The sequence below is a fragment of the Thermobia domestica genome, chromosome 8, assembly GCF_964235325.1.
Source record: "Thermobia domestica chromosome 8, izTheDome1.hap1.1, whole genome shotgun sequence".
NCBI lineage: Eukaryota > Metazoa > Arthropoda > Insecta > Zygentoma > Lepismatidae > Thermobia > Thermobia domestica.
The window spans coordinates 118,107,483-118,179,571 of NC_137461.1; the positions used below are offsets into that span (position 1 = coordinate 118,107,483).

General features: G+C 34.8%; 1 protein-coding gene across 1 annotated transcript; it reads left to right on the forward strand.

Annotated features, from left to right (window-relative positions):
- The first annotated feature begins 20,182 nt into the window (after nt 1-20,182).
- On the forward strand, nt 20,183-40,670 carry LOC145692270 (retinol dehydrogenase 12-like). The gene is made up of 4 exons (XM_081767567.1): nt 20,183-20,300; nt 28,338-28,526; nt 38,550-38,708; nt 40,615-40,670. The coding sequence occupies exons 1-4, from the start codon at nt 20,183-20,185 to the stop codon at nt 40,668-40,670; spliced, it is 522 nt and encodes a 173-aa protein (XP_081623693.1).
- Nucleotides 40,671-72,089: the final 31,419 nt, after the last annotated feature.

Here is a 72,089-nt window from a genome sequence, read left to right on the forward strand (position 1 = left end):
CAGTATTATCAAGCAGATTGGGGTTACGGTGAACTTTACTGCGGCATTTAGGTGGTATGATGACTAGGGTCTGAGTTTTCTCTTCATTGACGGTGAGCTTCCATTTCGTACACCATGTTCTATTAATTTGTTCTATAGTTCCGAGAGTTAAGAAAGCGGTGTCATCGGCATATTGGAATAAATAAGTAGGAGGAGCAGGTACTGATACGTCTGATGCATATAATATGTAGAGAAGAGGTGACAGGCTAGACCCTTGAGGTACCCCGGTATATGGAAATATAGGATGGGAGATGGAACCGTTGATACAGACATATGCGATTCGATTGAGTATGAATGAGAAAATTACTCTAACGTAGGTAAGGGGAAGTCCAAATTTTAGCAATTTATAAAATAAACCATAGTGCCAAATTCGATTAAATGCTTTCTCCAAATCCATTAAAATTAGGCAAGATGATAGTGATCTGTTATATTGGTTTACAAGTGTAGTCGCTAATGGAAGCAACTGATAATTAATACTATATGCTGGTCGAAATGCCGTTTGGAAAGTGGGAAGAAGTTGACGGCCATGCAAATATGGAAGTAAACGTTTCACTAGAATATTTTCCAATACTTTCCCCAGTGTGGCAGTTAGTTGTATCGGCCTATAGGAACTTACAAAATTCGGAGGCTTGTTCGGGTTAAGGAACATACATACTTTAGAGACTTTCCATTCAACTGGATAATATCCTGCACGGAGAATAAAATTATAGATAACTGCAAGAAGGAGAAAAAACTGCACTGAGCATTCCTTGATAAGTAAGTAAGATATTTGATCAAAACCAGGCGCTGTATTACGTTTCCTTTTGATACTCGTCTGAATTTCGTCTGAAGTTATAGATACGGTTAACGGTTGAATTTCATCTAAGGTATGTGTAGGTGACGGTTGTAATAGTTAAGTGATGTTTTTTTTTTTCAGAAAATCTAGGACTATCTTGATGTGGTTCTACAGGCGGAATGAACACAGCTTGTAAATGAGAGGCAAAAGCGTTGGCTTTATCGCGATCTGAATGTAAAGGATCGTTATTTTGAAGCAGTGGATATCTTGCTGTTTTTTGCTGTTCTGTCAACTGATGGAACTTTTTCCAATAGCGTATGGGATGAGTTTCATCGTTCAGTTGATTGCATGTGTTGTGCCACGTCAACCGCTTATGGGCAACATTATAGTTGTGTACAGTACGTTGCCATCTACGTGCCTGTGTTAGATATTCAGGATTACGAGTACGCTCATATTGTCTATAATAATGACGAGAGTTTCTGACTAAATGCACATATTGATGAGGCAAAATTATCTGACAAGTTTTACCGTGATAAGTAGGAATGTTGTTACGTGCGCTGGTGGTGATGGCCTTGGTGAGTGTATTTATGGCTGCGTTAAGAATTTCCTCGGTATCCGGTGGTCGTACATTTTCCAAAGCAGCGTTAATACTTGAGAGATATTTCTGCCAATTCGTTTTGTCGTATAAGTATATAGTGCGTTCTGCTGTATGATAAATATTTTTACGTACATCATTGGCTGTTATTTTCACCGGTATATGATCGCTACCTATGCAATCCAAGACTTCGATATGACACCTGTCTATGAGTGAAGTGGTAGAAAGAACAACATCCGGTGTAGTTTGGTTACTTGGTCTGGTGTGTTTCGGAAGGGGATATATGTGACCATGTAAATGAAGTGCTATATGGTCAGCAAACTGTCTCTTTTCCCTCTCGCAACGGCTATGGATATTGATGTCTGCCAATATCAGTAGATGCGTGTATGATTGAAACAAACGTGTGAAATACTCGAATGTTATCACCTGTCCGGTACGTACATAGTTTTTTGCTATCGTAAGTGCTATATTAGGTAGATAGATAGTGGCTATAAGATGTTCAGGAATACGGTAAGGAAGCTAAATCTGATGCTGTCGGTAAGATAATTTGTTATTGATGCCAACTGCAACTCCATCTTGCGCTCGATCATTATCTGCTGGGAAATCATAGCGCAGGAGTTGTTACCGTGGGAATCTCGATAGCATTGATGGTTTTAAAGCCGTTTCATTCAAAGCGAAAATATCAATACATTCTTCTAGTAGCAAGTGTTCGAAAAGAGTTTTATGTTGTGGCAATGATCAAATGTTCATAAATAATAAAGCCAAACCCATAATGATGACGCAAGCTATTTGCTTAGACATAAGTTTCTTTTGGAGACATGTGAAAGTGCACATAGTTCCCGGAATATGTGGCATAGAGATTGATATTGAAAATTCTCGTGGCGGCAGCGACAACATTTTCGAGGATGAACTGTCGTTGAAAAGGAAAAATATTCTGAAGAACAAGCGTGAAATATCGGAGAAAGTTTTCAACTGTAAGACCTGTTGTGATTGGTTGGTTGGCATGAACTGGTGGATCAGTTGTACGCAGTGGAACTGTGAGCTCAGGATGATCTGTGGATGGAGATGGCTTAGCTTTACATTTGTAGCTGTATGTAGGATGTGACCCGGGACATACAGAGTAGTGAGCAGGCTTCTGATGAATCGGACAGTCTTTTGTCTCGTGCTGTTCGGCACAGTATCCACACTTAGGAATGTTTGGACATTTCGACGTTACATGCGAGTTATACATCTGGCATCGTTCGCATCGAATAGGTACGGGCGAATTGGTACGTGAGGGTTCGACTTTGTGCCTTTGCTTAAAGATGCACGCTCCATCCTGAAGAAGAGTATCAATAGATGATTTATTGGAGCTTAGCACACGAACCATGTACGAAGGTCCCATTTGATTTCTAATGCGAATGCATTTATCGACAGGGATGCTTTCAGCTGTAAGCTCTTCGAGCACTTCTGCATCAGTGATCTCAGGTAGAACACCACGGATGACAACAGATAGCATTTGATTCTTGGACGGCGGAGGTGTTTGCTTGACTTTACTAGTAAGCTGCTTCATTTTCGCATTTTTTCCAAAGATTTCATAGCTAGCATTGTTGCGTAGTGTGGTTCCAAAGTTTTGATCCTCTGAACGTATAATGACACCATTCTTAGTGAAGAATATCTGTTTGATGCTAGTCCGGGGTACGTACTTAACAATTTAGTTGAAAATGAGCCGTGGATTATTGTACTTCGGATCAAAATCTGTTAACAGAAATGAATATTGGTTGTTATCGGGAGTTGCATTAGATGAACATTGCATAGGTTCCTCAATTCTGGTAGATGGAACAACATAGTTGGGTGATCTGGAGCGAGAGCGCTTTTCAATGGATCCGGTGCTGTTTTCCGAAAGTTGTCTTCTTCGACGCTGTTGACGGGGATCCCTTCCCTTATCTCTCGGAGGTGGCGGGTCTGGGCCCTTAACTACAGGAGGCAAGCGATGCATGGCCCCTCGGACCGTTAGTGCACTAGTGAAATGCAATAATATGTAAAGTATTTTAGGTAAAGAGCATTCCGTTTGGATAGGCACTCAAGTGGATCCAATCCCGATTACAAATGCAAACTATGATCACGTTGTCCTGGATAGAGGTCCACAAACGCAGACGATAACAGGTTTTACCCTCTAGTACTGAAAAATATTGTCAATCCCAGTGAGAGCGTATGCGTACTAATCTCGATTGTGCGTATCCTACACAATGTCATCGGAGGCACGTTAACACTTCCCAGTTAGGCTAGGCACAAAAGACAGCTTATGACGTATGATACGTCAAGCTGGTAAGTATATAACAACACCAAGTTTTTTTAGGCTAGCCATAGGCTAGCAACCTCTAAGAGGGCTACACCCTCTTTTAGGGAAGGGAATTGACAGGATTACTAGAGGACTCAAGGATTGGTTGTTGGGCTATGGGCTGTATTTATTTATTTATTAATCTTCATTATTCATATCATCATTTGGAGAAAAGGTCATTATGATCTTTGCGATCATAAACATACTTGTGGTTACACTGGAACAAACAAGATACAGATGTGATCATAAATACAACATAGTATATAAGGCAAAAAAGAGGAGAAACATAGTCAATATAATGGATGTGGGAAATCTAATATAAAGTGAAAGAACATAGAAACAAAGCATAAGGCATGATGGAAATGAGGGATGAGGTGAAGTGCACTTGACGCCACAACACAATAGAGGTTTGTTAGAAAGACGCATGTAGTTATCTTCTGCCTAGGGGTGGCTCTAGGCTAATGAAGACGTGGTGAACCCTGTTAGAGAAATGGAATCACTGTGCATATGATGGGAATATATGAGGAAGATGTACATGCAAACGGTAGTCTTGGAGGATCTGTAGATCGAGATGGTCTGGAGGGACTGTGTAGCAATATAATGTAAAGAGGAGATGAAGCGGAGTATTATGGTATCGTGCAGGCGAGGAGTGAAGTGCAAGATGGTGCATAGTTTCAAACAGTAGAGGATGGTGATGTGCGTAGCGTTGGGTAATGAATTTTAAGCGAAGGGTTTCGAGATGGTAGCTGAGTTGAGGGAATGATATTAAGGAATATAAATCACGGGTTGGGCTGGGGAGAGAAATGCGAAAGGCAATGCGAAAAGCATGTCTCTCTAAAATGGCTAGTTTCGTGTAGTATGAGGGAGGGACGAATATCCATGCAGGAAAACCATATGTGAGAATGGGTCGGAGGAAAGCCTTGTATGTGTTAAGAACAACGGGTGCTTTGAGGCCCCAGGTTGTGCCGGTTAGTCGTTTCAGGGGGTTTAGACGCTCATAAGCTTTAGTTTTAACATGATTAAGATGCGGTTTCCATGTTAAATGATGGTCGAAAATTATACCTAAGTATGTGACGGTTCGTGTGAGAATAATGGGCATATTACGGACATGAAGTAACAAAAGAGATGGATTCCTGTGGACTTTAGTTCGTTTACGGGGTGGTATGAATACAATAGCTTGAGTTTTTGTGGCATTAATCTTGAGTTTCCATTTAGAACACCAGTGGGTGAAACGGTCGATAGCGATTTTTAATGAAAAATTGATATCCTGAATAGTTTTGAAGAGAGCAAGAAAGGCTGTATCATCTGCATACTGAAACAGGTGAACGTCAGTAGGAAGAGGCGGAAAGTCGGCAGCATATAGGATGTACAATAATGTGGAAAGAGCAGAACCTTGAGGAACACCGCACATGAGGAAAATTGGATGTGATAGCTGTTCGTTAATGGCGATGTAAGTAATGCGACTGATGAGAAAATGATAAATGATGCGAATGTATGACAGCGGAAACTGAAGTTTAATGAGTTTATAAATTAACCCAATATGCCAAACCTTGTCGAAAGCTTTTTCAAGATCGAAAAGAACAAGGCATGATGGTTGGATGGAATTATAATGATTTGTTATGAGTGTTGTTAGACGAAGTAGCTGATCGTTAATAGAAAAGGAGGGACGGAAACCAGCTTGATGAGTCGGCAGTAATTGGCGGTCTAGTAAATATGGGTGTAGACGTTTCACAAGAATGCGCTCGAATATTTTGCTGAAAGTAGATGTTAAATGTATAGGTCGGTAAGAAGAAACATTAGACGGTGGTTTAGCTGGTTTGGGGAACATAAGGGTCTTGGATACTTTCCCGTCGGTGGGTAAAAACCTGTACGTAATATGAATGTATAAATGAGCGCCAGAAGGGTGAGTAGTATAGCGGAGCTTTCTTTAATATGTCGATATATGATGGAGTCAAAACCTTGTGAGGTATTGCGTTTGTGCTGGACGACAGAGGCGATTTCTGATACTGTGATGGGACTAGTAAGAACATGATTGGGAAGTGGATGAGAGACATGAGGTTGAAGTGATGGACAGTTAAGGGCAACTTGATCTACTGGATGATTGTTGCCTATGTTATCCGAGTCTGAGGGTGTGAAGATAGTTTGGAGGTAATCAGCAAAGGCATTTGCTTTTTTGGTGTCGGAATGTAATGGCGTATCTTGTAGAAGAAGCGGATATGGAGTCTTAGAATGCTTGCCACAAAGAGAATTGAAGCGTTTTCACTAGCGACTAGGATGACTTGTATCGGATAGGTGATTGCAAGTTTTCACCCACTGGCGTAATTTGTAAGCAGAAATATAGTTACGTACTGTGCGTTGAAGTTGGTGATGAAGTCTTAGGGCGTCGGGATTTCGAGTGCGTAGAAATTCACGGTAAGATTGTCGTGATCGACGAACAAAGGCTAGATAGTGGGGTGGGAGTTTTGGACTATATGGAAGTGATTCAGATTGTAGAATATAGAGTGCAGATGCCTGTTGAATGGAAGTGGTTAAGTGAGTGACTATATCTGTGAGTTCGTCCGACGTAGTGGGAGATGTGGAATCGACTAAGGTGTTTGAGAGGTAGGAACGATATTGAGTCCAGTCAGCTTTGTCATAGCGAAGTGATATGCGTGGCGAAAATGAGGATTTAACAGTAGCCAGGCCTGAATGGTATATGAGCTTGATTGGTGCGTGATCACTGCCAATGAGGTCAAGGACATCAACAGTACAAGTATTAATAATTGTGTTTGAGACTATGGCTACATCTGGAGTGGTATTACTGATGGGACGAGTACAGCGAGGGAGATTAAGAAAGTTCCTGTGGTATGAACTGTGATGAAGTCGGTGAAAGAGGTTTGTTCGGCTGCTGAACGACTATGAAAGTTGACGTCAGCCATGATAATGAAGTGGTTATAAGTATGGGAAATGTGCGAGAAGAAGGCATGAGGTATAGGCAGCCCAGGGCGTACATAGATAGTAGCAAGGGTGAGGGCGATGTTACGGAAATATAATGTGGTGATGATGTGTTCTGGGAGATGCAAGATAGGACAGTTATGAGACCTAAACGGGATGTCGGAAACCTATTGCAGCTCCACCAATGGCTCTGAGGGCTGGCATATGACTATCGTGACGGAGTCAAGTGAAACGAGAAAAGGAACAAGATGTAGTGGGTTTGAGAAAAGTTTCGTTAAGAAGGAAAGCTGTAACTTGTTCTTCGAGTAAGAGTGTTTCGAAAAGCACTTTGTTTTTAACAAGGGATCGGATGTTAAGAAACAAAAATACTATGTCCATACTGGGTACGATTATACTGAGGTTTCGAGGTGAGTTGTGTGGAAGTGAACATAGTTATTAGAGTAAGTTGCGAACAATGATACATGAAATGTAGATTTCGCAGCGGCAATAAGTTGTTGAAGAACGTGTTGGCGTTGAAAAGGGTGGATGTTTTGCAAAGTAAGAGCAAGAAATTCCAGTAATTGACTAACTGTAACGGGATCATCAACGGAATTATCAGTGGAAGTGGATGATTCGGCGGTTTTCAGCGGAACAACAAGTTCGGGATGGGACTCTTGAGCAGAAGGTTTGCCTTTGCACTTGTAACTATATGCTGGGTGTTGTTCGGTGCAAGTAGGACATTTCGGAGGCTGTGCCATGTTTGGACAAGAACGAGTTTGGTGAGGTCCAGAACAAATGCCGCAAACTGTAGGATTTTGACAGGCAGATGTGTGATGTGAATTGTATTGTTGGCATTACAACACCAAGACATCGCCTTTAGAGCATATCGAAAATACCTTGTTACGGGCTGTGAGTATTTGCATCTTTTTTTACTGTTTGGTATAAGTAAAGCTTTGCGAAATACGTTTCGCATTTATGGTAAATGGCTAATAACATTCTATGTTTTCTGTAATTGGACACAATAATATTGTTGTAAACCTGTGAATCATCTGACAACAGTTATACAGATAGCAGTGCTTTCATCTATTTCCTTTATTTGTTATTCTTGTGTCTTAGCACATATGAACAGAACTTTATTTAACTGTTGTCAAATGATTCTCAGGTTTACAGCAATATTATTGTGATCGATAACAGGAAACATAAAACATTATTCGTTACTTGGCACAAGTGCCAAATATATTTCGCAAAGCTTTACTTATACATAAACGATAAATACCAATGCAAATTCTCTCAGGTAGTAACGAATTATTTCTGATATGCTTAGAAGGCGATGCGCTTGATGCTGAATTAACACACAAGTAACACGCTAAAGTGGTAGTCATTTGGTGTTGTTTCAACACCTTATTTTTACAGCATTTTTTACAGTGTAGTGTTCAGCTGATTTGTCTTATATATATAATTCTATACTATATGCAATAGTATCATATATATATATATAGTCAATGTAAATAGCAGTAATACAACATATCATACAAAATATCAATATCAATATTGAAATACTTGTATGTTTTTTGTAGTTTCAATGAAATCAAAAGGTCAGGTAATCGGGGATAAGGGCCGTTTTACGCATCCCTTTACATTGTTTGCTTAAGATATGGCCAAACATGTCTTTATGATGTCAACTGTGGCACCTTTTACATACTGCGAGCAGTGTCGGTTTTAGCGGGTACGCCGGGTAGGCACGGGCCAACCTAAAATTTTTGAAAAATATATAAACACTAAAAGATACAATAAAGAGTAAATATATTTTCCACAGCACCAAGCATTACTGTAAAACTAATTTCCTATTGTCATTACTCAATCTAATGTGCATATGTATCCATACACGATGGAGCGGGCTATCCAAAATTAAAATCCTAAAGCCCCACCTGACTTGGAGCCTTAGCATGTATGAGGTGAACTACTGAAAAACTGAATTAAATTTTGTTGTGAAATGACGATATTAGACCGAAGTAAGTTTGTTTTATCTTCGTTTCAGCTACAATGTCAAACGGCTTCCTTGCAACTGAGTCAATCAATTTCACATTTCCCTACAGGTAACTTTTCTTTACCACGTTCATTTTTACTGAAATAGATGCAAATAACAATGTTAATAACAGAAATGTATCTAGTCATTTTTCCCAGAAGAACAAGTAGAATACCGTCTAAAATTTATGATAAAACTGAAAGAAATAGTTATCCTTCTTTAAAAAAAAAAAATTGTACAATTACTGAAGAAAAATTCTCTTGAAAAAATCGTTCGCTGGCCAGAATTTCTCCTCTCGAAAGATTAGGCAGAACGGGGATCCCCGTTCTGCCTAAAGATAACATCATTTAAAATATATTCTACAAAGTGCGGGAGTTCCTTTAGGCAGAATGGAAAGACGCCATTAAAAATCTTGCTATTTTGGTTTTTAAAATATTTTGAATTCTTGTTTTTAAGAGGCCCCATTACGGCGATATAAAAATGAGGTTAATTTTACAGTAATTATATGATATCTTCAAATAGATAAAATATATTCAAAATATGGAACAAGAGAGCCCTAGACAATCCTATTTTACATGAGATACAGTTATCACGACTCATTTATTTGCTTTCAAATTCCAGCTGTTAAGAAAATCGGCATTTATTTTAGCGTTTCTGAATGGCTGAAATGGAAAGCTGCTAGGTGATTCGTGATAACGGTATCTTACGCAAAATAATATTGCCTATGGCGCTCTTGTTCCAGATTTCGATTACCTTTTATATATTTCAAGATATCATATACTTATTGTAAAACTAGCGGTATTTTAATTTCGCAGTGATTAGGCCTCTTAAGTACCTATAGAATAAAACAATTTACTTTGGACAAGATAAATTTACCACCAAAGCACGCAACGTAAGATTGAATGGAAATCAACCTTGTGTGGCTGTGATCGTCACAACAACGATTAATCAATCGATTGCCAACGATTTCATCTCGACGTCACACCGAGCATGCGAAAGTCGACGGTAATTGGCTCTGGCTGGGGAAGGAAATCCAATGCAATCGTCATTGTATCAGCGATTCTTTTTAAAACAAGCTAATTAAATAGGTGATAATAGTGTACGACCTTAATACAAGATTGCACCCACCAGATTTTTTGACACCCCTCAAAGTTCAAAATTCTGGGTTCATGAGTTTAACCCTATTTCGTTTTGATCCAACACCGAAGTCTCAGTACTTCAAAACCATTCTGACAATGATTCAACTTACGTGCCACCATGGAATAAGAAGGAAAGCATTACTGAAGTGTGCGATGCTACTAGTTCATTTGTAGTGTCATCAGCTGTATTACACAAGAAAACTAGAACGAGAAGGAATCCACTATAATGAAAGGTAGATTATTCCTTCTCCTGATTCATTTAAGAAAAATTTGCAGGTTAACAAGTAAAGAGTTCGGTAATACACGTGGGAAAATTATTTCTAAAATACAGTAGTTCCTAAAGAAGTTGACTGTGACTGCGAAAAATGTCATTCAGATGTTCGTTGAATATAAACTATCAACAAGGTAAAATAATATGCGGGCAATGCTATTCGCTAGGAGATTCCAATAGGCAAAAGGATTTTACGTATTTGTATGTGTTTAAGAAAACGTCCGTGCACTCATGTAAAACACAAGATGCTAACATTTCAGTACACTCTGTTTAACGATAGAAACAGTTACAAAGGTTGTAAAAAAATTTCTTTTTATAGTCTTTTATATATTATCCAAACACTTGTGTACAGTACGTGCAGTGTATAGTGAAGAACAAGGAATACAATAAACATAATTATAAAATGGATGCGTATTAAGGGGTTCGTTAGAAAAAAAGTAGACCTTACGTAGTTAAATTCGAAGAAAGAATTTCAGACAGTACCCTCCATGAAATTCATGTTTGTGGACGTAGCAGTTTTGGGAGACAAACTCATTATAACTCCCACAACTGCATAATAATCCACCTCCAATATCAGTCGCCAACAAGACTAACCGTATGTTTATGTTAAACGCCGGAGTAATTCCTCAGGAGTAGGCCTCCATATCACTTCAACAACTTGCCATCATCGTCTGAATTGGAAGATACCTTATATTTCAATATATGAATTCCTGTATGAATTTTGGATGTAGAAGAGTACATACAGTACACGATTCGTACTAGTTAAAACCAAAATTTGATACCACAAACAAGAATATAATCACCGAAGTACGAAAATAAGGACGAAGCACAGTGTCGAAGCAGTTTTGCCCAAGTGGAAACTCAGTATAGTGTCAAACATAACACACAAAACTAAAATGATGTATGACTTTGGATTGACAATTGATTAGCAGGCTCACTACTTTGATGCACGTAATGTATCACCTCACGAATTATTGGTTTTGTTATAATTTGTTCCGTGCCATTTAACAAAACTTCATTTTATGCTCCGTTGGCAACACTGCATTACATATGATGTTATTGATTATGTCCGTGGATACAATGTTTGCTTACTATACTGTTGTGTAAGTGTCATTTTGATTACTTTAATCATTTTGAAGTTATTTCTGTGTCAGTGTATCTTTTGTATTTTCATTTGATTTTAAATTCTTCTTTCTCTCCTGTTTCTTTGTGTCGGCCCGTAAAACTTTAGATTTCTCGCTTTTCTTCACTCTTCTATCAATTGCACATTGTTTGATTGGACAAAGCTGCTATCAATATAAAATGTTCCCTTGTAAGTTGAGTTGAGTTAATTTTAACGTCCCGTTCAGCAGCGAGGCTATATGAGACGTGGATCTACTGATTAACGTGTATTTCGAACCACATGAGCTCCCGCTGTTCCCTTGTAAGTCTAAAGGCAGTGTTTCTCCTATTTGAAATGTTAATCCATCTGTTTCTGTAGCATACACGGCTCATACGAAGGACATATGGAGTTATGAGTGCTATATTGGACTTCATTGAATATCAAAAATTCAAATGGCATGTGTGGGGGACTTGAAAGTTATTTGTATTCTCACAGCAATGCAACAAGGACACCCAAGTATTGTTTCTTTTTTATGTGAGTGGGACATCGTGACAAAATAAATCACTACGTCCTTAAATGCTGTCCTCAAAGACAAGATTTCATTCCTTCCACCAGGAAAATATCTCGTAAACCAATTGTGGACCCACAAGATGTATTTTTGCCACCATTACCTATAAAACTTGGGTTCATGACGATTTTTGTAATTCACTAAATAGAAAAGGTATTGCTTTCACGCACCTTAAGGAGAAATCCCCGAACTTATTTGTTGGATGAGTATTTGTTGGTCCGCAGATTAAAACAGTCACGCAGGATGAAGATTTTGAAACTAAATTCTCTGAAATTAAGAAATTAGCTTGGCTGTTATTTAAACCGGTATGTTGAAGATTTTCGGAAATATAAAAGCTGAAAATTATGAAGCTATTATTAGTGACATGATGCGGAGTTTTCAACTCATGGGATGCAACATATCATTAAAATTACACTTTTTGCACTCACATCTTGAATTTTTCACTCAAAACTTCGGTGCAGTAAGTGATGAACACGGAGAATGGTTTCATCAGGACATTATCACATTCGGAAAGCGTTACAGTGGGAAATGGACTGAAAGTACCTTGCTGAATAATGCTGGTCTATCGTCAGAGAGATTCCAGAAGATGTCTACAAGCGTAAGCGACAAAATAGTTAGGTGGCTTAACGTCAATATAATGCCGAATCGTGCAAAATGTGATACCAACATGCCACTTTCAGGGGTGATGAGCACTTATGTAAGGACAAAATATGCATATAGACCCAAACTTCTGGGGGCGTGGTTTGCCTGGTATGATGTCATCAACATGGCCGTCAGCTGAATTAATTTTCTTAAATTAAAAAAAATAATAACTTGGCTACCGTTGAACATAAAAACTTCGTTCGTGCTTTATTTTTGAGAGCATGAATTATTTAGAAAATATCTTACATATATGGCCGCCATTTTTAAATGAAAAGAAAGCATTACTCAAAAACAATTCTTGCGTTTAACGGTGAATAACTATGAAACGAGTACAAATTCACAAAAACACTTTGAAATAATCAAAATTCCGCATTTGAAGAGCTTTCAAACGACACCTATTTCATTGCTTTATTTTTAAAACTAACGGAGATATTTCATTTTTGGTAATGCTAAGTGGAATACTATAAAACTTACATATTGTCAAAAGATGCCAGATTGCAGGTAGATGACTCAGAATCCTGCAAAATATATTACCAACATGAAGCTTTCAGGAATAACGGGTACTTACGTAAGAGAAAAATCTTAATTTGCAGCTATATAAGAATTATTGAGTCTGAAGCACTTCAACAATGTTCTTTTTTAGTAAGAACATTGACCATCACAAGCACAAAGTGCTGTACAAGTAAATGTCAGATTTGGACATTTACACGAATGGATGCATAGTGTTTTACAAGCACATTGCACAAACTCCTGGCAGTATTTTGATGCATCTGGCAGCTGAGTCCCAAAAGGTTCATACTCATCATTTACTTCTCTCCAGCCCCAATGTTTAGGATCTGGAATAATGGGAACTGGTTTACACCACTGCGACCATACATAACCAGCTTCTAAAACTGCACGTTTGGTGTGTTGAAAAAGTGCTGCTTCTGTAAGGTGCACACTCTCAATAGTTCGGCTCTTCTTTGTCACTAGAAATTTCCTACATTCATTTACAGTTTGGGTGGGCTATTACGGTCATACCGAAGAATTGTAAATTGTTGAACTTTCTCGAAAGCAGATGGCGAAATACTAGGTGGACAAGAAGACAACTCCATAAATGCTTTATTAATGTCAGCATTTTTCCGTCAGACATCCCAAGTGGTTTTCTTCCCACGTCCTGCAAAGACAGAGGTGTTATCGCAACCAGTGAATTCGTTTAAAAAAATAAGGCCAATAGACATACTTATTCCAAGATTATCCACCTACTGATGAATGGGAAGGTACCTGTGATTTTTTCCAAAATCATACTCAATTCACAGACTCTGTAGCTTTAGTTCGTTAAATGCATGAACGGCAATTACCACAACATCAGAACCGACCGTTCAGATCATAATCAAGCTATGGCCGTGCTGACTGGCAACTCTTGCATGGAGTAGCATGAGTGTGTCAGCTTCCTCGTGTTCACAGGGAGAAAGAAAAGAGAGATCAAGACTGGAATTACAAGATACCCCACAGTCATTGGAGAAAATAATAGTCTTCTTTTGTGGTATTTCAATTTCATTTACACCACTAGCAAGATATCTGAAAAGGTCTGATTTATTCTTGGCGTTATGTAGGAAAATAGGCCAGTTTCTAGGAATACGTGCTGATCCGCTTACTTTACTCGTGGTCCACTACCACGCTTTCTTCGCTCGCTCAATTTCAAGCTACGCTGCAAGAACGTCGAAGATAGCATCTACTCTTTCAAACTTGGATAACATCGCTGCAATATATGGATATAATATTGTGTCTCTGTATTCTTTGAATATCTGCTGGGAGAGCGGTTTCAGCATGTGGATGATTGCTGGTCCATCCACAATTATGCATGTAGTGATTGGCTTCACGTGTTGAGAATCTCCACAATTTTCTAAGCATGTGATGATGTCAGAATTTTTGGCTTTGCGGAGAGTTCCATCTTCTGATAGTGATGGAGGAAATTTAAAGTTGTCATGTGTGAAACAGTCAAAGAGGTCGCTTTCTCGTGTCTGACATGCTATGAATAGGCGGCTAAATAGAGCACAGTCGTTTTTTAGGATTGTCACTTTCTGCTGTTCTTTTGTTACTTTTCGTACAGGTCGATCAAATGAAGAAGGTTGTTCATGGGAATGTTGTCGTAAATTAACTTCTTACGTCCCACAAGGCAATCCTTGACGTAATTTTGGTATTTTTCTTCGCCGAGGGGTTCAGTAATGCAAACACAACGTACTGCGTCATCATCGGCTACAATTCCATTCGATATTGAGAAAAGCACATTATCTTCTTGAGTGAATGGATTTCGATCATCTCGCTGGAATACGTCCATTAGCTTTTTAACGTCTTGGAAGAGTCGCTTGTTAGCGGCTGACATGTCTTCATGGTGGACTTCGATGTCGTTATTTATGGTGCTGCATATACCACTGTCATTCTCAAACTGATGAACCAGGTTCATGATAACGAGTACAGAAAGGAACCACTTCAACAGAGCTCCGGGATTGTAAAACAACCCAACGGCGCCCCATCATCCTTCAGATCTTTATTACACTGTTCATGCATATGATCATATGATATACATGCGTAGGGACGTCCACTTGTAGAACCAACAAATCCCCTCTGCCGAAATCCCTCGTCAATAGATGGATGTTTTGTCCTTAATTCTTCCAAAGTGTTGATGAAAACTGGCATCCACCTCGCATAATGTGTATGATCAGTAGAAAACATCCATGGGCACAACAACTTTAGTGAAAGGATGAACTTTTCGAAATTTACTGCCCGAACTGTGGAGAAGAAGAAACAGTAAATATTCCAGCTGAAACACTGTACCAATATTTGAACTGGTAGGATTCGTTCAGACGAACTGTAATCCACTCCTCAAAAGTCGGTTGCTTATCACTCTTTGTAGACAAACTATTTTGATATGCTTGTCTTAGAAGTAGATACAGTGTTGCGTATGTAACCGCGTGTGCATATCTCGTTCTTTTAACATGAATACCTCGAAGACACTGCTCAGCTTTACCAGAAGTGATGACCTCTGATTCTGAAAGAAGTTCTGCCCATCCACTTCCTGTAAGCCAGTACCCTAGCACTTTCAGCACAGTAATTTCAATGTGAAGTGCACCCATCATTGCAACTACCTTGTCTTCTCCATACACAACACTCATTGACCAATGCACCTGTTTCGCAGATTTGAAAATGTGGGTCCTTAGAATAGATGCTGCTCTAGCTAAGGACATTCCATCCTGTTCAGAGCTATACATACATGCACCGTGAACAGCATCTCCCACGTTAGACTGATTAATAAGAAGAATATCTTTTCCTTTCTTTACTTCTGTTAGCTCAGGTACAGAAGGTTAGAATTCTCTCCCGAAGCCTTGAGCTCGTACTCTCTCCCGTACCGTCTTCTCTGCATCAGCAACGCCAAGTTCGGTCAGGCGACGAATTACGAGTCTTTTAATGCCAGCTACTTTGAACACTGGGAGGCTTTCTCTCTGCAGGGCATCTTGAAGATGGGAAATCACTTCCGATAGCGCCATCCCATATATTAATGCAAAATTTTCTTCTTCAGAGCTCTTCCTGTTACTTGCTACTTTACGTACACGATTGTATAACTGAGAAAAACCTTTTTTTAATGATATTTAGCTTCCGTAGCGACCATATCACCGCTGCTAAGTTTTGCCAATAACTTAGTGTCACATAAAGTAACAGCCGCATCACGAACTCGGTTACTTAATTCAAGAGTATGAACGTTGACCAGTGCATCAGATGTGGCGTCTGCATCACAGAAGAAACAGATGTACTTGACATCACCTGCGTGGAACGTTGAATGAGTCGATGGAGCATTATCAACGATTTCATCTTCGTGTTTTCGCTTTTTTGTTATTATCCTCTGTACTTTGCTTCGGTCGAATCTATTTCTGCACGTCTCATGATATTTCCCCTCATTTCTGATAATGGTTTCCTCGAGTCCACTTCCGTCATCAAGTAATTCAAGGCAGATGTTAGATGGAAGCCCATCGTTTCCTTGATATGATAGTAAATCATTACACAAAGTCCTGTATCCGGCGCCAACGTCTGATCTTTTGGTTTTCGCTGGACACACGAGCTTTTCAGATTAATGTTCTTGACACAAAATACATAGGTTCCAGTTAATAATGTTTTCAGGTCTGCCACTCACTACACGTTGCAAATCTTGGTCATGACTGATTAATTGACACTTCTTTCCCTTCGACATGTTTTTTCTGCGAAATGTGTTCCAAACATAAACCCACGCGGAAGTTAACTCACGGGCGAACGTAAAAAGACACAAAAACAAATAAAACTATTAATTTTGTAATTGTTAATGACATTGATACAACAGTGATAAATGTGCCGTTTGAAAGCTCTTCAAACGCGGGATTTCGACTATTTCAAAGTGTTTTGTGAGTTCGTACTTGTGTCATAGTTATTCACCGTTAAACGCAAGAATTGTTTTCGAGTAATGCTTTGTTTTCACTTTGAGGCGCCATTTTTAAAAATGGCGGCCATATATATATAAGATATTTTCTACATAATTCAAGACCTGGAGTATGTTCTCACAAATAAAGCACGAACGAAGTTTCTATGTTGACGGTAGCCAACTTATTATTTTTTAATTTAAGGAAATTAATTAAGATGGCGGCCATGTTGATGACGTCATACCAGGCAAACCACGCCCCCAGAAGTTTGGGTCTATATCCATATTTTGTCCTTACGTAAGTACACATCACCCCTGAAAGTGGCATGTTGGTATCACATTTTGCACGATTTTTCCACTAAGCCACCTAACTAATAGGGCTATCCTCAAACGTTGGCCACAGTATACATCAAGATTTCACAGATATGGTTCTACTCATAATTATATTTACTAGATGTTATAATTTGTGTTCAGTGCCATTTAACAAAACTCCATTTTGTGCTCCGTTGGCAACACTGCATTACATATGATGTTATTGAGCATGTCTGTGAGTACAGTGTCATTTTGATCACTTTAATCATTTTGAAGTTCTTTCTGTGTCAGTGTATCTCTTGCATTGCTATCTTCACATGATTCTAGATTCTTCTTTCGTTTGTATCTCCTAAGTTTATATGTGTCGGCCCGTAAAACTTTGGATTTCTCACTTTTCTTCACTCATCTATCGATTGCGCACTGTTTGATTGGGCAATGCTACTATCAATATAAGATGTTCCCTTTTTAGTTTCGAGCTGTCAATAAGTGCCACTCGGTGGGATTATGTTCATGTCCCCAAAACTGAAATAAGCCATCTACATCTTTGCATTAAAAAATGCATCCGTTTTCAACAAACTAGTCCTCAAAATGACTTTGTCGTTTTATAAACAAACTGATCTTAATATCTTGAACTAAGAGATTCCAACCTTGAAGTCTGGAGTCTAGCTCTTCCGCTTTTCTTTTAGGAAAATTTAAGTCTTGTATCAGATGGTTAAGCTGTGATCAAGTAAGGTGAGGTTGACTGGGATGTAGATGGGTAAAAGTCTACACTTTCCCCGTTGCTTGGAACGTCTGAGATATCATCTTCTGAATTAATAGTGTAATCTTCTGGTACTTTAGGTACTGGAAGATCTTCACTGCGGGAAAGTGGTCGAATAGCTGAATTCAAATTAGAGTACTGAACCTGATATTTAGAAGAAAAGCCCTTCATATCTGTGAAGCAAAAGTAACAGTCAGTACATGATCTATTTGTTCGCGCAGCAAATTTCATGGAACTACGTTTTCTTAAATTACTGGAACGTGGGGCCCTAGACTTACCCTAGTCTCCAACCCTACAGCTAAAGTACAGTTCATAAGCCTTTTAAACTAAAGGTGTACATTTACTCAATATTTTCTGAAACCCAGATGCACAACACAAACTACCACAAAATACACAACGCGGCAAATCCGATCACTCCTAATGAAACACCACCCAGCAAATAACCATACCATCGAACCAAAAATTACTCAAATGCTAGAACATATGACACCAAATGTAGGCAACACAAATTTGAATTCGTTTATTATTAGATATTAATCGGCTACTACCTGAAATGAAGATAAAGCGTGAGGAGAAATAGGAGAAACTAGCATTCCCTATTATAACAGAAAAAACTTGCATGTGGTAGGAGAAAATTGGGGGATGAGGAAAACCCCTCTTTAAACAGTGTATTCTTTCCGTAACGAAGAAAAATTGTTACTTGGATGATTTTTCAATGAGAGTATATTTTAAGGTATACTACATATGCGACAACTTTTATCTTAAGCACATTTTTGCCCTCCTCGCTGGTCTAGTGGGTAGCACGCGAGCCTTCGATACATGGGATTTCGGGTTCGATTCCCGGTAGGAGAACATTGAACGACACGATTGATCGGATTCCACCTTAAACTGTAGGATCACGTCTCATATAGAATCGCTGCTGAAAAAGTGCGCTAAATTTCAATTACCAAACCAATCATTAATCATACTTCTTCACCACTCGTAAAGATACACTATTTCACAGTACAAAATTTCAAACTTTTCAATTTTTCACAAAATTGGTATGTGATACACAAAAAGTAATTACAGATTCGATTTTCTCGTGCAAAAATACATAAGAAAAACATAGTTTCATGTAAAGGACAGATTTCGTGTTGCACAGCGTTATTTGATCTCAAAGACTCTCGTACATCGACCCTGCTCATACATTGTCATCAATTTCTTCTATTAAAATCTTAAATGAACATTTATGTCTCCCTGAAACTACCTATACAAATTTAAAGTGAGAATCAACCAGGATACATTGTAAGTATCATCAGGTCAATCTATTTCTATCCGATAGAAGTATCACTGATCCACTAGGAAAGATGACAAAACGCATAGTGATGTGTCTTTTAAACTACCTAATCACATAACACTCCCTTAGCATCATATAATTCCCAGTCTTGAACACATGATCCAACTATGCGGGAGTACAGTTGCTGGGCATTAGATAGACAGGCATACATATATTCCTCTAGTAAAAGTACTTTACATAGAATTCCCAATAGAACTGTGATCATTGAGTTGACAGACCCAACTACACATCATTGTCACTTAGGTCGAAAAGTAATCATTTTATTAACACAACTACATTTTTCAGTGATAATATTAAACTGTCTATTTTTTTAAAATTCTTAATTCCTTCGCTATGCCCAACCTTTCATTTTGTTGTAAGTTCCAACTCTTCAGGTCTCCGACAACGTACTGAGATATGCCTGGGCACAGTTTGCCTTTCTTGTCTTGTCTTGATCCTCCTTCGAGGAATAAAAATTTAGATACATTGTAAGCTAAATCAAGCAAAGGTTGACTATATCACTGATTATTGCTTAAAAGAAAAATGTATCACAAAATGACCAATCCAATATGGACGATTAGCCGGTCAACAATTAACATGTTTTTCAAATTACATTATGTATAGAAGGAAAAAAAGTGGCGCCAAACATAGTAAAAATATTTGTAACACAGTAAAGATTGTAATAAAATGGAGTATGTACTAAAGTAAAAATCGTTTAAATATAAAAAAATGAATTAAAAAAAAAGGAGAGCAAAGCTCCCAGCTACTTTGTAGAATGGCGTCTATCTTAACTTCCTTTGCCTTTCTCTAGAAATTAAAGGTGTGTCATCTGAAAATGTCGTTACCTAAGAAGCATGAATATATTCCCTTGAGATTAAATAAAATCACACAACTCTATTGTTTAAAATAATAACAATAATTATAATAATACATGTAATGTTGTAGCTTTCCACTACAGAAGACTATCTGAAGACCAATCATGTTGATAAAAGGGAAGAACTTCGAGATTCCAGGACGTTTGGACGGAAAAACAGTCGTTATTACAGGCGCTAGTTCTGGAATCGGAAGAGAAGTTGCATTGGAATTGTCTTCCAGAGGTAAATATTTTGAAAGGATATTAACACTTTTATAATGATATTTTGATAATAACTTGACATTTTATGAAATTATAGCATTTAATCAGAATATATGATTTGAAATGATGTAACTTGTTTCCTACATCATTCAGAAAACTTTCACTTCTGTTATATAAATATATAAAAAGAAAAGTGTGTTCTGTAAACTGGGAAATAAAGGTTTTCCCTTAAGTTTAGTTACCTATAAAGATAATTCCTAAATGCTATTATTCATAGTATTACATATATAATATTATCGCGGTTTTTTTTGTAACTTTGTTGTACACAGGCTTGCAAACCTTACGATAATTTAAGCATTAATGCTATATATGATAATGCCCAGGCGATAATAGATTAACATACGATAATTTTAGAACGCACAACTTTTTGCCGTTTTTGAATATGGAAATAAAGTGTACATGTGGCTTAAATAATTATAAAACACACGCACTGTCGCAATAGGTTGTGACTATTAATTAATTTTTTAATTAAATTTCCCCATAAAATAAATCAATAACGATTTGAGAATTGGCAAATAACAACAATGCATTCATTCCTTAAATTCAGTTATATTTACGATGAGGTGGAAATATTTTGTTGTTAAGAGTAGTGTTAAGAAGGGTATAACGACAGTGATGTCAATTTGGAGTTCTAAATTGAAGACTACTAGATAAATTTATTATAAATTAATGCTATTATTACTAGTATAATACTTGTTTCTACAATTATCACGTGCATAACCCATATAAGATAATTTTAGACAAAAATCGATAATTTTGTTCTCTGAGGTTGGCATCTCTTTGCATGAAGCTATTGGGGAGAAACACGCACGCCTCTGTGGCCACACAGTAGGTGTCTGTGCATGGGCGATAGGTCGCAATGCTAGTTTTTATTTGGTTCAGCTTCGATATCATTAAAGTTATAAGTTCGGCTAAGTTCATACCAGCTGCCGCGGTGAGACGTGGAACGTAAGACTGTAGTTGTATTGTTATACTGTAGTTGTATTGTTAAGTCTGAGAATTTTATTTTATTATTTATATGTGAAAATCTTTTTAAATATTATGATGTTGAGGCTATGAAATTTCTTATTTATAGTAGGACTATATACTTTAGTTTTTGTAATGTTATGTATTGTATGTTGTCAGATGATAAGCGGCATGACCTTAAGTTGGCTTCACACGGCGTCCAATTGGCTTTGAGTAGTGTTGGCAATTCGCGACGAGCAGTTCTGTACGCTGACTTTTCGCGCTACTGCGAATCTTGACAATACCTAAGGCGCTACTTAGAAATATTGAATTAGTACATTATCTGTTCACTTTATGAAGTAGAGAAAAGAATCACGAACACATACGTGAAAACTACATCATTTTATATCAACTGATTGTCATGATACACGCTTTTAAAGGTTTCGATATAAAATAATTACTAAAACGAGCGTTGAGTCCTGCATCTAATTTCCAGTGGATTTTTCTTCGATTTGGAAATAAAACTCAACTTTTATTACAGATTAATCAGGGGTGTAGTCAGCAGGTTGTTCTAAGGGAACATTACTTTCAGAGGGAGTCAAGCTTTTCACATATTAAAATCAGAACAAATTACCTCTTTCAGAATATGAAAGCATTTTAACTCACCATTCATACATACATACTATACACATATATTTTCACAATGCTACCTTATCAAAAGACGGATCTTCACAGTGCTAAAGTTAAAAAATGGATTGTAAGAAATGAATCAATAAGCTATTCATAAGAACAAAAAAATGCTGTTTATAGTAGTCTGTTTATCTGACTTTGTGTTTATGTAGGTTAAAAAAGTAAAGGAAAAAACTCGAAAAAATATCAATTCAGATATTACTATGCAATAATATAGTAGTGAGTTCACAGGTGAGCGCGGAGATAGGGAAATGAGAATATAAAACATATGATTAATGTTAGTTATTTTAATTAGGTACAGAAGCTGTATTGATGATTGAATTTTTTAAAATTGTATTTTATTATAAACGTTCCTCATTTGCATTAACTATTAAATAAGTTTATTCAACATATACCAGACGAACCTAATTTCGGGGCTGGAAATAGTTTGGAAAGACAGGGCCCTCCTTTAACCCGTTTCTACACCTCCGAGAATAGTAAGCGAGTGAATTAAATAAGAAACCTCTTTGCAATCTGATATATATAAGAACAGATCATAATATTGTTTTGAAATTGCCTTCAAGCCACATTCTTCCTTATTCGACAGAAGAAACGCAGTATGATTTTTTTTTCATTTCAATACCTCACGTAGATGTGACCAATTACTTATTCCTTCTTTTCTGCTCTAGCAGTGATTCAAAAGCAACAGGCGTCTGAATGGTGTCATAAATTATTGTAACCCAATCAAACTCGACCATATCGTATTGCTTACAAATCAGATGGATTGTTGTTGTGATACCTACACCAAGTATAAGAGTATATATTGTTAATAAGAACAGATATGGAAACAAAGGGGCTAGTTGTGTAGGAACGCTACTTCTCTTCTAGCATAAATAGAATTCAGTGTCTGGGTTGCTTTTTTAGTGGTAGTTCGTTTGTTCTCCAAAATTATAGTTGACAATGTCTTTCAGCAAACCGAGTACAAGTGCAGAATTTTCCTATACAAAAAAGTCAAGCTCGAAGAATTATTTTTTTGCGTTTACAATTTCAGACAATGACTAAATTGACATAGACGATAGTGAAAAAAGTAGTGTTGAAGACGAGGGTTAGGAGCTCCACTGGAATAAGTTAACAGATAAGTAGTTCAGTTGCTATATATACTTCTTGGATGCACAGTCAAAATTCTTGAGTTTGCTGGAAGAATATAATTGCATTATGAATAATGTTGCCAATGTATGTGTCGTAATCTGAACTGGAGTAAAAGCGAGAAGAGAAAGGGGAGTCCGCAGTCCGGCAATACCACGCGGAACATCGCGCACCATTGGCTAAAGCCCGTGATGCTTTACATCTGAAACACACAATAGTAGTACCTATTTATCCTTTTGAAACTGAAGGAATTTTGCGGTGGTTTAGACAAGGGGTCCTCAACGTGGACGTTCTGGTTTATGAACGTGATGTTGGAACAAAAAGGGTCGGTGTATGGTCGACAGGCTATTTAGTAGGCCTTGAAGATTTTATAACCTGTTAGACTTCTTTTCTTATTACTGCGAGAGAGCCATTATGAATTGTAGAAATTATTGAAAGTTCATGCTTTTTACTATTATTAGTAGTAATAATTCGTACGTGAAAACGAAGAAGTTAGTGGGAGACCGTGGAGCAATGAAGTTTCTCAGTTGTAGCAAGTGACCTGCCAATAAGAGCAGAATACTATGAATAATTATAATAACAATAATAACAATAAGTTAGTTACAATACACATTCAGATTTCTCTTTAAAAAATCGATCATAAAACGCTTGCTGGACTCTTTCTTTTCGAAAGTGAAGAGGACAAGCTTATGTTAAAAACAAATGAACAATTGTTTAAAAAAATCGTCGGATATCAATACCTTCACCTCACTGATAGCCGAGAAGACTTACAAGAAAATATGAAACAAATGATGGCCTATATACACACGAACATAGTATTGAGTCTGGCGCTGACAAAGAAGGTAGTGTATACAGAGGAAAGAAGCGAACTATTGAATCGGGCGAGCACGGACAGCAGGGATGAGTAGATTTGTAGCCTTTTTTGTTGCTATTGTAATATGGAACAGTAAGAAACTAGGGCAGTTCTATCCTGAAGTAATCGTGTTGTACCCAATACTTCCATAGCAGCATGAGGCGATTATTAAGTACGCATGTATGTAGATATACCTCAAAAGATTACGAACATAAAGCTACAAAATGTGTTTTGAAAAAGACAAGGTGGGGTGAAATGACTAACATATGTTGAGGTGATATGAATAGTCCTGGTAATCATTCCATATTATATATATATATATATATATATATATATATATATATATATATATATATATATATATATATAGGCCTCTACATCAGTGTTTGTGTGTGTGTGTGTGTTTGTGTGTGTGTGATGTAGTGATCAGCCCCAGGTCATTGACCTCTGGTTTAGGTGAACCCATAGTGATGTGTATTGCCTTCCATGGAAGGATGATGAGGTCCTAAGGACGGGGCCTACAGTTTAACATGTGATTCGAACCACTTGTTTCGTAAACATCTCTACAACAATAGCTGACGTACCTTTACATCAGTGGTGCCCACCCCCCCTTATGTCCATGACGCACCCCCCCACAATTGTCTATCCATAGGTATTCATCCATGAAAAAATATTTTCGATTAATTTTTACCCCCCCCCCGTCAAACATATTTATATAGATTTTTAACCCCACCCCAATATTTCAATGACGCAGTTTGCGTCATAACCCCCCTTGTGGGCACCCCTGTTTACATCATGTAGGTGTTCTTCGTGAGTTGTATACTCATTATATAGCAGTGTATATCTTATTATTTACTTTATGTCGAGGACACTTCTCACCAGTGCACCCCATATGTATATTCACTGAGGTGAAGTGAATAATTTACCTTGTATGATTCATTTCTTTTTGTGCATGTTACTTCTCACACGATATGAACCATACTTGTATTTTCAGAATGCAGAAGGTTTTCCCTATTCATATATAATTGTCAATCAGCCGTATTACCATTTCTGTGTAATATTTTTTCACTTCCATGCTTACTATGTTCATCTACTCTATTCCACCGGAATTACTCTATTACTCAATGTTCGAATTAATACCATTTTCTTCGACTAATTTGAACAAATCTTAACATTCACCCTTCTACATGAACGGATTGTGTTTAAATGTCGGAGGGCGCTCAAGATAATCGCATTCACATAAGTATTTACTCTGCCTGTTTATCATAGTATGTTCTTTAGTTGTCCTATATGAGAAGTACAGGCAAATCGCTTTGATTGGCTGATATTGGCGAGAAGTAGGCTCGTGGTTCCTGATCTTCTGGTATGACGTGGTGTGAACATATGACTTTTGGGTTAACAATTTTTTATGCTACAAGGTTTGTGGCTTCCAAATTTTTGTATGACTTATGGAACCTAAATAAAATGTACCCTGGGTGTTACATGACACATATCATACATCTTCATAGACGTAGATGTGTGGTTGCTTTGATAATGTTACATTATGTGTTTCAGGGGGAAGGTTTATGTATTGAAAAATGACGGATGAGAAGTGATCCTTTTGTGGTTCCAACCTGTGGTATCATATTTCGTCAGAGTAATTTTGATTGTAGTAGCTACAAGGAAAAATGGCCTCATTTGGATGTTTTATCATAGCTTATGGATTTTATTTGTGTTAGATATCTCCTTGAATATGGATATGAGACATATAGATGTGTACTTCACTACTACAAAGATGTAACTATACTTAAAATCTTTTTGGTTTATTATCACACTTGAAAATTAATAAGCAAAATATATAGGCTACTTGCCCTAGCGTTTGAAATTTCTTATTTCGTGCACTGGTTACATAGGAAACATTTAGAAAACTATCTTAAAGAAAGAAAATACTGTTACTCGTAATTAGAACACCTTTGCTTGCGTGAATGTATTTTTGTAATGGAGAGATGACAAGTATCATCAGTGGTTTTGATACCATTTTATTATTTCAAAATCTAAACTCAATATCTATTTTCATAACAGAAACCAAAATTCGATTTTCAGATATTCGACTTTTCAGAAAATCGGAAACTGAAAATGTCATGAAATATAAACAGCACTATTCCTCACGGAAAATTTTACATTGGAATCATCTTGTGATATTCTGTACTATCAAGTCCTTATGCTATTGATTACAGTATTACAATCCTTATGCTTTTGATCATCGCATGGTATATTTATTATTGAATGTTCTATTCAGATACAACAATATTTTGGCCAAATACGAGATTATTCATGAATTCACACTTCCAATTCCCTTTATATGATACGTTTTCGTAGTAGATAGTTTTCGTAGTTTCCGAATTCTTTTTGAAAAATCTAAGAAGCCAGTCACTTCTAATTTTATAAGATATAATATGATTTTATATGACGATTATTGTTATAATTTTACTTTACAATTATGTATATTATGATTATAATGTTTATACAACATTATTAGCTTTATATGCATGGTAATAAACATAGATGTTTGTATCCTTACTTATTATAGTTGAACTACAGAAGCGGTTTCCCTCAGCTGTTTACCTGTTAGTCAACAATTTTGACATGTTTCAAGTTGAAGTACAAAGAAGACATTTATTTCAGAAGCTTTCCTCATCGTCTCATGGTTTATCATTTGCATAAAAATTTGGAGAAAATTTACCACAATATTAAATTAGAAGATAATTTTTTGAGACTTGTTTGCTATTTATTTTGACAACCATTAACCAAAACTAAAGTTACATGATAAAACGTATGATATATTTTCTTAAACATTAGTTATAGCATATTTGTTCCAAAATAAACATCGGACAGCTTGACAACAATATCTTTCGGGTCTTTAACGATTTTGAGCAACAAAGTAAAATCTGTAGATAATGTTGCTACCACTCCCAAATTTACCGGTATTAGCCATGACTTCCAAGTATTTATATTTATCCAAACTGTATTCAAAACATTCTTCATGAACATAGTCAAAGTGGTTGTCAGCCTCCTAGGATTTCTCTACATCCGTCTTATTGTGTGTTATAGAAGAAAAATTTGTATTGAAAAATTGTATTTTATCAGTCCTGATAAATCTTAGTACATATCTCAGAAATATAAGACAGAGAAGATAAATTTATAGAATAAGACACTTAGAATGAAGGCACTAATAATGTGTTGTTTTTTCTTATTTATATTCGTTTTCTACACTCTGCTATTCGGTGCTGAATTTTCCTTTCTTTTCCTACCCCTAAGTTTGTGTCAAGAACAGAGAACTGAATCGATCCAAGTTCACCCAAAGCCACGTCTATTAATCTTATATTCAATTGTTTGAAAATCTAGTGGACTCAAAATATTCTCCACTCATACAAGGAAATAATAGTATATAAAGCACTATATATTCGGTGAATTGGTGTCCTCGAATTATCTGCAAGAAAAAATGAATGTTTAAAATGAATGTTTTGTGTTGAGTAATACAAAGTATAGTTTTCTTGAACACTGAATACAGAAGATATAATCATCTTTCTGTTTTATTAATCCTTTACTTTTTCTAATATGGAACACGTAGTAACATTATTGTTATTATCTAGAAAAGTGTTAAAACATACCTGTTATTTTTTAGTAAAGTTATGAATACTGGAATGACATTTGTGTTTTTCAGTTTTCTCAGGTACGTAATTTGGGGAAAGGCAGAGGTCAAATGCCTCTCTGAGTTTGAGAAACGCATCGGTTTTAATAAATTGTATATTAATATACTATTACAAAACAGGAAAGTCTTATTTAGGTGAACAACCTTGCCTGGTAAAACCTAAAATGACCCTCCTGAATTCTCTGTATCTGTATTAGTATATGACGAGTTAATTGTCATTATATGTTGTGACGATTCACACTGGAAATTTACTTATTATTTCTCAGACAAAAAAATAAGAAATCTAGAAAGATCTTGTTTGAGATACTGAAAATTAATGTTACCAACCGAGCTCTCTTGAGTAGCAGCTTCTTTTAACAATACTTTGCTTTTTTAACTTTCTCCCTTAGTACAGCATGCTATTTTGTTTCCCTATTACTCTGATATCTTAAACTATGATGTATCTAAGAAATATCACAGAATTACATTAAAGAACAAATCCTACAACCGAACATGTTCTAGGTCTTACAAATAAATATTATTACTTATGCTACCCTTATAGAAACTTATACCAACCAGTCTACGAAAAACGCCTGAAATACTGCTGCACTTAATGCATACATTTGCAATGTTATTCTTGTATTTAAGAAGTAAACTGGTTATGCATCTTAATTATTTACTTTACATCTTTTGTTCTTACATCTTCCGTTTGCTAGGAGCAAGAATTATTATGCCTAGTGTTGATATGGAGAATGCTGTTAAAGTGGCCGAAGAAATTAGAAGGAAGACAAATGGAGAAGTAATAGTTCCGTATTTAAACCTGGCTTCTTTGGACTCCGTTCGCAAATGTGCTGCAGATTTGTTACAGACAGAAAGAGAAATTCATATTCTTATCAATAATGCAGGTATGTATTTCATATCAGATTAGACCATGTAAATTCTTACTTGCTATCAGCAAAAATCAAATATATTTAATTATTTGTTCTTTACGAATAATTCTATCATACTAAGGTTGCCAAACATCACGTTTCTCAGGATCGTACGCATTTTTTATAAAACAATTCACTATCGAATTTTTACGAGACCTCGAAATCATGGTTTCAGTTTCTCTGCGAAATATTAGTTACTTGCTATTACGGTATGAAAACTTGAAATCTCTCTCTCTCTCTCTCTCTCACACACACACAGTCACACACAAACAAACAAATGCCTGAGCTTGTTGATATGTGCATAATTATTTTTCATCTTCATCTTATTTTAGTAAAAGTGTTTTGATTACGGTATCATATACCCATCATAGTAATATTAAGATAGATACTTCACTTCATACTAGCAGTGATGTTTAACTCATTTACAATATGTTTGTTTGTTTAACATGTCAGTTTAAAGGATATATATTCCACATATAGGATCTGTTCTGAAAGTATCGGAACTGTTTCTTTTTCTAATCAAGAAGAAAAAGTGGGGGTGGTCTTCATTAGCAGGGACGCTGGTGAGAAAGGTCAAGTATTCAACGCCATTAAGTGGAGCTACCTCTAAGTCTTTGCAGAGTGTGAATCGCGCATGAAGTGAGCAGTTATTTTCTGGATTTAAGAGAAATCCCAATGTCAGGTGATTTGCGGATGAAGGAAGTGTGTTCCGAATAGGTTTCACGGTTTCTATTTCTTTTAAATCGTACAACAGTAGGAAACCAGAATGGGTGAATTTCACAGATTGTCGGAATGTGTGGAGACTGATTAATAGACAATATAACAAATGGTGAAGAGTTTCTGCCAAAGCACAATGTAGGAGAGCTTTTTCAATTTCCTTACAGTTCATATCTGGCCCAATGCAACTTCTTGTCCTCCCTTCGGATGAAACGGAACCAGATACAACAGTATGTTGTATATTTTACTTGTAACAATCGTAATTTATTTGTAATTTTGGGTCATAATGTATTTTAAATATATACTAGGCAGATTCTGCTAATAGAAGAAAAGAAAGACCAAGAAATAATATAATTATAATGTTAATATATAAAAATATTCAAATGTTTTTATGTAATCTAATCTTGTTGTCGTCGTCATGACAAAAAAATTAAATAGAATTATTCAGTTGATTAAGCAAACGTCTTAGAAATTTGTGTAGAAGTAAACTGTACGCTTCTCCTTTACATTTATTAAACAAAGTGTACAAAAAGGGTAATTTGTGTGTTTTATGGCTCAATATTAACATTTAAGAACAAGACTTATCGTTATAAATTGGTGCCGAAACACCGAGAGAGAAAAAATAGTTGTGTCGTTTAGAAGATTAGTACAGCGACCAACATTGAGCCTAACATTAATGTTACTATTTTGAGAAGTGGCAAAGTAATAAATAGAAATGTTATGAATGCCACGGATAAAGAAGTGACCGATAACCAGATTACTCATAACGAAATGAATTCTTCAGAAAACATGATAGATGTCCTAAGGGAAATATCTCAACAAATTAAGGACCAACCTCAACGAAGCGATGAACAGTTTGAAAAGTTAGACCAAAAGATGAATCAACAAATTAGGGAGTAAGCTCAACATATTGACGAAAAGCTAGAGCAATTGCAGCAACGTAATGATGGCAAATGGGACCAAGTACAACAACAATTAAATCAGATGAATCAGCAAATTGCAGCCAAATTTGAACGCTATGATGAAGAAATGGAAAGGATAGTACAGAGATTTACCGAGGTTCAAGACTGTAGATATTATAGACAGCGGTAAATGAACACGCCAACCAAATCAAGCAATTGCATGATGAAGTGAACTCTATTAAAGAAAAGTGTATTCACGAAAGTTCAGTGCGAAATGGTGGGCACACGGATACTGTACATCCTACATCTACCGATTGGGAATCTACGTGTTATTCCAGAGCAACTTTTGAAGGTAATGAATCTTCGAGTTGTAATGAAGATAGTACCGAAGGAGAAAGAAGAATGAGGTAACCATCCCATCAGAAACGTAATCACTACAGGTGTTTGAAGCCTAATACAGGTAAACCATTACGGTTCAGTGAAGTAAAATCACTTACTAAATTTAGTGGTGTACCGGAAGACATACCTGCGAGGGGGTTCCTTGAAAAATTTGAGGATGAGTGCGAATTAATGGGCGTAGATGAGTTTCAATTTCTAAAATTATTACCACACATATTATTGCCACCTTGTTTAACTTGGTTTAAGGCCATTAGGAGTAGTCTTCGTACCTATTCTGACTTTGAGAACGCCTTACTATCCAATTATGAAAATGATTTTATGCTAGCGAATAGGGATGCCTTATTCGGAATGAAACCATTCAATCCCAAGATCCATAAAAGCGTTACCGAATTTGTGGTTTCTACGTATAATGAGTTAAGATCATTAAATCCGAATCATCCCGAATCCCGAATCATTGCTTCCATTCGAATTCTATTACCTTTTAGATTGCAACAATTATTAATGTCTGCGCAGTGTATCAATTTTAACCATTTGATTATGCTTGTTCAAAATTATGAGAGTCAATCCGCAGTGCAAAATGGTAATATAGGGCAGGATAGAGGTCAGGGTAATTCTGGCCGTAATCATACACAATATGCTCCGGTCCGCAACTTAAATATACAACCTGAAAATACTTCTAACTCGTATTGTTATAATAGTAGAATAAATGGCCACAGTGTTACTGGTAATCAGACGCAACCTAATCGCAGAAATGGAAACAGGAACTTTAGAAATAGTAATCGGAATTTCAATAGGAAAAATAATCACCGCCTGTTTACACGAAATCGACTTCAGATGGCAGTAATTACACTAACAGAAATCCGAATGCTGCAACAGTGCATAATCGCCAAGAAAGTACTCAAGATTGTGGAATACAATGAAATTTAACTGAAGCTATGAGTCAACGTAATTTAAACTAGATTGTGCTGATGTGGAAGGGGTTGAATCCACGTCAGCGTTAAATACTTCTAATCGAGTTTCTGATTATGAAACTAATTTAAAAACTTTAGATACAAATACCGTTTATCAATATCTACCAATTGTTAATTGTTTTTGGAGATTTGACGATGATATGTTAGTAGATATAGATAACACTGAAAAAGATTTTGTCGTTTTAAAAACCTTTAGCACGGCGAGAGTTACTATAAAAGTTAATGATTTTTCTTTCATGCTTTAATTGATACGGGAGCTACAGTATCCCTCTTATCTTATGCTTTTTGGCGTGAAATTACCAAGAATTATTCAAACCCTAGGTTACAAAAGATAGATAATTTGATATTAGTTGATTACACAGGCAAGCATAAAAAAGAGTGATGGGATAAACACAAATAGAAATTTCAATACAAAATTATAAAATCACTATTCCTATTTTATTAATTAGTGAATTGAATGAAAAAGTGCTAATTGGATTAGACTTTTTAACAAAATTACGTACCGTTTTGGATTTTGAAAACAAAATGTTTACGATACGTACGCTAAATGATGTAATAATAAAAAAGTCAATTCCCGCTAGGGATAGCATTGCGTCTCAATGTCAGCCTTTCATAAATAACGTTTTGGATATTAAAGCTAATGAGTTGGAGAAAACTAATGCTAGTAAAATGGTAAACGAATCGTGTATGACAGAAAATGAGGATCTTTCTTTTTATAAATGCGTAGATGATATTGTAAATTCATTGAGTTTTGTTGATAACGGAGTGGTTTCATTATTTAAAGACATAATCTATAAACATAAATAGTGTTTTCACGCAAACCAGGTTGTTGTAAGGATTTTGTATATACTATTGAAGTAGATACTAAAGATCCCATTGTGATGAAACCATATATTATCCCATATCGTTTTAGAGAAAACGTGCGTAAACAGATATTGGAAATGTTAGTCCAAGGAATAATAAGACCATCACAAAGTATTCACCTAAATCCGTTACACGTAGTACCAAAGAAGGACGGAAAACACCTGAGAATAGTGATGGACCTCAGAAAATTGAATTCACATGGCAAGTTGCAACAAGTAAGATATCCTCCTGTAGATGAAATCCTCAGCTCATTACAGGGTAACACCGTGTTTGGGAATCTAGATTTGGTCATGGCCTATAATCAAATAATGTTGGATGAAGATTCGAAACCCTTTACCGCCTTTTTGTTTGAAGGTCAGTTATACGAATATAATCGTGTAGTGTTTGGCTTGATAAATGGTAGTGCAACATTGGCATCCTGCTTAAATGAAGTGTTAAAGCAAGATTTATGTAACAATGTCGTTTATTATGCCGATGATATTTTGATCATGGGTAAAACACCAGATGATTATTTGAAAAACTTGGACCTAGTTCTTGAGCGATTAGAAAATTTTAGCTTAAGAGTAAATATTAAAAAATCAAAATTCTTTCAAAAATCCATTGAATTCTTGGAGTACTCAATTGATACAAGTGGAATGTGTTACAGTGATTTCAAAGTGCAAGCAATTAGAGATTTACCAGTTCCCACTAATTTAAAGGAAACTCGGCAAATACTAGGTCTTTTTAATTGGTTTAGAAGATCTATTCCAAAATTCGCTGAAATCACCAAACCTTTATTATCAATAACAAAGAAAGGAGTGCCAGGGCAATGGGGAGATTCCCAAGAACAAAGCTTTCAACGTTTGAAAACGTGTATTATGAAAAATATTCGTCTAAATCATCCTGACTATAATCGTCCTTTTTTGTTCAATGTGATGCTGCACTTATAGGAATTTCTGGGATACTCTGGCAACCTGGTGTTTCTACTAATGAATCGTCTTTAATACATTGCGTCAGTCGAACTTTGAAAAATGCAGAAAAAGGGTATACTATTACTGAAATTGAACTGCTTGCGGTACGTTTTTCGTTACAAAAATTCGCTCCTTACCTTAGTGGATGTCATTTTACTGTCATCACGGACCACAGTTCATTATGTTATTTAAAGAAAATAAAATGATACAATAGTCGCTTATTAAGATGGTCGTTAGAATTACAATCTTTTGATTTTGAAGTCAAACATATAAAAGGAGTTGAGAACGCTCCAGTGGATACGTTATCCAGATTGTTTCCTAGTGAAAATCATCATGTATTATCAAAAAATTTTTAAAAATTTTACAGGAAGAAATTTCCAATATTTCTGTGGACGAGTTGCAAAAATCTCAAAGAGAATATGAGCCATATGCAAAAATCATTCACCATTTGACATCATGTTTAAATGAATGTGACTGTCCTCGTTCCTGAAACGCCCTGTATGAAATGTCGAATAATGTCTTGGTAATTAAGAACTTCAAATGTGAACATAGAACCAAAATTTGTATTCCACCAAAATTGGTTCCATACATATTGAAAGCTTAACATGATGAATTTCGGCATTTTGGGTATTTAAAAGTGTATTCCTTAATTAATAAATCCTTTTATTGGAAATCGCTTAGATCTCAAATCAAGAATTATATTAATGATTGTGAGGAATGTATGAAGATCAAGCATAATTATCGATATATATATATATATATATATATATATATATATATATATATATATATATATATATATATATAAACCTATGTTGTCCGTAATACCTGAACGTCCGCATTCGTTCATTTCTATAGATTTGTATGGACCACTTCCAAGAGCTCCCACTGGCGAAACTTTTCTGCTTACTGTAATGGACATTTTTACAAGATATATAGTAGCGTATCCTTTACGTAAAGCGACTTCATCAGCGATAGTTAATCGTATTCTAAACGTATACATCCCACATTGTGGTCCTGCCGAACACATATTATGTGATAATAGGGGACAATTCCGAAGTGATGTATTTATGCATGCCATGAATATGGCTGCCATCAAAATACATTTCGTAACGCCGTATCACCCCAGCAGTTCAGTTGTTGAAAATATACATCGAAACCTTGGGATGTTATTCCGACATTGCTGTCGTAATAAACATAATGATTGGGTCAAATATGTAACTTAAATTACATATTTTCTAAATTATTCGGTGTCTGATACCTTAGGAGTTGCGCCTGCCAATATTCGTAATAGGACGGATTATGTCGCACCGATTGAACAACATTTTGGAGTTCAAATTAACGGAAATAATGAAACTGATTATTCACATCTTGTGATACAACTTTAAAAATCATTTTATACTGAGAATCAGTGGCGGATTTAGAAAAGTATTTTGGGAAGGGTTTCTTACTAATGTTTAGTTTTTTTAAACATTCGTAATTTTTATTTGACGGGAGCTTAAAGTTTATGAGTAAAGGCATAAACAATAGATATTTCGTTTGTTGCAGACATTCCGTAACTTTGGGGAACGGGCTTCAGTCCGAAAGACCGCCCCCCTAACCTTCGCAAAACCGTCACTGCTGGTAATTAGTAATAATAACTATTTAAAAACAATAAAAAAGGAAGTCGCCCAACTCACAGTACACGCACTATTTCTACTTTCACAGATGGAATGAAGAAAAGCTTTGTCAGAATGGTCGAATGCTGGTTGAATCCCGGACTTCCCGATAGAAGCGCAAAAGCTAATCACTCAGTCATGTTTGTTGTGGAGTTGTATTTAGCTTAACTTAAATATATTCCGTAGTTTCTTTTTTTGGGGGGGGAGTTCCGTAATGATATGTTGAATCCCTCTTGTTAAAAATTCAGAAAACTTGAGGATTGGGTAAACTGTGATGGTGGTTCTATAAAACTTAACTGTAGAATTTCAAGAATATACAGAACCAAAAGCTCTAGATGTGCAGCCTTTAAGTGTATCATATAAATCTAAGTATTTCTCTTATGTTTTATTTTAATTTTATTTTGTTTCAAAAAGAGGGTATGGAATATTTTGAAGTAAAAATACTACATACTACTTTGCTAGTTATTTGTGTATTCTTTAAAAAGAAGTGTTTACTTTTAGGGTTGGCTGGTTTCACCAACCTTTTTTTTTAATAACTGGTTTAAACCACAAAAATAAAAAGAATGAAAAATGCAAATCGTGTGAACTTCATGGTAACGTTTCCAGATATCAAACCAGCTGCAATAGTTTTATTTCCCTTTCACCTTTTAATCAAGGTGTCCCATGTTCAATTCTCGGTCGAACCACAAACCTTCTTTCATGCGTAACCCAAGTAGCGGTTCGGATGTCAGTTTAAGCGAAAGTCTTCTCCTTGATAACCTCGGTATTTCGTAAGGATGTTAAGCCTAAATATACGAAACAGACCAAATTGTATATTTCTACATGCCTAAATGCGTGTTGTTTTATAAAGAAGCCAATATTGCTTAAATATATTGATAGAAATTGGCAAAATTTATCGATTGCCTACGTAGCTTCCAACATTAGCTTGGATTGGACTTTCAATGATATCTACGTACCGGTACTAAATTTGTAATTTAATACCTCAGTTTTAGCGTACTGATTATGGTACGTTGACTTTTAAATTTTACATGCAAAATGGATTTTCCCGTTATTGTCTTACATTTCAAGTAATGACGGGATTTTCCCAGTGGCTAGGGCGGAAGATTCTCAACTTAAGAAATTTACTGACCGCACTTCTTTAAGCTTATGGGAGTTCTTCCGGCATAACCCCGCTGTTGCATAATAACATCAAGGCGAAACAAACTTATTTCTGTGAATATGTAATATAAATACATAAAGCAAAAAATCTAAGTCAAAAAAGCCTGGTTTAAACCAAAAAAGCCTGGTTTAAACATCCCCCAAAAAACGGGTTTTTGGCATTTTCAAAAACAACCACGGTTCTTGCCAACTCTGCTTACTTTTGTATATAGGAGGTTAAAAAATTCTTATTATATACATTGGTTAATCCTGTGGAATTCATAATGTAAATATGTCGAAGAAAAATTGTTTGAAATATTTTTTCGAAATTCATAGTTTATTTTCGATGTTTTATATTATTATCAGCATCAACCACTAATTAAATGATTTTTTGTGTTATAGAGAAGCGATACAAAGTCTGTTTTATCAATTTAAAGCAGTATTTTGAAAAAAGTCCAAAATTTCCCAAGCAAAAAAGCAAAGCAGAAAAAACCGAGTTTTTTTCCCAAAAAGCCTGTTTTTTTCCGAGCCCTTGCATCTCTACTTATGGATATAAGAACTGGGAAAATTTTAGGATTACGAATATTGATGAAATTAAGTTATGGCAGCCTACCGAAAACACTAGAAAACGGTGGATGGATTTAGTCAAAACTTTAGTTCCTCCTGAAGTTATAACGAAAGCTAATGTAAAGAACACTTAACAGAGGGAACTTAGTCTTCAAAAGAGCAAAGCGAAGTATTTTAATTATATGTAACTTGGTTTAAGATATTTTATTTTATGTTATTTAATCTTTGCGTCTATATCTGAAATAATAATTACTCAATTTACGTCAATATATGTCTTAATGTTATGTGTTTTATTTGGTATTTGTATCTCATACTATTCGTATGTTTTCCTATGATTGCAGAACGCAATATTAATCGCGTTATTCGTGTTTCATGTTATAGAGTATATTTGAAAGCATTTTTGTAATGCGAGAATACTTTTTTAACTTAATACTTTATGTTTTCTCTGAGAAATTCGTATTTAAGCAATTCTTGCTTTTGTGTTCTTGTTCTATTCGAATTTTATGCAAATAATATAAATATTAAAGATTAAAAGAAGGTATTTTAAATATAAAGGTATGAAAGTAATGACAGTTATTTAAAATTGATGTCACGTATTTCATGGAAGAATTACGAGTAATGAAAATCAAATTTATACGTTTTCCAAAGAACTTTGACTTTAAATGTTATTATGGATTCAATCATAATTTATACTTTCTTTCATATATTCATGTAATAATTACTTTTTGTTTAAAATAATGAAATTTTGTTCAATTTCTCCGATTACAATTTGCCTAGAATACATGTATACTAACATATTTATTTATTATTCCCAAAGCAAACGATTTAAATTTTATTAATAATTAACCTCTGTATGGCCCATAATGGACTTGAATTAAAGTATTGACCGTATTATTTTTTTAACGTGCCTTGTAATCGACGATTTATAGAGTTAATTAAGAAGAAATATAATTAATAAGATTTTTTGTGTAAAAATAATGTATGTGGATTATGATATGAAATATATATTGTATATACAAGGGGCACTTAAAAGGGATGTAAAAGTTAACGGTCCAGAGTTCTTCTCCTTTTATTGAATAATTAAATGAAAGTCCGTCGAGCGCCATAATATACAACAGTATGTTGTATATTTTACTTGTAACAATCGTAATTTACTTGTAATTTTGGGTCATAATATATTTTTAAATATATACTAGGCAGATTCTGCTAATAGAAGAAAAGAAAGACCAAGATATAATATAGTTATAATGTTAATATATAAAAAATATTCAAATGTTTTTATGTAATCTAATCTTGTTGTCGTCGTCAGGACAACAAAAATTAAATAGAATTATTCAGTTGATTAAGCAAACATCTTAGGAATTAGTGTAGAAGTAAACTGTACGCTTCTCCTTTACATTTATTAAACAAAGTGTACAAAAAGGGTAATTTGTGTGTTTTATGGCTCAATATTAACATTTAAGGACCAAACATATCGTTATACTTAAGCAACACTGTTAGGGGATGACGGAAATAGTGCAAGTAGCTTCGAATCGTGCCTGATGAGGATTTCGGTTGCAGGCTTCCAGGGGTATATTAAATTTGACAGAAACGCTGCTAAATGGTGCTTTGACGCAAAAAGTTCTAATTTTGAATTTTAAACCATTCTACATATACCTATAATAATTTATTTTCGCGAGTGCAGTTTTGATACTTGTAGATATTCTGTGTATGTCGTTTCAGAACTTATTGATTGCGTAAGTTATGGTGAATATATTTACGCTTTCTAAATCAGAAAGAAACACTATTATTAAATTATTGAATTTAAATGTAAATATATTGAATTGTCTTTCAGGTATAATAAGTGAAAAGTCAATTGAAACAAAAGATGGTGTTGGGACGACATTTGTTGTGAATTATTTAGGACATTTTCTGCTTACGTATCTCCTATTACCTGTCCTTCAACAATCAGCAACAGCAAGAATCATCAATGTCTCATCATCTAGTCACTGGCGTAAGTGAGCGTTGATTAGCCTAATTTAAAAAGAAGAATACGTAGAGCTTTTTTTTTCCTTAGTCTCTTAAATCTTATTACAATTTTTATTGATACTTAATTTTTAAAATATGATTTAATCCAGAAGTTACAAATTTGTATGAATATCTACAGTGCTTCTTTCTAATGTGCCAGTGACAATGGACTTCTGTAAGAAATGCATTTATAAAGTCATATTCAAAATTTGCTTTTCCTCGGTGACTACAGTCGGTTGAAAAAGTATAGAAAGCTTTTCCAGGCCAGCCATCCTGAATGAGTTTTTCCTGGGTTTTTCTCATTCACACCAGACAAATGCTGGGGTGTTACTTAACATATAGGGCCCAGGCCGTTTCCTTCCTTCTCTTTCCCTGGTTAGTGTGATCGCCGAGGAACGTCACTCCTCATACGTGGCGGGCTAAACGGCTATATGGCGTTATTTCTCTTCTAGTTCTTAGGGTATAATTATAGCGAAATTTTCCTATATTCTTTTTCCCGGTTTTCAATCTCCCTATCTTGAATCATGCCTCATCCTTCACAGAACAGCGTGTTTGTATAAATTCCATCGATCAATTTTCCTGACTCAGAGGCATATGAATGTTGGCAGGAAAAATGAAGTATTTAGGATTTAGATACAAAAAATAATGAAGTACAAACAGCTTCCGAAATTCTGCGTACTCCACTGATCCTAAGAGCTTAGCACACGCCCCAGATCAAGCCTTAAATACACCATTATCTTTACGTACTGAGAGTTTTAGAACCCTTGTGTGTTCATTCTCCTATAATATCTTTGGGTGTAGATTGAGAATAGATTACTTTACTAGATTAGAATAGAGGTAAAATTTTTATTTCACTTTTATGGCATTATGTTGTGTTAATAGACTATGCTGTAGATAGGTAAGATAATCAAGTTTAGGTTAGTAGAGTATTTTAGTTTATATTAGTAGCATAGATTAGGTAACTAGGATAGGTTAATAGAGTAGTTTAGGTTGTTAGTAGGATTCGTCAGGCTAATATGCACAATTAAAAATAATCTGTCATTAAATGTTAATTTAGTGCATATAAAAGAGGATTGTGCAGAATATTAAAATCCGTTGTTGGAGGAATGTTTCACAAAGTAGAAAAGCAGTATTTCATGTTCACAAGTGTGAGTCCGTTACAATGGCTACATTAGGGTTAAAACAAGTAGTCTATATCAAGCACGACTGTGTAAAATACACAGAAATTTTAACCGGTGGAGTTTTTGTTCACGATGAAGGAAAACTGTACTTTATATTTGCAAGTATAAAGTTTCAAATGTGAATCTATTACAAGTGCTTCAAGCTATGTGATTTTATGAGGTTTCAAGTATCTTTTGCACTATCTTAATTTATGTGCATACTCTCCGTCGCTGAAGCAATTCGGTTAGATAGCGTCCTCGCTTTTAGTGTCTACCTGTCACAAGTTAGTTTGTGTTCTTTGCCCAGTCGTTGTTACGGTATACTCCAAACGTAAGGAAAAATCATCGTAAAGTAAATATGCACTCATGATTGCAATTCTTATCTAAGAAATATCTTCTAAGGTACTGCGAGTCAATTTCGAGACGAGATAATGGTTTATATGGGATAGCACGTAATTATTTCCAGAGCATTTCGGCTTGCACTTATAGTATCAATCTGTATACAATTATTTGAGCATGTGTCTGGATAATAACAATCTAGAATGTCTTTAGGGAATTATTTAAAGCAAGAGAAGTTAATTGTAGTCTACTTTTATGTTAAGTTAACAGACTACATTAAGTTGATTAGTAGAGAAGATTAGGTAAGGTCAGTCGAGTAAAGTAAGTTACTGGAGCATGCTAGACTAAGTTACGTACGTTATATTTACGAGTACATTAATATTGTTTTTCTAGTGATACGAGTTCCTATTTCTCTTGCTAGTAACATCAGACTTGTAAGCAAAACATAGCTGCCTTACACTGGGCAGATATAACCCACAGGAGAAAAATTATAAGTAATACAGTCTTTCTTTCATGTGCACTGACTCATTTTAATGTTCTTACAATAGTTGTCATGGTTTGATATTAGTGACCGTACACTTGGAACCATAAAATACAGCTTTACTTCATTGTGCAGAAATACTCTGCCGACGGAAATTAGTATCTTATAGTCTTCTTTAGTATAAAGCTTTCGTTTTAACCGTAAATTTGTATGACGACCTATTCTCAAATAGCACATTGCACTGTTTTCAACACCTATACGCATATTTGTACTTGATCCAGCATGCGGTATAACCAGGTTCCACTTAAAACAATGTGTTTGCTTTGCTTTTTTCGTCCCGTTAAAGGAGCAAAAGCGAATGATGGAAAAGAAAAATTTCGATATAACCGCACCCTTAGTTCTCTGTTCATTCTTCGAAAATATATAGTTGTCAGAAATAGAGTGTTGTTTCACTTGTCTACATGAATGGACATTCTTGCAAAATACGATTATTAGTTTATTTATTTTTCAGTTGGAAACCTTAACTTTCAAGACTTAAGTTCATCAAAAACATCATCCACATTTCTGAAATATTGCCGAAGCAAGTTTGCGATGATACTCTTTACAAGAGAACTGGCGACACAATTTCAAGGTAATCCTTCTGACGTTTATGAACTTCTACAAGGTACGAGACTCTGGAGCTATTTAAGTTTCTTTTCATTCTCAAAATTTCTCTGATTTATGTATCTGCTTCTTTGGTACTTGTGTCAAGGTGGTGAGTAAATAGAGAATTAGTAGTGCTGATGTGTGTATATATCGTTTGTTGTTGATTTTGAGTTTAACGTCCCTTTCAGCAGCGAGGCTATATGAGACGGGACCTACTGATTAACGTGGAATCCGAACCACATGAGCTCCCGCCGGGAATCGAACCCGGGTCTCTCTCGCCTAATGATGGGTAAGTATTTTTGAGTATATACCTTGGGTAAATACTCAGGTATTTACCCAAATTGGGTAAATATGAGGTTTTTTTCCCGATCCTATATAAGAGAGGGGTGTTCATTTGCAGTACGTAAAAATAATGAAAAAGTAACAGTAGATTCAGTAGAAACTAGAGCAAATATAAAAAGGCAGTATTTTTTAAAAAAAATTAATTTAATTCAAATGAGTAATGTTTTCGTTCCTTTTTTGATAATGGTAGCCTAAAACAAGTATGTTTCTCCAGTAATCATATTTTTAAAAACTGATGACTGCAATAAACAATATTTATTTTTCTACAAATAAATAAACTAAAATAATACATGGAACTCGGATAAGAGCTCTTTTTTTTTAGTTTTCATTCTACAAGTGACTAGGGGGAACAGGTTATTAAAATTAACATGATTTGAAATATTTTTGAAATATTTTTCTGTTACAACATGCATGCTTTAATAACTACAAATAAAACACAGTAGGGATAGTAGTATGTATGGGGAACTTCACAGTTACACTACACTTGCTAGCTAGACATCAAAATGTAATAAAAAATTGAGCTGTCTGAAGACAGAATGAAGTAACTGTATTTTCATGTTTTGCGGAAAATTATCATTCTTGGAAACAAGATAGATAAAATACCATTGGAAAATGGGCATCACATGACGGTTACGTCAGTTTCTTTAATTAGTTACTGATTGGATGGCGTCAAATTCATACACCTAATTCAAATGATTTCATGTTTTAATTCAGACTTCGGCAAAATGCTGTTAGTTCACTCTGATTTCAAAGATCTCAATCAGCAGCATCATGCACGGTATTTCTATCAGAAACCTAATAAAAGAACAAATGAATTACAGAACATTGAAGAATTAACAGCTTTCTCTAAATATTCTGTACAAAGTGTTATCTCGTTATGGGGTGGCATTACTACCAACAGTACTCATCAGATTCATCGAATACATGGAATGAATATATGGAATCATCGCCGCTAATATCTTAATCTGTCTCAAACTCGGAAGAAGTGTCTCTGTCACTGACTTCTTCAAGGATTTTCCTTTTCCTTGGTACCATGGTGCATTTCAAGTGTGATGAACTTGTACTCCCGATAACCTACTTTCTAAGTCTTTCTGCTGGTCTGAGTCAACAATCTTCTCTGTCCTTTTACGCTGTGTTGATACTTTTGGCTCCTGTTCCCGGTGAAGCAATTTCCAGTTATAAGCTATATACATAATAATTCCTGCTCTGGCATTAGTCAGACTATTCCTTGTCTTAGTGTGAATTTTTGAGAATGTACTGAAGGATCATTCTATGGCGGCTGATTATACTAGTGTTGTTAATATCCGCTGTGCGACTTCAGATAAGGCGGTACTCGCCACAAACCTTGACACCAAATTACTGGGTTCATTTCACCAGAACTTGTCCAAATTAACTTCTTGTTCCACAAACTTTCTTATAGCTTGTAGTGTGCGAAAGGCATACACATTTACAAGATCTGCTTTCATGGTCTCTGCAACTTTGTGGTTGAACACCAATCCATCGAATGCTGTTCTAAAGTCAAGCCAAGAGTCTGTGATGATGGATCTAGCAATGCTGCGGCATAGTGAATCGGTTGCAGTGCTGTAACTTTTCTGTTTTCGAAATTATAAAGAATATTTGTTTCTTCTGCTTTGAACAATGGGAATTCGGGAACAGACTTTCTTACTTGCTCTTCGATTTCTTTGACAGCAGGGAAACTTGGTGTACATTACATTCATCAGATTCTGATATGCTTATCCAGGACACTATTGGCTTGAGAACATATACTATTAGGTTTTCAACTGTCATCCGGAAAACCTCATCGTCAAGCAACCTTCCTTTGTGGTCTTTGATGAATGCTGTATATCTCTGCATTGGTTTCATGAACTTGTAAGTTCTGTAGAGTGACTTTTGTAGCTTTCAAATTTTCAAGAGATTTTAAATAGCTTTAAAGTTCATTTTTTCATATTTTTTCGGCAGCCTATAACGCCGAAAGTAAGCATCTATGCACCCAGATTGGTCTATATTTTTTGTCTTGTCTTGTCAGGAATCACCTCCCAAACGTTGTCGGTGTTGTTTAGAAACACCCTGTATATTATTCCTAAGAAATGCATTGCCCTCTATGAGCAGACATAATCGAAACCTATGACAGTTTTTATAGCAAGACTAGGTATACAGGAATATATACTATGGTTTCACATGCCCTTACCTCTGTGCTATTATCTTGTGTTACATTACTCCCTAAAAAACTGACTGATATAAGAAGCACAAAACCAATACTTAAAAATAATTATTTAATGGAAATGTGCATATTTTAAAATTGGAAGCCATTGTTATGACAAAGTTAAGTGATTAATTTTCCATGACTTAATTTTTAAATCTGTGATATTTTACAAGTAATAAATTTATAAATCCTTACTATTTTTTAAGTGTTAATTTTAATGGATTAATTTTAAGTACATTTTGAATTTTTATCTTTTTTAATACTACTTTCTATGTATACTTACTGATAGATAATTTGAATGATTAGCATTAAGTGACATGTTCGGACCTTATTTTGTAATATTTTTCGCGGTAGAGAATTACACTATTATTTTTTCCCCATCGAACTTCTCATTATGAAAATTATTTATGATGATTATACTAATTTATGTACTTGATCTGATCAGTTTTCTATAAGTCACAAGATAAACTGTAAAATAATTTTTGTAATTTTTAATAATAATAAAGAAAATCGTGTTGCATTATTATAAGTTGTTCAATTATCTCTTTGTAAATTTTCCAATTTAAGGAGTGTTAAAATTTTGACAGTGATTTACTTTTGTCCTTTGGCAGGAAAAGGAGTATTTTCTTATGCTGTAAACCCAGGCGGAGTTCACACTCCATTGGCAGATAAATTTGCAACGATTTATTTCCCAAGACTTGTAAATCAAGCTATATATGCCTTGGGCATTCCAAACCTTGTCCAAACACCTAAGGAAGGAGCTAGAGGCATCATTTTCTGTGCTGTAAATGAATCAATTACAAATGAGAATCACATTTACTACAGGTGAGAATCTAATGCTTAAAGGAAAGTATGAAAGAGTTAGTTTGAATTAACAAGCTAAATAATAATCTGTCACATAAAATTAAGAAGGTACTCCACCTAGTACTTCTGTTCACTAGGATCGGGTGTTTGAAGCCACGTATTGGAATGTGGAACGATAACGCACTCAAGATTTACACATCTATATCTAAAAGAGAAATTAAGAAAGAACGATGAATTTTTGCGACATAGAGTGTATTTGAGAACAAGATCCTGAGACAAATATTCTGACCCAAGAGGAACGGGAATGAGGAATGGCGGAAACTTCGTAGCAAGGAACTATGTAATTTACACGGTTTACCAAACATTGTTAGGGTCACCAACTTTAGAAGGCTCAGGTGGGCAGGTCATGTAACCAGAGTGGAAGGAAGTAGGAATGCTTTCAAAGTCTTAACTGGAAAATGAATCTGAAAACCGCCATGGGGAAGACCTAGGCGCAGATAGGAGGACAATATTAAGATGGAATCCGCAGAAATAGAAATACAAAATAGAAACTGTATCTAGTTGGCTAAGGGAAGAAGTTGGCGGAGAGCTTTTGTCAACGCGGCATTGAACATCCGGGTTCCATAGGCCATAGAATTAGTTAGTTTGTTAGGGTGTATGTAATATCCAATTATGAAACATTCATACTTTCAGTTAAAGAATAACTATTCACAACAGGTTAGGATAATCATCTTTCAAACATCCAGGAAACATGGGGAAAATCAGATCAAAGCGAAGATGATGCACTATACTTTTCAGATTTATTTTATATTTGGTATTTACAAACGCAGCTGCAAACAGATTAATGGACAATGGGTGTTACTATGAGCAATAATATTTGAGGAAACTACAACAAATGTTAATGTTAATGTTGTTTTCTATAACATGTACTCAGCTAACATTCATGAAAAGTAGTACACTACAAGGAATTTAATGCAAATGTTCTTTATCCTTATTTATATTTTAAAATAAATAGCACAGAAAGCACGATGTCTTCGTATTATGTGAAAGAGGTAGCTCATTCAAAATACCCTCCTACCTCAAACATTTCCATGAAAACAAATGCTCATGCTCTTTTCAACCAAAACTAACATAGAGCTCATTGGCAGATATTATTCCCAGCTTACAAAAAAGAGATCTATGAAACATTAATAAATAACTAACAAATCGTATAACAAAATGAACTTCTAGATTATATAGAATTCCATAGAAAATGAGCAAAGAAAAGTCATTATAAAATGTTTTGATCTATTTTGATTTGATTTGAGTTGAGTTTCAGCTTCCCTTTTAACAGTGAAACTATGAGACGTGAACTTGAACAGTTTAACATGAAATTCGAACCATATGAGCTCCAGCCTGAAATAGAACCTGATCTCAAACGCCAGAGACTGTTAGACACGAGAGAGCTTTTAATCTATCTTAATTGAAGTGGTATCCAGAACATAATCGTTATCTCAGTGTAAAATCCTTGTTTTAACACAAGTAGTACCAAGTCCACGTGCGCTGAATAGTTAGTTCTTTCTTCATGCCTCCATTTGCCAAAATCCAATGTTTCATAGATAGTTCAGTGTATACTTCTTCAGAGCCTATGTATGAATACATTTGCTACTTTCTTTCCACAGAGTTTGATTTACTTTCCCCCTCTAATGTTCTCTTATGTTTACTTACGCTACATTCATCACTAGCTCTTGGATCATTTCTTTCTTCTTCTCTAGTATTTCTTGTTCGGTTGAGATAGTTGTCAAAATTTAAGGTTGCTGGCTTTTTATGCCTGTAGTAGAATGTTTTTTAGTGTTGCTTATAACTTGTAGAGTACCATGTTCGAAGAAACACTATTAGATGTATTTGGTTCGTGCTCTTGTTCTTCTGGGATTGAATTATCATCCTAGTCTGTATGATATTGTGAGGAGCTATATCAGTTTCTTTTGGTTTAACGTCTTATGAGTTGTCACTGATGCTAAGGAACATGATGATGTTTGAGATGAATAATAAAGATGGAATAATGAAAGTGGGGGAAAACACGAGTACCCCTAGCAAACCCATATACATGGTGTTTGTCCATCACAAAGTCCACTTGTTGCGAGCTACACAAGTTTATGTCACGAAATAATAGGAATAAAATCATTAAAATCGAGTCAATAACAAGGCTCGTTAAAATATCATATTCCATTCCGGATGAACACTAATTAATAAAATACTTGGTAACTTTACATACTTTTGTCTTTGCCTCAATAGCGCTGCAGGCAACCACTCCAATGGAGACAAATTAAATCAGTGCACCATCTTGCCTAATGCTATCCTACCCCACATCTTAAAGCGTACTTCCGCGTTTATTTACAAAACAATAAATTGAACTAGCTGAATTGTATGAGTGAAATGTTCTTAAAACTCTCAAATGACAGTAAATGCTGTTACGGCAACTGCATGTGTAATGTTAGAAAATATATACATACTTCAAATGTCTGAAATATTAACAACACATCCAAAAGATAACTTACTTTAATATATTTTCTTCCAGACGACACAATCATATCACTATTAGGCATTCTATACCTAATAGTTTTTTTTCGGTAGTGGCCCGAATAGGTTTCGAAACTACTCATCCAATACATATGTAAAAGATCGAGTTAACTATCTTGTCTATTGCATTATCTTGACACACATTACACATCGGAGATTTGGCAATATTGCGCCGCGGACTTATTGGTTGACACGATCCGCTAGTGCAGCTGAGGGGACTGGAATTAATATTCCCCTCAAACTCACTTGTGTTTGACCACCAACAAAACCTAGTATGGAGCAGAAAGTTACTTTACACAAAGCCATTAGCAGATTTTAGATTTCGTAAGAAACAGTGGAGCAGTTTAGATGAGTAGTTTGTTAATCATGAACTAAACCTAGCAGTAGGTCATTTTTTTCATTGCTTGCTCCTAACGTAACCCAAAGACTAGAAAATTTCTTTGAGTAACCCTTTGGGAATTTCTTTCTTTGAAACTAGATTAGAAACCAATGTTATACGACTCGAAAATACTATAGCAAGATACAAGATGTTAGGTATGCTCACTATAATATTATTATCCTTCCGAGCGCGAGAGACTAGGTTTCCATTCTCCATAGGGGTTAATGTGGTTTGGATCCCAAGTTTAATTGTAGGTCTATGTCTCATATAGCTGACTATACAACCAAGGAAAGGATACCCCGGCTGCGAAAGGTAACTTAAAGCTCGGTGAGGTTATATCACAGTCTACAATCTAGGTGATTGCGACAAAAGGAACTTAGAGTATTTGGATAAGTAAAGGATTCACAAATACAATGTCTTCCAGAAGTGGAATTTAGAATAATTCTGAGCCGAATTTACAACTTACAAATACTATGTTCAATTAACTGAGCTGTGAAAGTGGAACCCAAGAAGAAAACTCGTAGCTGTTAGTTCTCGATCTGCCTAAAATCTTAGACTAGTTGCTCGCAGAATTTCACGAGAAACATGTACAAAGTGTAACAAAAGATAAATAAACTTGGTACAGAAAGTACAGAGGTTCACACAAAACTTACATTATCCATGCATGACATACTGATAGCTACCTTTAAGGACACAGTTACCAATGAATATATTAACAGACTGACATCATTAATGAACCACGCTGAGATAATTGATCTAGCCGACTGTTGGAAAAACAGAATTGAAAATATTCGTTTTTTTCAAGGGTTGTCATTATGATGTTACGGACGGACGGACTACTAACAACATAAGATTATGTGTTCTACAATTGATTCTAGTAATTGAGTGGTAAGGAAGTTTTAACACTATTAATTATTCTCAGTATAATGAGTATGAATGTCGTACTTGAAGTATACGAGAATCTAAAATAGCGAAAAAAGTGAATATGAAAATACACTTATAGTGTGATTCTCTTGTAGCTGATGTAGACCTCGAAGGTAAAGTCACTAAGACTATTGCTTCACTGAAGACTAGTATTAAATCAAAAGGTCAACGAGTGAAAACTGAATGACGAACTGAATCCTGAGAATCCTTTTCATTTATATAGACACCGGAATGTATTCCGCATGCCTTTGATATTTCTTTGTCTGAGAATTTCACATATTTATCTCATAGACAAAATATGTAAGTTTTGGACTTGTCTCAATGCTCCAAATTAGACTTATGGAAACAACTCATACTTAATCCATTCAAATCAGACAGTACTGTTTTGTATTCAATTCACACTTAAAATATTCATATAAATTTACAAAATAAAAAATGAATATTTACAAACTGCAATTATTTCTAAGTTAATTTTGGCAAACTTAACACTACAATATTAGGTTTGTCGGTACATGTGCAGCAATGCAAATGGGTTCCTATAATGACATAACTAATCATTATCTACCCAATTTCATTCTAAAATATTTCTTATTGAAATATCTTTCTCAACAGGAATATATTAGTTTTATCCTGTGGTTAACTACAAACATTTTGTGCTGCGGTATTCTTGTATTATACTTTAAGATTTACAGATATTGACATATATGTACACACATAGATAAAACAGATCCACTGTTTAAATTAGAGTTTTGTCCGTTACTTTTTGGTTACTTAAACTTATTTCTTAGTGATATTTCACAAAATAATACTTACTTTGCTACTAAAATTATGTGACTAATGATACTAGTTCATATTTGGACGTAGGCTTATATATTGCTAAAACTTTTCGTATATTTTAATATATAACTTACCAAAAGTACTGACGTAATGCTTCATGATACGGATGTGTTCATTAATGACTTGTAGAAAGGTTTGTTGTAAATATGATCAAATAGACACTTTGAGTTAAAATAAATTAACAATAATAGTTTAACTTTAACATACATCATTATTGTGTAAACTTATAAAAAAGGCTTGTAATACAAGTACGTGAATTATAGACGAATCAGTCTTAAGTAATACATTGTTTCTCTTTACATGTGAAGTGGATGTAAGCCAGGATTTCTATCACCATTTGCAACTTGTCCTCAGAAATCCAGGAGGCTCTGGGAAGAAAGTCTGAAATTGGTAGGATTGAGTGATCACATTGTCAATTAATTCGAACTATTAAGTAAAGAAGAACCCGAGATGGGACATTTTTCAACATTGTTTACTTATTTTTGTAGTTGCTGTATTGTTTATATTGTATTTGCTGCGCTGTATTTGCTGTGCTGCTGTTATTTTAAGTAGCATTTATTTCAATTAGCTTTTACTTACTTTGATGGTCTGTATCCAAGGACGCGAAATGCAAAACAACTTCTCATCGAAGTTGGACTTAGAACACTTTTAGCTCGAAACAGCAATAATCAATCATACTTTTTAAAATAGTTTTTACATAGTCTCTTTATGAACCAGGGAGAGCACTATGGTTGAGTGAGCGGGTCTAGGGCCCATTCTAAAATTTAGTTCACCAGTATTCGGTGGGCAATAGCTCAGTGATCTTTAAAATTAACCAGCATTTCCAAACTTCAGAGCCAGGTATTGACAAAAAATGGCAAAATCAGGTCAAAATCTCTACACGAAAGATCTCTCTGTTTGTACGATCGCAATTTGGAATTTGGCTTATTTCTTCATAAATTAAATTGCAGGAGAAAACCCACGGACTCGATGTTGTCTCTTTGAAACCTGTTCCGAGATATTTATTTTTGTAATACTTCTTTAATTTAGAAGAGATAATTTGTATCTGCTTAGTAGTGCAGTCAAATTTGCAAAAACGAAAGGAGCAAATTAGTAACAAGCTGAAAATTGATACAGATGTAGAGAATGACGTTCTATACAACATACTAAAAGCTCATTGAAATACCACGTGACCTTCACCGCTATATTGGAAAGTCAAGCCGCTGGAAGTGTCAAATGAACGATAAAAATAGCAATATCTTCGCTATAGTTGAACATAAAAAGTTAAAGTTCGTGGCGTTTTATAAAGCATAGAAAACAGAATATTTTTATATAGAAACAATTTTTCATAAAATGCATATTTTTAGAAATATTTAGCTTTAAATTCTAAAATTTTGAAAACTAAAGTCAAACTAATTTAAAATATTACTGAACTTAGGAAGTAATTATTAACAAGTTAAATTTGACATAGATCTTAGCCAAGATTATTTAAATGACATACTAAAATCCCACAACTTCTTCGTTAGCCATATTGGAAAATGTCCAAATGTCGGAAGTAATTGAAAGATGATATTTTGTTAAGTGAAATACAAAATCTGGATCGGCTTAAATATTTGAGAAACTGTAAATGCAGTCGATCCGGAGTCAATTGGGATCAATGGTGGTGCGAGGGGGGAAACATAATGACATGATTAAGGTGGTCGTCCGCCATCTTGGTGTCCGCTATCTTGGAATAAACATGTTTATTTTGAATGAAAACATGGTCGTGTGACTTTTAAACAACATCTTCGTTCGAACAGAAACCCAATGGTAATGTTATTTTTTCAAAACATTCAACTGTTTTGAAGTTGTGAATATATTTACGATATGTTATGTGTGAAATGCTGTGAAATATGCTGTGCGGTTTCGAATTGAAGGATAAAGGTAAAGTAAAAGAAAGAAAGCTTTCTAACATCTCACTTACGTATTCTTTAACAACCAGGAAAAGAGAGAGTTAACACAGATGAGACAATTACAAACGCCTGACATGTTCAGCATGATCACCGTTCTGTTCTATGCAAATCCTTAACCTCGAGACCTAGTTCTCGTGCAGTTTGCGAAGCATAGTTGGTGATATTTTTTCACAGGATGTAATGATTCTCCTTTTCAGGTAGCCAAAGTCATTAATTTTACTCTGGTAGACAATAGCTTTAAATTACCCCCAAAGATAGAAATCCAATGGAGTTAGGTCAGGGGACCTTGCTGGCCACTCAATGGTTCCATGCCGACCTATCCAGCAACCGGGAAAGTGTTCATTGAGCAATCGATTACAATACGACCATAAAGCGGCGGTGCCCCATATTGTTGCCAATATTGACGAAATCTGCCTTTCTCGTTCAAAAAAGTGGCATAACAGTGGTTTCAAAGATATCTCTATATTGTGGAGCATCCGAGGTCTCATCAATGAAAACAGGTCCAATAAGTTTTCCGCCCCATATTCTACACCACACCATTACCCTACCTGCACTTTGCGTCTTTAATGCATCTATCTAATTAAGATTTGTATTAGCCTAGTACCCAACATTTTGCCCAGTACTGAGAAATTCTACTGTAAAGCTTTTTTCAAAATCTGCAATGGCTTTGAAGTTGTGAATGGATTTAGGGTAGATTATGTTATCATTATTCCTAAATTTTGTTATATATGTGGAACATTGTATAGTCGGGAACTGACTGTCTCTTAACGTCTATCTTGTAGTAGGACAGGATGCTAACTCGAGAGGAAAGAATGGAAATTATCCTTTTGGCTTGAGAACGCAGTTCAGCGATAACAGTCATCTTCAAGGAGCGACATCGTAGTCGCGAGCCGATAAAAGACAGTGCTGTACGAAAACTAATCCGCAAATTCAGGGCAACGGTAAATGTTAATGATTTACCTCGATCAGGACAAGCACGAAATGCAACTTATCCAGACACACCAGCAGCTACGTATATTGGGTGTATTGGTGAAAATTCCTACGAAAGAGTGTGCGACGTCTAACAAGTGAACATAATGTTAGTGTCAAAAGTGTTCAAGGAATATTAAAAAGGGAAATGTTGCACCTTTTAAAAATTACAATTGAAACAAAAACTGTCAGAGGTTGGTTCTGATAGACTAATTCAGTTTTGTGAGTAGCTTTAGCGCAGATTTCTCTTGACCCAGTATTTCCTCATAATATTGCTTTTAGTTATGAGGCAAATTTCTATGTAACATGTGAGATTAACAACCAAAATGACCGGTACTGGACAAAATCTTAATTGGATAAATGTAGTAATAGTGCAAGGTTCAGGTAAGGTAATGGTGTGATATGGAATATGGAAAGATAAATTTATTGGACCTGTTTTCATTGATGAGACCTCGGATGCTGTACAATGTGGAGATATGCTTGAGAACACTGTTATGCCACTTTTGTTGAACGAGGAAGGCAGATTTCTTCAATATTGACAACAAGATATGGCACCGCCGCATTATGGTCGTAATGTAATCGATGGCTTAATGAACACTTTCCGGTTGCTGGATAGGTCGGCATGGAACCATTGAGTGGCCAGCAAGGTCCCCTGACCAAACTCCATTGGATTTCTATCTAACCGGTCGAAAACATTTTAAAGTTCCTATGAAGTGTATCAGTTAATATCAAATATCGTAAGTTTTATTTAACTTGTTTTATGCCAAGAGGTTGTAATTACCATTGTTTGAGTTGAAAAACTATTATATTTGTTATATCGATGAGATTAATGTTTATGACATGTTACGTGCGGTTTCAAATTGAAATTTAAAGCAAACCTGTTTTCGTCAAATGGTACTATGATTTGATTAAATGTGTATACTATTATTAATTAGTCCTTTATAGTACTATTATGTATTTCTTGAATTCTTCCAGAGATGTATATAGGCCTATTTCATTCAAATTTAGTTATTGTTAGAATTGTTATCAAGTTTTGTCATTTTATAACGGATAGTTTCTAGAAATCAGATTTTCTTTTTCTCGGATTGCCTTATCAGTGCTAGATATTAATATAATTATTAAATGTACTTTACTACAACGTACTTTAAGTGTACAAAAACAATTAATTGAAATTAAATGTGGGGAATATTTAAAATTAGATTTGCATTCCTGACTGGTAACAGTGGTGCTATTCTTAATTGGGTCAGTCTCATGTTACAAACTTACATGGCCGAAGATAGAATCAATGACACAACGCACCAGAGGCAAACGCTCTATCACTTAGCCACCTTCCCCCCGAGGAAATGGAATAATCCGGAGAAAATCTATGGAAAAGATGTTGTCCAACACAAATTTGTGAAAGCAGGAATCAAACCAGAGACCCTTTTACTAGAGATGGGTGCTCTGTCACTCAGTTCAATCCAACTTTCAATCAATTCTGTGAAAATGAATCTGAAGACGCGTTTGCAAACCATACACGAATAAGGAAACTTCACAATATGCATGAAGTTCCGTAAATCTACCGGTGACCGAAATTGGTGAACCCACATGGGAGTTGAGTGTCTTAAACCGACCTACATGACTTCACAATTGACTATTCTGTACTTATAGTTCTTTTATACTTTTGAATTATTACAAGTGTAATGCTTAAATATCTATCTGGTGGCTCCACATGCTTACTTTCACAGTAACATTTCAGTGGGAAATCAATTTAAGATGTAGAACTCCTTTGTGGCTAAGCTATTAGCATGCGCGCCTTGGACTTGAGAGATCAGGTTCTATTCCCAGCGGAAGCTCATATGATTCAGATCTTACGTTAAGCTGTAAATCCAAGTCTGATAGAGCCCGCTGCTGAAAGGAACGCTGAACCCAAAATCAAATCGAATTGAGTTAAAACGTAGTTCTAGAATATTCAATCATTCCCTAGATGCTTGTAAAAAAAAAGTAAACATTAGGTGTTATTAAATTCCGAAATTGTAAAGCAAGCTAAAGAAATCTTATTTTTATTTATATATAATAATTTTAAAAATATATGACCGTCTGGAACGACATTTAAAATTCTACTGTGAATTCTTCTCGTTTTTGATACAATATGAGTCATTTCATATCTTTCACTTGAATGCCCCATGATTATGCCCTTTAGGCTAAGGGAGACGATGATTAAGGCAAGTGAATGATCATAGAATAATTGTTGGAATGAGAATGTAGGAGGAAACAGAGTACTGCGAGAAAACGAGAAAAAAAAACGTGAATAGAGAGTAACATCAAGCATCGTGACACACTATTTTGCCAAAACTCTTATAAACTACAATCAACGTTGCAAACTGCGTATGACTAAATTTTTTTCGATTGTTCCTCATTCGTATGGAAGAATAAATGTTCACATTTTTTCTTAATTACTTTTCTTCGTATTTATTGGGAAGGGACGTGATTTTGTGACTATATTATAGAGCCGCTCCTGCTTTTTCCTCTATTACAACCAAGAGTTACAGGTATGGCGCTACTAATTCCGGTTTGAGTATTGAACTTGCACAGTTTGGAAATCTACCATAGTTCTATACTGTGGAACGAAACTCACTTGTTAATAATAATAAATCAAATAAGTTTGTTGCGATGGCATGAGTTTTCTTTAAGGTGTGTTGTTAGTCAAAAAGATTGGAAACCTTAAGTAATACTGTTTGCAATAAAATTGTGGTGCATCCTGAAAGCAGGGATAAAAGTACGGGAGAACGTAGGAAGACGTCGTCACAATACAATGGGCAAAGATAGGCACGGGGGATGGCGTTTACGTCATGTCTCCCCTACCTTTTCAAATCCACTTTAACCTCTGTCTGGAAAAATAACTGAATCCAATTAATTGAAAACAAATTCTTAGTTAAACGTGAAACGAACGTCCTATTATTTCGATATATACATTTTTAAAACGTTTTCTTCTTCTTTTCTTTTTGCATTTTGTGTATTATTTGAGTGACATGAAATTTATTTTTGTATGGTTTTAGTATTATTTTATTATATATTTTCTCATTTGTTTATTTATATATTTAGCTTTAGCAATCTGTTTGATCTCTCGACTGACATAATGTTTCGTAACACTTCTGTATAGATGGCATATTTGACAGTAACCTGGAAAGCTACTCTACTACCATCTAGGGATTTAATAGGAAATATTTCCACTCGAGAAATTGTGAATAGACAAATATTTTATTATTATTATTATTATTATTATTATTATTATTATTATTATTATTATTATTATTATTATTATTTGACTCAACTCAGTGATTGTACTGTTAGACATGCAAACATAGTAATTGGCAATTTACTTAGAAACTGGTCTATCTGTAGCTTCAAGAACTATAACACAGAGACTGGCTCTACAAAACTCTTGTTATATCTAAACTGGAATTTGCAACTATGATTTGGATAAATATTATTAGAAGAAATAATGACAAAATAGAAAGGAATACAGAAAAATTTCAAAAGTATGTATATTTTCACTTACATTTATATCAATATTACTGTGACTATGAGCGATTATACTGTAGGTCTTTAAAATAGCTGTTTTGTTACAAAGAAGATGTGTTAAAATTTTGAAGCTTTATTAGAAAACAACTGTACAGTCAGTACATAGTTAATAATATCTTATTCAGAGTACCAACTTATAGAATAAGAAAAACTAACTGTTGTGTGCAAATAGTGTGAAGCACTCACTTATAAGTATTTTAGTTAGTATTGGATACTAACTATGTGATTAGTTAGTAACACACAAATACAATCTATGAGATTAGGGCTATGATGTATTATTATTACTATATATTATATTTTAACTTCTTGAACAAGGAGTTACTACATGCTTTTATTTGCATGTACATTTTATTTGCAACTTACATTTACCCGTATACGAGAGTTAGTGCTTTCGTTTCATCTTTATTTAATTTTATTTTACATTATATGGCTCAGGTTTTATACTATGATATTGCACTTATGTACGATATTCAACCTAATTTTATACTTCATACCAATGATGGATACAAATCGTCCCTCTCGAGACAAAGGGGCGTATCTCATTTTCTTAACTTTTCTAGGAGACAAGTTTAAATCTTTTCTCATTATTTATTCTATCGTCTTCTGTTAAAATTTAGTTTGATCTCGTAAGTACTGGACCTGAAATGAAGGACATCAAACTATATTTTAACAGAAGACGATAGAATAAATAATGAGAAAAGATTTAAACTTGTCTCCTAAAAAAGTTAAGAAAATGAGATACCCCCCTTTGTCTTGAGAGGGACGAAATGCATTTATTGAACATTATGTATTTAGGCTTAATTATCATCGTACAGTGCTATACTTGGAGAATGTCCTTCATATCACTTTAAATATATAATTAAAGAAATTATTATTATTATTATTATTATTATTATTATTATTATTATTAGTAGTAGTAGTAGTAGTAGTAGTAGTAGTAGTAGTAGTAGTAGTAGTGGTAGTAGTAGTAGTAGTAGTACTAGTAGTAGTACCGAAAAGTTACTCTTCGATATCTGTCCGTCCTGATATAGACCTACACTCACCTAGTGGCAAAACTGTCCAACGTGACTGGACCAAACTTTAAACTCACGGTTGTTATGAGATTCTCCAGGTAGATTTAGAATTTTATTCTAACCCCCAAAATAATTGCAATTTACAGAAGACTGATTTTTCTTTTAATATAATTTTCTCGGAAACTACTTGAACGATTTTGTTTAGTTTTCATAGCCCTAAATCAATATTTCTAACAACTCTATAATATACCTTTAACTCTATAATTAAACATTCTATTACTCATCCTATTTACCTTCCCCTTTACAAACGTGAGAGCGTCGGTACCGTTCCTACCGCCGACACAGTTAAACTGAAGTGAAAGAATTAGGTACAAAGAAGAAATTTGGACTCCTTATCTTTATAAGTTGTTCCTTTGGGGAAAATCCAGAAGAGGATGTTTACTCTTTAGGGATGACTTATTTATGAATGATATTTTCAAAAACTTGTCAGTTAATTTTGTTTATATCTAGTGTTGTAAATAGAAAAAAAAAAGTTCGTATTTTTTCAGAAATGTACGTTTTTTAAAGGAAAAAAACTTTGCCTCTCGTTTTTTTTCTAAATTTCGGTTGTTTTTTTTTCAAATAGTCATTTGTAATGCATCTTACGTCTATTTAAGTATGAAATATTTTTATGTAGGTGTAATCACCGTAAAATACAACATAAATTAAACGCTAGATACTGATACGCTACAAATATTTTACAATTTATATGAGTAGCAGACCTATTAACAATTCGAGTTTCAGCAGTTTTCATCAATATCAACTAAGAAATAAAAGCAGAAATGAAATTTTGTTTTTTCGTGAAAGTGGGCCTTTAATAAGTACGAAAATAATGTCACGAACAGTATAAAATTCAAATAACTTGTCTAAAGGTAAAAAGTAATACTAATTTGCCTAATAGTATTTTTCTAAATATCATATATGAATAATTTGTAGATTAGATATATATGATATGCAGAGCCGGCTCTACCGTATATGCAACACGTGCATTTGCATGAAGCGGCAAGTTTGGAGGGTCCGGCAAAATCTGTCATAAGTATATTATTTAAATTAAATATTTATTGTTGGAAACAGACTTCATGATGATGGCAGTTACATTTACTAAGCTGACCTATTTGAATACTACATTCATAAATTATGTTTAGGTTGCATTAGTTTAAGGTCACATGGACAATGCTAAAGCAAATGGTCGAATAAATCCGAGCACAAATTGCTTGATTGTTGTCAAATGCAAGAATTCAATTCTCGAATAGTAGCGAATATCTGTTCCATTTAGTAAGTTACCACAATTTTGATATGACAACTAGTCTTGTTTTTGTCCGAAACAAGTTCCTTATCATTGAAGATAGGAACAAGTTTTTTTTTTTTTTTTTTAAATGTTAACAGATGTGGAAGAAAAATCAAGAAATAAAAATAAAAGAGCAATTTGCACTGGAATTGCAAACTGATACATTGAGATTTGAAGCTCGATATTGAATTCTATAAAAAGGATTACCATATTTCCTCTGAAGGTGTGTTTGCTTTATCTTTCACTAACATAATAGATTAATATTAAAAAAAAGACACAACGGGATTGCATTTTTAGTAAGTATTTAAGCCTTTCTGAGTGCAACTGAACTTACCCTCCCCTTCGTTGTTCATACTGGAGTAGCATACTTAAAATCATGACTTTTTAACATTTGTTGTTTCTGAAGAGAGGTGGAGGCGGCAAATTATGCCCTTGCACGGGGCAACAAATTGCCTAGGGCCGGCCCTGATGATAGGTATATACAAGACATGAATATAGGATAACACAATTTGAAGTAATGCAGGGTGTTTTAAAATTAATATTAGGGTTTTGAAACTTTGTAGTATCTATTACAATTAACTTACAATTATAAATATTATATCAAATGAAAGAGCAACTCAAACAGTTTTGTACGCACGCATGTACATGCATTGTTTCTTCTATCTGCCGTTAGAAAGAGCAAGTAGCAAAGACGGAGACTAGAGAGCAGAAAGCTTTTTGTGTTTTAATAAAGACTGAATCTGTACACTGCAACCGCCTGTGTGAAGAATATTAAGGAACACTTGCAACTACATCCTTATCGTTTGCAGTTGCTACAGGTCTAAAGCCTACAGACTAACGGTTTACGTGCCAATTTCGCTAGCGAAATATTGCTGCATAAGAATGAAGATTTTCTGGATTGTGTCGTCTTCAGTGATAAATCGACATTTCGCCTAAGAACTAATGTGAACACTTATAATGTTTGCATCTGGCCGTCAGCAAATCCTCAGGAGATGGTACAGTTGAAACGAGACTCCCCTAAATTGAATGTATTTTCTGCCATGGCGGAAAGTTAATGGTCTTTCTCGCCCATCGACTAGATGTGTGCCGTATGACGAATGAATTTAACATCGAACACTTGTAGCGAAGACTGTTTAAGGTGCTCTTTTACTTGATGCATTGCTAATAATTGTACGTAAAATGTAATAAGTACTATGAAAACTTAAAACCCCGATATTCATTTTGAAACACCCTGCATTTTTCACCAACAGTGTTGGAACTAAGATGTAAAAAGGCGAGAAAATTTTACTTGTGAAGTTATTGTTTACAACAACGATATTATTATTAGAGACTATAACTACAACAACAACACGGGTTAGTAGTCAAAAAATGTAATCAAATGTACCCTCGGTAGCTCAGGTGGCCAAACTGGCACACACGGGTATGTCGCTTTTTCAATCCACTCCTGTATGGACACTAATTAAGATATCGGGATATTGTTCTCGCCAAAAATGGTAAGACCATAGTTTATCATATTAATTTCTTTTTCTTCTGGTGTCGGATTTCCTTCTCAAATTGCACGTCAGTCAAAAATTCGAGAATTTTCTAATTTCGAATTTCCTTTACTTCTTTTTTCCCTGTAGCTTCCTTCGTTGTAGAAAGACCTCCTTAAGACTTGCCAGGTAGATACATCGGATGGATACCTAACTGTTGACATCATTTGTACGGACCTGCGCGCAGTGTTGCCAATTAGGAAAATTAAAATTTCCCTAAATTTGGTCAAAAAATCGAAATTTTTGTTTATAAATCCGTACCTATACGTTCGAGTGCAAGTCAACTTACGCCAATCGAACATTTGTCCTTACTTAACAAACATAAGTACAGATCGTTACAATGGGGTAATTAGGGGGCGCACGAAAAATTCATATTTAGGTTCTAACCCTTGATTATTTTAGTTTTTCTCCTACTTTTCTGTTTAACGTAATGTATTTTTTGTAATTAGAAGCTTTGTTCCTTAAATATCGCCATAATACTTGTAGGACACATTAGTGGTGTACCATTGTTTAATTTAAGATAGTTTGCGTCTGTCTGGTAGCAGTGCTGCCAGCTACAGAAAATTTTAATTCCAGATTTTAGGGGGAAATTTTGGGAAAATTATCTGTTTTGTCTCTATTATTTCTCTCTTGTTGGCTACACCCGAACAAACGTACCAGTATCTGGAAGTCTCTTCTTTGCCCTACACAACGCACTATAGAAAATTTCGATAGGATAATTAGGGGAAGTACAGTTGAGGTTTACACTAGACCTAGTTCTCTAATTGGAAAGATAACTGTGACTTTTTTGAGTAGAATGAGATATTTTTATTGATATGCTTACTTTATTAGATATCGTCACAATACTTGTAGGATATATTATAAAGATACCAAATCTTATTTTGAGATAGTTTGTGTCTGATAGCAGTGTTGCCAGCTGCAGAAAATTTAATTCCAGATTTTAGGGCAAATTTTGGGGAAAAATCCCTTTTTGTTTCTATTATTTCCCTCTTGTTGGCTACACTAGAACAAATGTACCAGTGACTAAAAGCCTCGTCCTTAACCTACACAGCGCACTATAAAAAGTTTCACTAGAATAATTAGGGGAAGTACAGTTGAGGTTTATAATAAACCATGTCTGGAAATGGTAAGAAAATGGTGAATTTCTGAGGTAGAATGAGATAATTTTTTCTTAATTTCATGCTTACTTTGTTAGATGTCGCCATGATACTTATTAAATATATTCTTGGAGTACTAACGTTTAGTTTCAGATAGTTTTCGTCTGTCTGATGGCAGTATGTCCAGCCAAAACAATTAATTCCCAATTTTAGGTGAAAAATTCGGAAAATTTCCTTTTTCCTCTCTATCATTACCCTCTTGCTGGCTACATTGAAACAAACGTACCACTACCTGAAAGCTTCCTCCTTGCCCTACATAACGCACCATAAAAAGTTTCAGTAGGATAATTAAAGAAGCTGTAGCCCCGGTATATCTGTTGATTTTTGCTTCTGAAGCGTAAAAAGCGTCAAAATTTCATGTGTATGATGACAGAATTTTTTCTTTCCCTCTTTGAATGGAAGCCAGCGACTTCAGGATTTCACTGTACTTCGTCAACACACCAAATATTTTTTTAGGTGACTTGAACCCATATAGCAGCAGTGGCGCTAGATACAAAAAAAATTGAAATTCGGTTAGGGAATTTTTTGCAATTTTTCAACCCTACATTTTCCTCAATAATTTCCCACCCGTTCGCAACACTGCAATGCAACTTACACCAAAAGATAGCCACATCCATTTTGTAAAAAAACAAAGCCTTCGCATATCAATCGAATGAATGGTTTTTGAGTAATAAGTCACTATATGAAAATGTAGGAAAACGCCAAAAATGACCTGGGTTCGAAAGAAATAATCACACAATTTTGCTCGTATAGGTACAAAGAAACAAACGATTTGTAAGTTACGAGAGCTTCGACTCAAGTTCTATCGATTATTTCAATAATCTGCAACATAAATCAATAAATAATAGTTGCCAGAAAAAAAACAGACATTTGAAAAATACATGAAAAAGAACGTTTTTTTATTGAAAAAAAAACTTCACAGAAAAAAAGTTTTTTTACAGCACTATTTATATCTCATAAATAAGTGTTCCAAGAGCACTCCTACAATATAGTATAAAAATATTTTGTTGCAAGATTCATAATGGGTAGTTTTACTCTTGGGAGTGGAATTTCCCAGAATGATTTTTTTCAAAAGCCACGCTGCAATTTTGTTCATATTTGACAAATAAATTCGGTTAACAAACCTAAAATATGGTAGGAATTGAAGCTGTGACCTCCATAATCGCACAAGTCCAGCTGAAGAGATATAGAGAAACTTATTAAAAACTGAATATTTGTTGGAAATGTGAACTTGGAAATCAGATTTTCTTCATACTTAGTGACACTTGTAATTCAGCAAAGTGTAAGTAATAAAATAGTCTGATTTCCTAGTTCACATTTCCAACCAATATTCAGTTTTTATTGAATTTCTCTAAATACCTTCAGCTGGAGTTGTGAGGTTATGGAAGTCACGGCTTCAATTGTTTATATTGAAAAGTGCACAAGAGACATTTTACTGGTGAGGATAAGCTTTCTACGAATAGTTTTCCAAAAACACCTATTATAATTTTGTTCATATTTCGTGAATAAATATTTCCATAATAACCACACCATGATAATGATTCACTTTAAGCTTATTGAATGGCTTGTTTATTTTATTATTTTCTGCATAAAATAAACTCTTCTTTTTCTTAACTTACGAAAACCTCAGTTTAGGAGGAAAGAATAAAGATCTATAACTTTCTAAGGACTGAATTATTGGAACCAAAAGGAAAATAAGAATATGAAATAACGTAAATTTGAATCCCCTGGGTTTAAAATACTTTTGTAAATAGTATCAATGACGTAAGACGATATGATGTATAGTGGTTGATCCATAGATTATTTTTGAAATAAAATCTAAAGTTTAAAAATGTTGTGATGGGGAATAGGAGTCGAAAGTCATTTGAGTTAACAGGTTCTCAATGATTGCGTACCTCCAGAATTATTGAGAGGAGAAATTTTCCTCATTGTCTTCTCCGAAAACTCACTCTTATGTTACAATTCAATGTATTTTAACAGGTACTAGAAATAGAACCTGGAGTTTAGAATGAGATTCTGGTCTTGAATTTACCGTTTAGAAAGAAAAAAGAGAATCTAATATTCAGCTTCAGATGGATATTAAACACTCTTCAAGTTACAATTTAAAAAAAAAAAAAACTTTAAAACTACGATTGAGGCGTTACGAGTAGTAAGGTTGAACTGAACGTATTATGTCGGTAATCTGCCATGCTGACAAAGAAGAGGATAACTGATAGACATAGAGAAGCTATGAGATGAAATACAGTAAGGCGGGCTGTTTATTGACCAGAGGAAGGATAGCCAAGCGGAGGTAGAAGAAAATGTAGAGAGAAAATCCTGAGTGCATTTGTTTATGTGACTCAATTACAACGTCAGAGAGGCGTTTGTCTATCAAGTGCTCGAATGAGTATGTTGCATGGGGCTTTTTTGCATTACTGAACCTCTGCTGGCCTAATAGAAAGATTATTTTCATATTTCCTATTACAGAAATTTTAATATTGTATTAAATATTTTAAAAAGTAACTAATATTACTCCATTTTCTTATTTTATACAATGAATTAATACAGCTTTTATTATTATTATTATTATTATTATTATTATTATTATTATTATTATTATTATTATTATTATTATTATTATTATTATTATTATTATTATTATTATTTTAAATGCAATAACATGCCTGTTGTTGAGCACTCGTGTTTGAACAGGAGAAAAGTTCTTGTTGGTTAAAGAAGAGCTGAAAAAGCAATACTATGTTTGCTTATATACCTACACAGTAAGCACCAAGTTTTAATAAATTTCTATACTTTTGTGAATATTTTATTTCGTAAGTTTAGGTTGTTAACTAAATATTAATACCAAAAGATTTGTCGAGTAATAACCAACTTATTCCTTTTACATCAAGTAATGCAATGTTCTCATAATTATTGATATTCTGAAACTCTAAAAGAAGCTTTCTGGTATAATCGGTTATTTGGTAAGAATAGTTTCAGACCAAGAATTAGCTAAGAATGTATGGAAATGGTAAAATCTTGGTCAGTAGTATGACCTATAGGATGGATGAATAAGTCATTCCGACATTCGAAATCTATAATTTTTGAATGATGTTGCTTGATATATGTGGTCTAGTGTTGTCCGTTCTCTGGATAGTTTCTAGGGATGGCCACAGAGTTCCGGTTCCGGCGGAACCGGTTCCACAAGTAACTGGTTCTTAGAGATCCGGTTTTCAGAACCGGTTCCAGACCTGGATCCGTAAACCCGGTTCCAGAGCCAGATCTTAGGAACCGGTTCCAGACATGGATCCGAAAGCCCCCAAAGACCCGTTAATTATGTACAAATTTCACCATGAAAACAGTGCAAAGAGGACCACGCGCTTGTGCTCTCCCCGCCCAGAACCGCTTGTACTTCCCAGAAAAAAATTTTTGGTCCACCGGTAGTTGTTTAGCCAAGTGAGTTTGCCTGTTTAGTCTATGAGTTTGCCAGTTATACAGTTTGTTTAGCCAAATGAGACAAGCGGCCACCGCCTGGGCGCCTGCCTATCTCTTCCACCATTTCATCTAGCACACTGTGCACAGCCTGCCAGCAGCTCGGGGTTTGCGTAGGGATGGTTCCAAAGTTCCGGTTCCATGAGGAACCAGCTCCTCGAGATCTGGTTTTCAGAACCAGTTCTACACGGGGATCCGAAAACTCGGTTCCAGATCTAGATCCGAAAAACCGGTACCGGAACCTGATCTTCTAGAACCGCGTCCGTTTAGAGCCGAAAACCGGTTCCACCATTAACCAGTTCTGGCCATCCCTAATAGTTTCACCACCAGCAGAAAACGTTTTGTAGTCTTAGAAATTTAGAACATTGTTTACATTGGAAGCCTCTAACGTTTTGTTTAACTAACATAACTTAACGTAACGTAACGAAAGGCAACTAATTGAAACTCATTAAGTCCATTCTGTTGAACTATGTTAGTCCACAAAGTTACATTTATTAACGGAAACTGTAATTATTTTACATAATGATAAAATATGGAGACAAATATCCAAGGCACCTAGTGAATCAATTATGGTTATTTTCTGAATCGAGAAGTCTCTATATAGTAAAACTCATTTCGTTCTGTATAATGGTTTAAGAGAAATATGTAATTAAATAAAATTTTCCACGAAGTAGATTTCATTCGCCATTCTCCATCTATACGCTATTGGTTAAGTTCCATGTGATATAAGAATTCTGAGGTTCGAAGTTCCTGGAAGTTACATTGGATAAATTACTGGAAGTTAGATTGGAATCGGCTAATAGTTTTTGAGCCATTGATTACTTAGGATACGTACAGTCTTGTTCAAGAAATACTAACCATTCATATGTAGATTTCCAGGGACAATGTCAGAATCCTTAATGGAATCACATTCTCTTAAATGTGATTGAACGCTTTAGAATCATTACACATGCTCTGCTTGGAATTAAATTAGGCATTTACGAAAGCTAGTTTTTTAATATCTAAAACTCCGGATGTCCGATTTCCACAAAATTTTCGCAAGCAATCAGTCTGATAAATAAAATGTATAAAACAATTCTGCAATTAAATCGTTATAACATATGATATGGTGAGTATAAATTAATACAAGTGACAAAAATCCGACCTTGAAATATAGTGTCAGGCAAGCACACGTGTCTGGGATTTTACCTGCGATCACTTACATCAAGCTGAACTTGGACTTGGACCCTACTGCTTTAAGATTTAGATATCAAGATCTAGTAGAGATGATTTGTAAGTTCATATGAACGGATTTGGCAACGCTGATGTAGTTCGACTAGAACCAAGGAACCAGCGTATTTGCAATAATACATAAAGACAAGCATCTTCGGGTATGTGCTATGGAAATCCGTTTTAATCAACAGCAAGGCAAAAGACAACCAGTTAATGCTGGTTTTTGTAACAAGAAGTTGGCATTACCATCAATTTTTGCGCTTAATGCCATGGTTGTCAGTAATCAACATGCACTCATCTGCTTCACTTGACTCTGTGTGAGTACTAGACTCAGTGCAGAAAGCTCAAATTAAAAGTTGACCCTACTGCATATCTGTCTGCTACAGATTTTTTTCTGCTATTGCAATCATTAATACATAAATAAAAGGAACCATGTTTTCATTTCATTTTCTTGGACCACTATATCTATGTCGGAACATTCGTTTTTCTGCTTATTTTCTTGTGTATGTACATAACGACTTCTTTACCACGTGCTATTCGACGGTTGGGTTCAAAATTTCCATGTAAGATGTTGCCAGGTTGAAAATTGGTTCATCGTCGCAGGTTAGAGGTTCTACTTGCACCAATCATGTGACTAGTTACGCGAAATTTCAAGTTTCTCGCCGAATTTACTCTTTGTATATAGGTTTAGTTATAATTGTGGTTGTCTAACCTTGCAGGCGTCGCATTGGCGCTTTGCTGCTAGTAAAATGCTATCAAAAGTATACTGTGTTTGTAAATGATTTCATGGATCTTTTCCATGCACATTTTTCGTACAAACGATTAGTGAAGCAGGATCAGACAAATGTTTAACTATCTGAGTGACCATAGCTAATACACCCATGACCAGGTAAATACCAACTGAGATAATGAAAGAACATTGTTTTTAGAGAGGAGCTTGAAAACAGGTTACAAGCGACAATGTTGCTTAAGGTACGAATTCGTCTACTGGCAGACCTGGAGAATGTATGTGAACCATCACCTGTATGTGAATTGACCCAGAAATGAAATCTGGCGCAGTTTACCGTCAGGCACACATTCTTTGCCATCTTGGCCTATTATGCGTACATAAAGACCGGATAAACAGCTTCCTCTGTGACACAGTCTAGAACTTAATGCAAACTGCAGAAAACTGTATGAAAGATACTCAAGGCAGAGAGCCAAAATGGAAGGCAAGTGTTACATTGGATAATGCAAACCTTTGATTATTCACTTGTGATCACACAACAAAAACAAAAAAGTTTTTTTTTTTTTATGTTCGTGCGCACTATAAATTGAAATGTTGGACATTACCTTTTTTGAAGTGTTTTAAAGAAATATAAAATGAAGTTCCTATAAACTGAAAAGTTTATGGAGTAGAATATTTGTTTAGCTAAACACACTTATTTTTAATTTTATTACACATGTTAGACTTTTTATTTTATATGAAATAATTTATAAGTCTCCGATGAGTCCAGTTTTTGGAGAAATACTAACTGATGCGCTGCGACTAATAATACTGTTTTTTGACTAATTACTCATTTTCATGTATTGAAATATTCACAGTTTTTTTTAAATAAAAGCACAAACTTTGCCACCGAGAACACAGGCATTATCACCAGTTTTTTGAAGTTGCATTGCCCGTTAACTTTCACTATAGTTTTCTGGTCAGATTTGTCTGTGAGGAGACCTCCCTCTTTGCACTTTAAACAAAAACACACCAACTAACCCTCGTTTCTCCCTCCAGTCGTTTCTTTTAAAACTGTTGCTCACTCTTTCCCTCGTGACTCTATTTCAGATATCCAATTTCGGAAAGGGACGCTGTCTGTTCGTTGGTTTTTTTCATGCTTTCTTAAAAAAAATTGTGGAAAACTTTAGGCTTTACTTCCTTGCATTATTTGAATGTTACTTCTAAGTAAGTCACTTCACATACAAAAGCTCTATACTAATTGATATATATACTCAATATACTCACTTCTATCTATCTGAAAAAAAAAACATTTTTTTATTGTTTGTAAACGTTCAGTTATTTTTTTAAAATTTAAACTAGGCACTGAATTTTTTAATTACATTTAGTTATATAATTAAAAAATAAAAATATTACAAAAAACGTAAACATACTCATATGGATTGACATAGCATCTCTAAATACACCTGTTATTACTTAAAAGTAATTATTACGTTAAATTTTTTTCGGTTGGGTGGCATCGTCCACTATTAGATGAAAAGCACAACAGTTTTTCTAAATGCCAAAGTAATTACTTTATAAAATAAAATTTTACATTTACTTGAAATAAATGAGGGCGCGTAAGGGTAATATATTTACAAGTACGGCAATTCCAAGAGCATTTGGAAATTCATCTATTTAATTATATATCAAATGAAAAAAATTTCAATACGTTAAATGCAATATTAAAATATCAATATGCAAATAGGTAAGATATTTGCATATTGAAAAATAATAAAATTGCATATTATTCTCAAATTGCACTTGGGAAAGGTGTGCCTTTCACAATTGCCTATGGAAAATCTACAGTGAGAAATGTGATCAGGATAAAATTTCTGTGGCTTTCCTTCAACATAGTTTGTTACAATGGAAACTGTGATATTACTAATCGAAAGTCCATAATGCTGGTAGTTGGATAGATAACAACCACTGGTGGTAGCAAAGGTTTTTGTAGGGTAAGTATAATTGGGAAATTAGTTGGACATATGGCGACTATACATTGACGAGAATTGCAGCAGAAATTAATTTTTAACACAAGGTTAATTTCCATTAATTACAATAAAACAAACACACTTTTCTGTAAAGCGTCAGATGAGAGGCACACATATTCATCATGTTTATCACGTAACTACATAATCTGTCCATTGATGTTATTTTCTGTAAAGTCAGCAGGTAAATTTTATTAAATTCTCTTAAGAATTTGCTCAAAATTATTTATAAAAATCTGAGCAAACTTGAAGTTTAGTCTATGCATTGATGGATTATTTACATAATCCTCTGAACTGCACATTCAATGCACATGCCCGTAAGTCAAACTTCCTAGATTTCATTAACTATTATGAATTTAAAATGTTTATCTCTTAATTCTTCACTTGCGGGATTTTTTCTAAAGTACTGTTACCTTTTAAAAAGATAAAAGTTGACATTTAATGTAACTTCCATTCTAATGTTGAAAAAGTTCTGCATTTAACGTCACATATCAAAGTGAAAGGAAACAAATTTAATCAAAGAGTGCTTTATAAGAGTTTATTTAATACATTTCATTTGAGAACAAATAGAAAACTTTCTTTGCAAGTTTACGTATAATTATAGTAACACGTTCATGTGTACCACATTTAATAATTCAATCCAGGCCTGCAATAAATCTTTGACCACAATTACATATCCTATCACAGTATTAGGTACAACATAAAATCATAGGTACCCGTCGTCAACAAAAGCCTGAGCGCAAACTCCAAATTTTCGCTATTTTCTCTCAAACATTATCATTCTATTCCCTAACTTTATCATTGTGCCACAAATGTACTTTCTCCCCCGCCCCCCTAACCCAAAACAACCATTCTCCAGTTTGATATTATGGGTCCTGAATGTGCCCTGAAACTTTGCTGTGGGTACCCTTAAGAAGACATATTAATTACAAAATAATAGTTAAGCTGCTTCAGAGGAAACCATTGTAACGTTAAAGTAATACAAAAATACGTAAATATGTTTCTGTGTACAAATTATTGCATATGGAAACATTTGATTCTGAATGCAGGAAAAATAAGTCTGAATTTCTAACATTTTCAACTTCAATATAACTTCTAAACTGTCCAAGTTTCTTCACCCAACATGCATTTTTCTTGTCTTATATATATCAAAATGAAAGGAAAGTATATAAAGCCTCAATCTAATGTGATTTCTTGACACATTACGTACTCTACCTACTTTATTTAAACCAATTTAGACAATAAAAATAGCATAGAATTTTTTGGTAAAATTTTGACTTTTACATAAAACATTGTACATTTTAGAAAAGTAAAACTAATTTTATCATGACATTTAAGTTCCTCCGCGGCTTAATGATCCGATTACATCAAATAGTGAACTCAAATTCATAAGAGATGTGTTCAAATTTTAAGACATTGTTAGGGAAATTATGCTGAATTTCGCAGTACCTCATAAAATGAGATAATACAAACTTGTAAGAGGTTGCGAAAGTATTTTTCGTCATTGATAATTAAGGAGGGGTACTCTATTATACAAAACAATATTTTCCTTTCATATTATTTCTATATTAGTAGAGGATTTCTAAGAAACTAGATGAAATATTACAAGTGGTGTGATTTTTCTGCTGCGTTAGATTTTGAACCACAGGTCTCAATTTCACCAGATATTTCTAGCTAAGATTTTAGAATTGATTAAATGATCTGTATGTAAATGAAGAGGAGAAAAACAAGGACTGTAATGGTAGAGTAATATGCGCCAAGAGAAAGTAGCAGGTAAGATGGTAAACGAGAAAATTCTTCATAGATAATATGCGATACGTGAGTGGCGCCACTGTTGATACAACTCCAAGATAAAGGAGCTCTATCGATTTAGTAACATGGTTGAGTGTTAGGGATGCGTTCGAGTCGAGTCGAGACAGGATTTTCCTGACAAAATTCGAGTCGAGATACAGCTCTTCCAATAGAAAAGTATATATTTTTCGAGTCGAGACATCACTTTTACAGCACATTTTCGTGTCGAGACAGTCTCAAAACTTGTCTCGTGCGCATCCCTATTGAGTGTCGTCTAGAATTAAAACTAATAAAGTAAGTTATTTTTTGGTCACTTTTTATTTTACAAGGGAAGATAAAAGGTTGGAGTTATAATTGTCATAGCAAGGTGACCACATCTCGGATTTCCTTAGTGTTATGTTAGTGACGAGTATATATATAAACTCCTTAAAGTAGGCATGTCACAACGTTTCAGAAAATTTCAATTTTAATGAGATAAAAGGGGTAATTTCTATTTATTTCTCAACATTTAAAAATGGCTTCGAGGTTGTCAGTCACATAATCAAGTGAAAACGGGTGAACGATTTTAATGAATTTCTGAACATAGCATTTGGCCCGACATAAGTTTTATCATTTCTCTTCGATTGAAAGGGAAATGGATTTAAATTTTTTCACAAAAAAATAAATAATGCTATAAACATATTCTGTGAGAAGAACGGAAAGAAAAGCTGAAATATGAGGTCCGCCGGTGTAGACCTAGCAAGTGTTCGGGTCTAGGGCAAGGTTCCCAATTCAGAAATATAAAAAAAAATACTGCAAAATTTTGTATACTTGCGCTACATACCAACAACAAAACTACAAGAAAACAACTATTTCAATGCTCTTATTTACCATGGAGAGGATCAACGTTATTTACATCTTCCTGTATCTCTACACTACAACCATTCTTAATTATTACTGTAACATAGAAGAACTTTACACTAAACTAAAAATCACTACTATTCACTTATTCCCCAAATTCGAAACCATGCACTTTAAACTACAAGCTGGGAACTAGGCAGCACACACATCAAATCATTACCATTTACACATTTACTTCACGTACTCAGATAACTAAAAGATATAACTTTGCATTGACCTTTGACACTGCGATTCTGCCATATAGCGAACCTCTTTTATGTCACTGCGAACTAAAAATGCAACTATCAAATATTGTTTTAAATCAAAGAACAAAATAAGTAATAGTTTGAGATTCATAACACTTCAGTAGACATTCTACTGATAAGAAAACACATCTTAGGTAGACAGAACGAAACACTGAATATATTACAGCAATGAAAAGTGAATATATTAAGTTAGGTACAGTTGTTCTTATAGTGTACGTTTTGATTCGAATTTTGCATTCTTGTGTACAGACATCAACATTGAGTAAAAAAAAAATAATTGAAATAAATGCTACTTCAAATAACATTTTTAAAACCAGAACGAAATTAATAGAAACAGTAGAGCAATTTTAAAAAGAAGTGAACATCGTTGTAAAACTTTCCATTTGTATTCTTCTTTACTTAACAACTCGAATTCATTGACAACGTAGTCACTCAATCCTACCAATTTCAGACTTTCTTCCCAGAGCCTTCTAGACGTCTGACTACTAGTAGCAAGTGGTGATACCAATCCTGGCTTGCATCCACTTCACATGTAAAGAGAAATAATTCATTATTTAAAGCAAAGAATATTTCCTCCTTCAAAGAAAAATACTTGATACAATAAATATATTTTCTGTTTAAGTTGACACCTATAGATAGAGTATTTTCTAAACACAAAATATTAGGTCTGAAACATGCGGTCCGCAGAATTTTTTGCAGGAGGGGACAAAGTTTGTAGTCCTTTGTTTTTTCATTTAAAAAATAATTTTTGAATTTTAGGTATAGGCTCAGCTGACGGTAAAAGATAGGAAAAAACGTAGAAGGGAGTCCCAGGGACTGATCTATATAATACAGTTTTGGTTACAAGGAATG

What these genes read in the sequence shown, in the direction of transcription:
- LOC145692270 (XM_081767567.1), top strand. Translation starts at nt 20,183, where the DNA reads ATGTTGATAAAAGGGAAGAACTTCGAGATTCCAGGACGTTTGGACGGA. An exon ending in TATTCTTATCAATAATGCAG is followed by an intron (nt 28,527 to 38,549) that starts GTATGTATTTCA and finishes ATTGTCTTTCAG; the next exon opens with GTATAATAAGTGAAAAGTCA. An exon ending in CTCATCATCTAGTCACTGGC is followed by an intron (nt 38,709 to 40,614) that starts GTAAGTGAGCGT and finishes TTGTTTTTCTAG; the next exon opens with TGATACGAGTTCCTATTTCT.